General features: G+C 40.9%; 1 protein-coding gene and 1 pseudogene across 1 annotated transcript; both read left to right on the plus strand.

Annotated features, from left to right (window-relative positions):
- The first annotated feature begins 278 nt into the window (after positions 1–278).
- On the plus strand, positions 279–54,047 carry LOC134358559 (deoxyuridine 5'-triphosphate nucleotidohydrolase-like). The gene is made up of 7 exons (XM_063070929.1): positions 279–482; positions 16,564–16,693; positions 17,398–17,489; positions 39,254–39,298; positions 52,228–52,302; positions 53,580–53,650; positions 53,735–54,047. The coding sequence occupies exons 1-7, from the start codon at positions 335–337 to the stop codon at positions 53,789–53,791; spliced, it is 618 nt and encodes a 205-aa protein (XP_062926999.1). The 5' UTR covers positions 279–334; the 3' UTR covers positions 53,792–54,047.
- Positions 42,521–42,912, plus strand: LOC134358397 (elongation factor 1-beta-like; annotated as a pseudogene).
- Positions 54,048–72,089: the final 18,042 nt, after the last annotated feature.

Below are 72,089 nucleotides of genomic sequence, written 5' to 3' on the forward strand. Positions count from 1 at the left end.
TTGGGGTGATTTGCATTGATTATATTGTGTTTACTGCGAATACCCGTAGAGTATAGTAAAGATTACTTTGAAGTTTAATATTTTTAAATGACCTAAAATAATATAAAAAGCTGGAAGAATTCTGTAGCTGCTGAGCCAGAAGCAAGCCATTAGGCTTCAAAATGGTGAGATGTAAACCACCTACTTGATGTAAGACAGCGTTCCCTTTAACAGCGAGCGCTTTCCCGCAGCACAGCGCTGCCCACGGAGCCGTAGGTCGGCACAGGAAGGACCCGCCTGCTTCCTGCTCCACCCCCGGTTCGTCTGGCCACCGCTCGGTCGCGTCTGACGGGCGATGCTCCGCAGCTCGGGTCCCGTGCTTCTGGTCGGAGGCTCTTTCATCCGCTGCATCGGCTGGGAGGCGGGGACCCGTGCACTCCCAGGGGCGCTCTGCACTTCCAGAGCGGAGACAGGGACCTCCAGAGCCGAGCAGGGGAAAGACAGTAAGAACATTGCCGGTCATGTTTGCCTGAGTCAGATGCTAGAAATCTGGAGCAGCACGCACAAAATGCTGGAGGAGCTCAGCGAGTCAGGCAGCTTCTGTGGAGATGAATAAACGGTTGCTGTTTCGGGCCGAGACCTTTCATCAAAGCTGGAAATGCAGCCAGAGTAGGAAGGTGGTAGAGAATTGCTTCTCTGAGTGGAGGCCTGTGACTAGTGGTGTGCCACAGGGATCAGTGCTGGGTCCATTGTTATTTGTCATCTATATCAATGATCTGGATGATAATGTGGTAAATTGGATCAGCAAGTTTGCTGATGATACAAAGACTGGAGGTGTAGTAGACAGTGAGGAAGGTTTTCCGAGCCTGCAGAGGGACTTGGACCAGCTGGAAAAATGGGCTGAAAAATGGCAGATGGAGTTTAATACTGACAATTTTGAGGTATTGCACGTCGGAAGGACAAACCAACGTAGAACATACAGGGTTAACGGTAAGGCACTGAGGAGTGCAGTGGAACAGAGGGATCTGGGAATACAGATACAAAATTCCCTAAAAGTGTCGTCACAGGTAGATAGGGTCGTAAAGAGAGCTTTTGGTACATTGGCCTTTATTAATTGAAGTATTGAGTATAAGAGCTGGAATGTTATGATGAGGTTGTATAAGGCATTGGTGAGGCCGAATCTGGAGTATTGTGTTCAGTTTTGGTCACCAAATTACAGGAAGGATATAAATAAGGTTGAAAGAGTGCAAAGAAGGTTTACAAGGATGTTGCCGGGACTTGAGAAACAGTTACAGAGAAAGGTTGAATAGGTTAGGACTTTATTCCCTGGAGCATAGAAGAATGAGGGGAGATTTGATAGAGGTATATAAAATTATGATGGGTATAGATAGAGTGAATGCAAGCAGGCTTTTTCCACTGAGGCAAGGGGAGAAAAAAACCAGAGGACATGGGTTAAGGGTGAGGGGGGAAAAGTTTAAAGGGAACATTAGGGGGGGCTTCTTCACACAGAGAGTGGTGGGAGTATGGAATGAGCTGCCAGATGAGGTGGTAAATGCGGGTTCTTTTTTAACATTTAAGAATAAATTGGACAGATACATGGATGGGAGGTGTATGGAGGGATATGGCCCGTGTGCAGGTCAGTGGGACTAGGCAGAAAATGGTTCGGCACAGCCAAGAAGGGCCAAAGGGCCTGTTTCTGTGCTGTGGTTTCTATGGTATGGGGTGGGGAAGGAGGCCAAACTAGCGGGTGGTAGGTGAGACCGGGTGAAGGGGGAATGATGCCAGAAGCTGAGAAGTGATTGGGTGGGAGAGATGAAGGAGAGGGAATGTGATAGGAGTGGGGCAGGAGAAAGGGAAGGAGGAGGGGAACCGTAGGGAGTTTAATGGCAGGTCATGAGGATGGGGTTGGGGGAAAAAGGTGAGAGGGTAACCAGATTGGGGAATGGAAAAGGAGGGAAAAGGGAGAGAGGGTAATTATTGGGTGTTAGAGAACTTGCTGCTCGTGCCATCAGTTTGGAGGAAGGCAGAATATGAGGTGTTGTCCCTCTGTTTGAGTTTGGCCTCATTGTGCCAGAGAGAGGACATTGATGCACATATGGGAGTCAGTCTGGACAATATGGACAGTGTGGACGATGGTTCCTGACACTTGTAATGACCCTCTGACCACTGGATTTATTGCAGCCAATGGTGTTTCTATCAGTCTGCTGCAGTGGATTCAGCTCTCCACTCAGCTGTGAGACGCCTTGTTTATTTTTCACACAAACTGCAGTGGGAACAGCCTCCACTCTGAGCAGTGAGTGGATTTTCAGGGGTCTGTGCAGAGGTCCCAGCTCGGGTCTGTGAACATTAGTGGGACTCCACAGATTTCAGCAGGTGCCTCAGGCTCTGCCGATCTCCAAGTGAATTTTGTTCCTGACCTTTGAGTCATAGAGTTAAACAGCACGGAAACATGCCTTTTGCGCCATCTTGTCCACGCCAGCCAAATGACCTGACTTGGCCTCCTTGTCCTTCTAAACGTGTCCAAGAGTCTATTGAAAATGGTAATTGTACGTGCTTTTACCACTTCCTCTGGCAGCTTGTTCCACATACCCACCGCGCTCTGTGTGAAACAGATGGTCCCTTTAAAAATGTTCCCTCTTACTCTACCCCTGCACCTTCTGGTTTAGGACTCCCCTAATCTGGGGGAAAAAACTGACCAGTCAGCTATCTACACGCCTCATGATTATTATAAACCTCTATAAGGTCACCCCTCCACCTCCTACACTCCAGAGAAAACAGGCCAACCTCTCCTTATAACCCAAGCCCTCCAGTCTTGGTAACGTCCTCGTAAATCTTTGCACCATCCCCAGTTTAATGACATTCTTTGGAAAGCAGGGTGACCAGAACTGTCCACAGTACTCCAAATATGGGCTCACTAATATCTAGTATAGCATGACGTCCCAACTCCTGTACAAAATACCCTAAACGATGAAGGCAAGAGTGCCAAGTGTCTTCTCCATGACCCTGACTACTTGTATCGCCTCTTTCAGAGCACTATGTACTGTACCCGCAAGTCTCTCTGTTCTACAATACTCTTCAGGACCCTATCATTTACTGTGTAAGTCCTGTCCCGGTTTGTCTTACCAAAATGCAACACCTTTCATTAATCTGAATTAAACTTCTGAGTGTTCCTCCCAGTGCTGAAGCTGATGGCCATACAGGATGTTTAAGTGGATGGTGGGAGCTCAGAGGGCTGGAGAGCCTGTTCCTGTGCTGTGAGACCGGGGTGCGAACAAATCTGAAAGGCCTGCGGAAGGTGGTCCTTTCGGAAGGTCTGGAGCAAATGTTTGGTGTTGTAACCCAGCCTGACCAACTGCCTCAACTCTAGAACAGTCTCAGACCTGGAAGAGAACATCTGTATTGTTAAGTTGTAGCACAGAGGTGGTGAAATAGAACTCGACAGTGCAGGCTTTGACAGACTGTTTTAAGATGGTGCTGGTATTACCTCTCCCCCACAGCTCTGTAAGCACAACATTGTGGGCTGAAGGGCCTGTACTGTATTGTACTGTTCTATGGTTTATGTTAACCATGTACCAACCTCCCCTCATAGCTCAGAGAACTGTCTGCCAAATGCCTCACTGGACTAAAAAAAACGAATGCCTTTCATATCATTGGAGGGCCTTACCGTACAACAAAACTGGTTGGATTCCTGATCATTCTTTAGAACATTGACATGGTACTTTGACTCAAAGTTTCAGGCAGCATTAGTCCGGGGAACGGAGGTAGAAGTCAGCTAAAGGCAGTTGATATCATTTCAGGCAGTTGGAAAACAGTGGACACAGTGGGATATGATCAATAGCAGAAACTTGGTGTCGAATTGGGGCTTTGAGTCCTTAAACCCTGCCCTATGACTGGAGGCTTTTCACTGGGTTTTGTACCAATCTTCCTAAGAACATAAGAATTCAGAGCAGGAGTCGGCCATCTGGCCTGTCATGCCTGCTCTGCCATTCAATAAGATCATATCTGATCTGACTGTGGACTCATCTCCACCTCCCTGCCTATTCCCATAACCCTTAATTCCCCTACTATGCAAAAATTCTATCCAGTCTTGACTTAAATATGTTTACTGAGGTAGCCTCCACCGCTTCATTGGGCAGAGAATCCCACACTTTCACCACACTCTTGGAAAAGCAGTTCCTCCTCATCTAAATCCTAAATTTACTGCCCTGAATCCTGAGGCTATGTCCTCTAGTTTTTCACCTACCAGTGGAAACAACTTTCCTGCCTCTATCTTATCTATCCCTTTCATCATTTTATATGTTTCTATAAGATCTCCTCTCATCCTTCTGAATTCCAGTGAGTACAGTCCCAGGCAACTCAATCTCTCCTCACAGTCTAAACCCCTCATCTCCGGAATTAACCTGGTGAACCTGCTCTGTACTGCCTCCAAAGCCAGTATATTCTTCCTCAAGTATGGAGACCAGAACTGTACGGAGAGCTCCAGATGCGGCCTCACCATTACCCTGTACAGATGCAGCATAATCTCCCTGCTCTTAAATTCAATCCCTCTAGCAATGAAGGCCAACATTCCGTTCATATTTGGATACCAAGGGTACAGGTGACCCTGAAGTTATACCGCACGAGTTTCATATATTCAGTTAACAATAAAGAGACTTAAAACTAATCCTGATGGTACTTAGCTTGATGCCTTCAAGGGTACAAGATATTTCATGCAGATAACTGAAAATCACACACAGATGAAATTGGATTAAGACTGAATTGGTGGGATTTCTGTAGGATTTCCTATTTAGGGCACCCTTCTTTGGAACAAGTTAGAAAAGCCAAAAAAAAAGCGACTGCACGTGCAGGAATTCTGAAACAAAAACAAAATGCTCAGCAGGTCAGACAGCGTTTGGGAAGAGAGGGTTAGGGTTCAGTAGAGTTTAGGGTTTATAGCCTGAAATCTCAATTCCTGAGGGGTGAAACTTGTCCAGGCTGGCAGAACAACACACCCAGAACTTTGTAACAAGTTTATTAAAACTAGGTAAACATTGTGAATGAAATATTATAAAGACATGCACTAGAGCTAATGTAGCATGAGATATTATGGGAAGCCACTCAAGATTATTTAACATAAAGGTATTCGGTGAAAGGTCTTTGATCTGAAGCATTAGCACTGCTGTTCTCCCCCCAGAGGGTATTTAACCCACTGAGTGTTTTCAACATTTCTGTGTGTATTTTGAAATAAGTGGAGAGTGACATTTAAAGAGGACTTAGTGAACAATGTGTATGTAGCTGAAAGCTTTGGTAAGGTTTTATTTCTCTACATTACGCAAATACATTCACTTCTTCTGTCATCCAGTGGTTCTGTGGGCTACTGATGAGTACTGAGAGAACAATACGTTAGTTGTGGTTGTGACAATAGTTGAAATGTTAATGAGTTGGATGCAGTACTGAAAAGGTTTACTAGACCAATAATGAGAAATACAAGAGGCTGTAGATACTGGAATCTCGAGCAACAAACAAGATACTGGAAGAAATCAGCAGGTCAGGCAGCATCTCTGGAGGGAAACGGACAATTAATGTTTTGGGTTGAGAGCCTTCACTTGAACTGGATTCGGGAAAAGTTGGGCAGGTCATGCTTGTGTACACTGGACTTAAAGTTGGGCATGACTTCATAAAAAACATTAAAAAACAACCTTGAGGGTCTTAACCGTATAGGAGGAGAAGGTGTTTCCTCTGGTGGAAGAATCTAGAACTAGGGGTCAGTGTTTAAGAATGGGGACTTGCCTACAAAATCTTTTCTCTCAGAACATTATGAATCTTTAGAACTCTTGTCCTCAGAAGGCAGTACGAGCAGAGTTTTTGGATAGTTGTAGGGCCTAGGTCGATACTGGATGATCTGGGTGGCTGAAGGGTGATTGTAGTTAGGAGCTGAATTCCAGGGTTACACATTGTATCGGAGGGGTAGGAGGGCAGGCAGAGGGGGTGGCATGTCTCTGCTGGTAAAGAGTGACATCAAATCATCAGAAAGATATGAAATAGGATTGGAAGATGCTGAATACTTGTGGGTTTGAGTTAAGAAACTATAAGGATAAAAGGACTCTGATGGGAGTTATATGCAGGCCTCCATACAGTAACTAGGATGTAGACTACAGACTAAAACAGGAAATAGAAAAGGCATGTCAAAAGGGCAATGTTATGATAGTTATGTGAAATTTTAACATGCAGGTCGATTGGGAAAATCAAGTTGATAATGGATCTCGAAAGTGAATTTGTTGAATGCCTACGAGATGGCTTTTTAGAGCACTTTGTCATAGAGCTTACTAGGGGATCAGCTATACTGGATTGAGTGAAACATAGAAACATAGAAAACCTACAGCACAATACAGGCCCTTCGGCCCACAAAGCTGTGCCGAACCTGTCCCTACCTTAGAATTACCTAGGCTTTACCCACAGCCCTCTATTTTTCTAAGCTCCATGTACCCATCCAGGAGTCTCTTAAAAAACCCTATTGTTTCTGCCTCCACCACTGCCGGCAGCCCATTCCACACACTCACCACTCTGCGTAAAAAACTTACCCCTGACATCTTCTCTGTACCTACTTTCAAGCACTTTAAAACTGTGCCCTCTCGTGCTAGCCATTTCAGCCCTGGGGAAAAGCCTCTGACTATCCACACGATCAATGCCTCTCATTATCTTGTACACCTCTGTCAAGTCACCTCTCATCCTCCGTCGCTCCAAGAAGAAAAGGACGAGTTCACTCAACCTATTCTCATAAGGCATGCTTCCGAATCCAGGCAACATCCTTGTAAATCTCCTGTGCATCCTTTCTAAGGATTCCACGTCCTTCCTATAGTGAGGCGACCAGAATTGAGCACAGTACTCCAAGTGGGGTCTGACCAGGGTCCTATATAGCTGCAACATTACCTCTCAGCTCTTAAACCTAATTCCACGATTGATGAAGGCCAATGCACCATATGCCTTCTTAACTACAGAGTCAACCTGCGTAGCAGCTTTGAGTGTCCTATGGACTTAGACCCCAAGATCCCTCTGATCCTCCACACTGCCAAGATTCTTACCATTAATGCTATATTCTGCCCTCATATTTGACCTACCAAAATGAACCACCTCACACTTATCTGGGTTGAACTCCATCTGCCACTTCTCAGCCCAGTTTTGCATCCTATCAATGCCCCACTGTAACCTCTGACAGCCCTCCACACTATCCACAACACCCCCAACCTTTGTGTCATCAGCAAATTTACTAACCCATCCCTCCACTTCCTCATCCAGGTCATTTATAAAAATCACAAAGAGTAGGGGTCCCAGAACAGATCCCTGAGGCACATCACTGGTCACTGACCTCCATGCAGAATATGACCCATCTACAGCCACTCTTTGCCTTCTGTGGGCAAGTCAGTTCTGGATCCACAAAGCAATGTCCCCTTGGATCCCATGCCTCCTTACTTTCTCAATAAGCCTTGCATGGGGTACCTTATCAATGCCTTGCTGAAATCCATATACATTACATCTACGGCTTTACCTTCATCAATGTGCTTAGTCACATCCTCAAGAAATTCAATCAGGCTGTTAAGGCACGACCTGCCTTTCACAAACCCATGCTGACTATTCCTAATCATATTATGCCTCTCCAAATGTTCATAAATCCTACCTCTCAGGATCTTCTCTATCAACTCACCAACCACTGAAGTAAGACTCACTGGCCTATAATTTCCTGGGCTATCCCTACTCCCTTTCTTGAATAAGGGAACAACATCCACAACCCTCCAATCCTCCGGAACCTCTCCCTTCCTCATTGCTGATGCAAAGATCATTGCCAGAGGCTCAGCAATCTCCTCCCTCGTTTCCCACAGTAGCCTGGTTACATCCCATCCGGTCCCGGTGACTTATCCAACTTGATGCTTTCCAAAAGCTCCAGCACATCCTCTTTCTTAATACTTACATTGGTGGAGGGGCAGTTAGTATTGAGGAAACAGGAAGACCGCAGAAGGACTGAGACAGATTAGGAGCATGGATAAGAAGGTGGAAAATGAAGTACAATATTGGAAAATGCACGGTCATGCACTTTGGTAGAAGAAATAAATGTGCAGTTTATTTTCTAAAAGAGAAAATCCAAAAATCTGAGATACAAGGAGACTTGGGAGTCTTTGTGCAGAACACCCTGAAGGTTAACTTGCAGTTTGTGTCGGTGGTGAAGAAGGCAAAGGTAATGTTAGCATTCATTTCAAGAGGTCTAGAATTTAAGGTCAGGAATGTGATACTGAGGCTTTATAAGGCACTGGTGAGGCCTCACCTTGAGTATTGTGAACAGTTTTGGGCTTCTTATCTGAGAAGAGATGTGCTGGCACTGGAGAGGGTTCAGAGGAGGTTCACAAGGATGATTCTGGGAATGAAAAGCTTATCATAGGAGGAACGTTTAATGGCTCTGGGTCTGTACTTGCTGGAATCTAGAACAATGAGGAGGGATGTCATTGAAACCTTTTGAATGTTGAAAGGCCTAAACAGAGTGGATGCGAAAAGGATGTTTGCCGCGGTGGGGAGTCTAGGACAAGAGGGCACAGCCTCAGCATAGAGGGGTGTCCATTTAAAACAGAGATGTGGAGAAATTTCTGGAGCCAGAGGGTGGTGAACTTGTGGAATTTGTTACCACGGGCAACTGTGGGGGCCAGGGCGTTGGTTGTATTTAAGGTGGAGATTGGCATGAACATGACATATGGGTCGATTGGCTCCTAATTCATACGTACATGTGCTGGGTAGAGAGTAGCACAGTTCACCTTCAGTGACCCAGGTTCAATCCTCACTTCGAGTGCTCTGTGTGCGAAGTTTGTATGTTCTGCCTGTGCCTGGATTTCCTCCCACAGCTAGTTGATATGTTCTGGTGTTCATTTCCTTGAAACAGCCTGTATAGAAAATAAATGGGGAAACTGGACAGATGGAATAGCTTTGAGGTCCAGTATTGATTCAGTGGACTAAATGGCCACCTTTCATGCCATGAGAAAAACAGAGGTGACAAAAAAAAAGTTCCTCTAGGTTTAAATCGGGCAATTGTTCAGATCTACTGATGTCAACAGTGCCAAATGGGCTGAGTTGAAGGTGTCATCTGTCAGACTTGGACATAACCAGTTCCAACTTTCTGACCGGAGAAGTATTGACAACTGAGTTAAAATAAAACGAGGTAAAGTTTTATGTCTGATGCACTTGTTGCAGGGTCCCTTGGACCCCGAGTGTACATAACAGTTTTCCCACGAGCCAAGAGTGCAGGTGTGGGATCATGAGATGAGTGAGCTTCCTGCACTGTCCCTCCACAATCAGGGATAGAGAGGTAGTCAGTGCCCTCTGTGAATGGAACACTTCGAAACCTTAACTTGCAGTGTGGTGCTTGATGTGAGCCCTCTGGCCTTCATCCCACAGCCGCCCACTTGGTTCATCCACTCCTGACTGACAAGAAGGATGCACCTCAACTCAGAAAAGGACAGGTGCCAGGAAAATTTGGTATCCCATTGAAATCCTGGGGTTGAATCTACCGTCTCCTTGTTCACATTAGGGATGAAAAAGGTATATCACAGAATGTCAAATGGCATAATGGTAACCATTATTTGTGCTATATGCTATGTGAGTGTGCTGTGCGCTCTTGGTAATGTGGTTTGCACCTTGCCCTGAAGCAACGCTGTATCGTTTGGCTATTATTAATCTATGGTTGAATGATAATTAAACTTGAACTTGATCTTCAAGAAAAGGAATCAAGTGTGATGAGGTAACTGCAGAGAGGTCTTTCTGATGTCTGACGTAGGGACATCCTGAGCCAACTCCTCCCCATGGCTGAAGATCTGCTTTCTGAATCGCAGAGTGAATTGTGTCCGCCTAGGTGACTCGGTGCACATGACCTCCACTCCATGCAAACCCTAATAATAACACTGGGAGTGGAACCAGCCTCTGTATGTGGCCTTCTGTAACCTCACTCCAGACTTCGTTCATCAGTCAAGAAAGAATGTGGAACACCCTCGTCACCCACAGAAATTCATCTCTTACATTTGCTCCACAAAAGCAAATAAGTCATGATACTAACCAGGGGCAGAACTAATCTCAGTAAGGACGGGTGTCAAACAGGGTCTGTCACAGCACTAACAATTCTATCAGTCTTTCCTGCTGCATCGTTGGACAAAATTTTCAACAATCCTCCCCAGGACTGGAGTTAATCTTCAGAACAAATGGCAAACTTCTCAATCCACAGTGTCTACACTACAGAAACAGGGCCAGAAAGACTACAGCAGTGAGCTGCAGTGGTGGATGGCACTTCCATTCACACCCACCCGGGTGCCGATCTCTAAGACACTATTGACTCATTCACTGAGATATACCTGAGCGTGGATCTTATGCTCAATGTCTGAAAGACCAGGATTCTCCACCAACCTTGCCCTGTTGCACTCCGCAGCCTTTTGATGGGTGAGACCTGGAGAACTTGAAACACCTTCCATATCTTGGGAACCATCTTTCAGCAAAGGGGGTTATTAATGGTGAAATTCACCATTTTTGGTCCTTGGATAATAAAGGACATTTGAAAACCAAGTTGTCAGACCTGGTACAGACCTGATGGTCTGCCAGGCAGCTGTGATCCCTTCCTCCTTATGTTTCTGAGCCTTGGACTACCTGGGAAAATATCTCAACAAACACTGTCCTCACAAAGTCCTCAAAATTGGAAGTCCAGTCTCTCCTCTCAGGCCAACACCTTCTGCACTTGAGTCCCTCCAACTTGTAATGACCAGTGTGCACAAAAATCTTGTGCTGTGCAATTTCTTTGCCCAGTGACAACAACATGTGCACACTGAATAATTTCTTCAATAGAAACACTATAAATAAGTCAGTTCTAAAATCGGCAGACAAATCATCACAAACTCCATGTTATCAACACCATCCACATCAGAAACGGAAAAGGAAATGTGATTGTGTATGATCATGAAATATACGTAACATGCCAGTGAGGTAGAGGGTGACAACCTTTTGCGCACAGTGTAAATTCCTTTGCGCACTAGAAGCAAAAGATGTGTGCGCATGCACACCTTAGAGAGAACATTGGTGGTGATCACCTTGCATCCACGATCTACTGATCTGCATTGATCAGCATCTACATCAGCCACATCCGAACTGTTGAAATCTGAATGGAACGAAGCCATTATCAGTCCTGAAGGACTACTTCAGAAGATTTCCTCTAATGTAAATGAGACTATATCATGAGCATGAAAAACAGCCCACTAGTAAATTGTTGCTTCACCTGCAAGGGCTTTATTGGATCCCCTGATGGTGGGGAGGGAGGAGATGAAGGAGGAGGTGTTGCATTTCCCAGAAAATGTTGGAGGAAACACAACAGGCAGCATCTGAAGATGCTGGAAGTCCAGAGCAACACACGCAAGATGCTGAAGGAACTTGTGTGTGCTTCTTTTGATTTCCAGCGTCTGCAAAATTTCTTATGTTTATGAGATACTGCATCTCCTGCAGTTGCAAGGGCAAGTGCTGTATGAAGGGGAGTGATTCTTGGGGATGGAAGCAGGAATCTGAAGGAGAACTCCCATCAGCAAGCTGAAAGAACAAGAAGGTCATGCACCTGTAATAATCAGTTGTTTTCTCTCCAGAAACAGTGATCAGCTGGGCAGGAGTCCATTGGTTTCAGAATTCAGCAGTAGCTGACCATCATTTTGGGAGATTTTAACCAGGCCAGTCTGAAAAAATCACTAAGCAAGTACCATCAACAATACCAGAGGAAACAACACACTGGACCATTGCTACACCACCATCAAGAATGCCTACTGTGCTATTCCATGCCCTTACTTCGGGAAGTCTGATCACCTGGCTGTACTTCTACTCCCTGAGTATAGGCAGAGACTGAAGACTGCAGCACCAGCAGTGAGGACCAAAAAGGTATGGACAAAGGAGTCACAGGAGCGCCTACAGGACTGCTTTGAATCAGTGGACTGGATTATATTCAGGGATTCATCTTCGAACCTGGATGAGTATGCTGCAGTTGTTACCGACTTCATTAAAATCTGTGTGGATGAGTGTGTGCCTACAAAGACTTACTGTACATTCCCAAACTAAAAGCCGTGGATGAACCAGGAGCTACGTCATTTGCTGAAGGCCAGATCTGTGGCATTCAAGTCTGGCGACCCAGGCCTGTACCAGAAAACCAGGTATGATTTGCAGAGGGCTATTTCAAGGGCGAAAAGACAATTTCGAACGAGGTTGGGGGTGAAATTGGATGCATGGCAACTCTGGCAGGGTTTGCAGGACATTACTTCCTACAAAACGAAACCCAATAGCATGAATGGCAGCAATGCTTCACTACCAGATGAACTCAACGCCTTCTATGCCCGCTTTGAAAGGGAGAACACAACTGCAGCTGTGAAGATCCCTGCTGCACCCGGTGACCCTGTAATCTCTGTCTCAGAGGCCAATGTTAGGCTGTCTTTAAAGAGAGTGAACCCTTGCAAGGTGGAAGGTTCAAAGGTCAAATTTAATGTCGGAGAAATGTATACAATATACATCCTGAAATGCTTCTTCTTCGTAAACATCCACGAAAACAGAGAAGTGCCCCAGAGAATGAATGACGTTAAACGTGAGAACCCTAAAATCTCCCCCCCAGCTCACCCCTCCTGTGCATAAGCAGCAGCGAGCAACAATCCCCCTTCCCCCCACCAACAAAAAAAAGATCGGTACCATCACTGAGCTCAATCGTGCTAAGCAATAGCAAAGACACAGACCAAAGTTACCCAAAAGGCTTCACATTTCATCTGACATTCGATAACTCACCAGTTCTCTCTGCCCCTGGCAAGGGAGAGGGAGGTGTTCCCCATTTTCACAGCGAGCGGGAGACATAACAACAACCCGCTGGTTTATCATATTAAAAGTCCATTTCGTCGCTTTTTTCGAGCTCTGTGTCCGAAGATCGCAAAGACCTCAGGTCTTCAGACCCACAGCAAAAGATTTTCTGGCCTCCCCGACGCCACATGAATCTCCTGCCGTGACACCGATCCGCCCGTCTCCAGAGCCCGAGATCTTAGGCTTCCAAACACGATCGAGATTCTCAGGCCAGTCCCGCAAAGAACTGAAGCCTGCGTGTAACTCCAGATTAGGGTCTTCAAAAGAACGCTGAAAGGAAAAAATAAAATATTAAAGGTAGAAATAGAGCTGTTTCCGAAGATGTGAGCAAAGGAGTCGCCCTTCGGCACCATTGTTCCTCCTAGGCTCCACCTCCACCTGGATGGAGTACCTGGTAAGGATCTGAAAACCTGTGCCAACCTACTATTGGGAGTATTCAAGGACATTTTCAACTTCTTGCTGCTACGGGCAGAAGTTCTCACTTGCTTCAAAAAGGCAACAATTATACCAGTGCCCAAGAAGAATAATGTGAGCTGCCTTAATGACTATTGACTTGGAGCATTCACAGCGACAGTGATGAAATGCTTTGACAGGTTGGTCATGACTAGACTGAACTCCTGCCTCAGCAAGGACCTGGACCCATTGCAATTTACCTATTGCCACAATAGGTCAACAGCAGACGCAATCTCAATGGCTCTCCATAGCTCAGCATTTAATACCATCATTCGCGCAATCCTGATTGAGAAGTTGCAGAACCTGGGCCTCTGTACCTCCCTCTGCAATTGGATCCTCGACTTCCTAACTGGGAGACCACAATCTGTCTGGATTGGTGATAAAATATTCTCCTCACTGACGATCAACACTGGCGCACCTCAGGTGTGTGCTTAGCCCACTGCCCTACTCTGTATATATACTTGACTGTGTGGCTAGGCATAGCTCAAATACCATCTATAAATTTGCTGATGATACAACTGTTGTTGGTAGAATCTCAGGTGGTAGCGAGAGGGTGTACAAGAGTGAGATATACCAACCAGAGTGGTGCTGCAGCAACAACCTGGCCTCACATCAGTAAGACGAAAGAGCTGATTGTGAACTTCAGGAAGAGTAAGATGAAGGAACACATACCAATTCTCATAGAGGAATCAGAAGTAGAGAGGGTGAGCATTTTCAAGTTCCTGGGTGTCAAGATTTCTGAGGATCTAACCTGGTCCCAACATATCAATGTAGCTATAAAGAAGGCAAGACAGTGGCTCTACTTTATTAGGAGTTTGAAGAGATTTGGCATGTCAACAAATACAGTCAAAAACTTTTATAGATGTACTGTGGAGAGCATTCTGACAGGCTGCATCACTGTCTGGTATGGGGGGTGGGGGGCTACTGCACAGGACTGGAAGAAGCTGTAGAGGGTTGTAAATCTAGTCAGCTCCATCTTGGGTACTAGCCTACAAAGTACCCAGGGCATCTTCAGGGAGCGGTGTCTCAGAAAGGCAGCGTCCATTATTAAGGACGTCTAGCACCCAGGGCAAGCCCTTTTCTTGCTGTTACCAGCAGGTAGGAGGTACAGAAGCCTGAAGGCACACACAGCGATTCAAGAACAGCTTCTTCCCCTCTGTCATCCGACTCATAAATGGACATTGAACCCTTGGACCCTACCTCACTTTTTTAAAATTACAATATTTCTGTTCTTGCACATTTAAAAAAATCTATTCAATATATTGTAATTGATTTACTTGTTTATTATTATTTTATTATATATTTTCTCTGCTATTGCATTGAACTGCTTTTGCTAAGTTAACAAATTTCATGTCATAGCTGGTGATAATAAACCTGATTCTGATCTCAGCCCGCAGAGTCTGCACTGACCATTTCTACACCAATCCTATTATAATCCATTTTATTCTTCCCATATTACAATCAACTCCCTCGGATTGTACACTGCATCTACACACACCAAGGTCAATTTACAGTGCCCAATTAACTTAGCATCTCACATATGTAGGAGGAATCTGGAGCACCCAGAGGATATCCACATAGTTAGAGGGAGAATGTGCAAACTCCACACAGAAAGCACCTGAGGCCAAGGTGAAACCTAGGTTGCTGGAGTGGTGAGGCAGCCGATCCACTTGCTCAACTCTGTGCTGCATCAACATGTCGTGGAGTCATGCATCATGTATTTGGACCTTTTGGGAACATCGTCGTAGCTGGACATCGAGTATCTACTGATACTGAACCGTTTGCTGAATGACTTAAGTGCGGATGAAGGGTCGCCAACCAAAATGTTGACTGTCTATTTTCCCCCATAGATATTGCATGACCTGTTGAGTTCCTCATTTGCTGTTGTAGTTTTCACTTGTCAGTTTTGGTTCTGAACCACTCATCAGGTTTCTCGTTCCTCAGACGCTGGTGAACTTGCCGAGTATTTTCATCATTTATTCTGAGGTGAACGTTCCTGTCGAATACACCATATAGCGTGAATGAAAAGCAAAAAAGAAACTGCAGATGCTTGAAATTTTAAGAATGACAAGAAACCCAGAAAAACTCAGCAGTTCAGACAGCATCCTTGCGAAGAGAAATAGTTATCTTTGCAGGTTGAAGAACTTGCCATCAGAACTGACGAAGAGAGAAAATAATTGGTTTTAATTTATAGAGTAGGAGACTGGGTGGATAAGAGAAAGGGAACATCTCTGATAGGGTGTGGCCAGGATTCCTTAGGGTTTTGTTGTAAATGAGGTTGCCCGTCAATAAGGGCAACGTATAACTGAATACATTAGTGCAGACCAGCTTGTAAGGCTATGCTGATGAATAGAGAAAGTCTGAGCCAGTGTCACAGACATGGTCCTGTCAGAGAAAGTGAGATACCGGAAATTCTCAGATTAATTCATTTGTCCATGTTCTTCCTCACTAATGGCTACCATTTTTATAGTCCACCCCCCCCCCATAGCCTATTAATTTGTTGACTGAATGATCTTGTTTAGTCTGTTGATTGGTTGACCTGGTTTGTGGTGATGGCAGTTGATCTGTTGGCTTGGTTTACAGTGGGAGCAACAGTTGATTGGTGGGTTACACACACAAAATGCTGGAGGAATTTAGCAGATCGGGGACCATCCGTGGAGAGGAACTGAGTCAGTGCTTTAGGTTTGAGACTGTTCATGCAGTGGATTAGAGGGTACAGTTTGTGGCAACGGCCGTTCATGGAGGGGGGAGAGGGGAAAGAGAGGGTGACATGGAAATAAGGGGTTGCAGATGCTAGAATCTGAGCAGTAAGTTAGATGATAAGGGAGAGGTGATGGGAAGATAAAACCAGTGGGGAAGGGAAATAAAGTTAAGTAATGAGAGCTGGAGCGCTGTGTAACTCGGCAGATGAGGAGGAGAAAAGAGCACGGGGGTGTGAAAATGTACAATTCAGTATTAAACAAAGTGTGCACGGCAGAATATGAAACGCTTTACCCAGGGAGTGGAGAGAGACCGACATGTCGGTGAGGGAGTGCGGGGAGAATTAGAGAAGCAAGGGACTGGAACCTGGGGGGGAGGGGTGGGCGCCTGGAAATGGGCGGGACCTAGGAGCCCGCTCTAAGAGGACGGCGGCCGCTGATTGGAGCGGCGGCTGTCAGTCGGCGCTGATTGGCGAGGCCGATTGGAGCGTGCGTTGATTGGAGCGCGGGTTTTTGGCGGGCTCTTTGCACTTTCAGCCCGCGTCCCTTTCTCCCTCAGCCATGCCGAGCTCAGAAGTTGTCTCCGTTTCACCGGTGAAGAGCGCCGTGCTCAAGTTTGCCAAGCTGAGCGAGAATGCGTACCGGCCGACACGGGGCTCGGCGCGGGCGGCGGGTTACGACCTTTACAGGTGAGTCTTCGGGCTGGGGAACCGGTACCTGTCTCAGGGCGCTGCGCTCCATTTCCCGAGCTTTGTGCTGCATCTTCCTTCGTTTTTGCAGTAAACTTAATTATTATTCGAATTAACCCGTCGCTCCTCGCTTCTTTATTGATTTTTCAAAAGTGATGTACTTCAAAAGAAAACTGATAATAGCAATCCTACACTGCAATTGGATGTTTTTATTTTCATTTTGCCACCAAATGGTTCGCCTCGGGCTCTGATACCCTCCCTTTCCCTTTCCTATTACTCTTTCCCGTTCACTTTTTCTGGCTCTCTCTTCTCTCCCCCCTCCCCGCCACTCTGTCTTGTCGGGTTGAGTGTATCCCTCCTGCACCCAATTAGTGATAACCATTGTATGTCACAATTATAGGATTATAGTATTGCAGGAGGCCATTCTGTCCATTGAGCCTATGATGCTTTACAGAGCAAACACATTTCTGTTCCCCTTGACCATCTCTTTCTCGGGTGCCTGTCTGCTCTAATTTTATGACTACCTGCCTGTACAAAGGGCATTTTAGGGTGGGTAGTAACCACTTGGCAGTATGTCTGATAACTACTTATCATGTGACATATAAATTCAAGAACAATGTGGGTATTGAAGTGCACGGATGGTGCACTGTTTTCTTGATTATTTGCTCCAGCTTGTTCAGTTCAGTTCTCTGGTTGTCTTGCAGTGCCTATGATTATGTGATCCTTCCTCAGGATAAAGTTATTGTGAAGACTGATATTCAGATTGCACTTCCTCCTGGTTTCTATGGCAGAGTGGGTAAGTGTTAATAACTGCTACTCTTTAGCTTTCATAGAAACATAGAAAATAGGTGCAGGAGAAGGCCATTTGGCCCTTCGAGCCTGCACCGCCATTCAGTACGATCATGGCTGATCATCCAACTCAGAACCCTGTACCTGCCTTCTCTCCATACCCCCGATCCCTTTAGCCACAAGGGCCATATCTAACTCCCTCTTACGTATAGCCAATGAACTGGCCTCAACTGTTTCCTGTGGCAGAGAATTCCACAGATTCACCACTCTCTGTGTGAAGAAGTTTTTCCTCATCTCGGTCCTAAAAGGCTTCCCCTTTGTCCTTAAACTGCGACCCCTTGTTCTGGACTTCCCCAACACTGGGAACAAGTATCTCATGTATTTCTGTTTTACTTTAAATTATCAAGTACTCACTATAGAATGCATCTCAACTCAAATATGCCTGTATACCTCAGGTTCAGGGAACTCCTCAATGGTGTTTGTAGGAGATGACTATGAGACTGCTCAAAGTGGTTCTGACAGCTTTGAACACAATTCTTTTCTAACATTTGACTCTGCTCTCCTCAGCTTATCAATGCGTTGTCTCCAGATGATGTCAGATGCAATCTCCATTCGTCTTTCCAAGCACCTACTTGTGATCACCTCTGTAATTCCTCGCTTGTCCAGGAGTGAAACATAGAAGCTCCGTGTTTGAGGATCCCTCCTGTGTCTCAGCTGTTTGTCTTGTATACTCCTTCTGAGATTGGGTTCAAGGAGCTCCCAAGCGTGAACGTAAGGGATGAGACAGCGACAGCATAGCTGGTGAATTGTTGGTTCAATTGTGTGTTGCATTACTATATGCAAGAAAGAAATGCAAGAAAGAAATTGACAAGCTTCTGATTCAGAGTCAGTGTAGTGTGTTCTACTGACATTGCACGCAGTGCATTCTTTAGACTGGACAGACCTTTCCGCCAAGCTGTTTGTAGCTGGAAGGTACAGTCTGGATGTAATATGTCGCTTATTCTATTCGTTTCCAGGAATGGCTGAAGCTGCCCTGCAGCAAACTGGTCCATTGACACAGGCTAAGTGTTCTGGAACTCCAGTCCTTGAGAATAGGCTTTCCAATACACCAACGGAGTGCGAGGCTGTAGTGGAGGCCATTGGAAACACTTCTGGCCATTTTGTAGCTGCATGCACAACTACCAAGAAAATTTTGCCCATGAATGGATGGCAAAATTCACATGAACCTTCTGCCAGGGCAATGCAAGCCATTCCCAGGTTTGGAGAAGAGCTGTTCTTGGCATCTTCTGGACATGTTGGCATCCCAAACAGTGTATGGCAATCTGCTCAATCTGTTATCTGTCCCAAGCCACCGGACAAAACTTTGAGCTAACACTTTTATTTTGGCCACTCCTTGATGTAGGTCTCCCAGTAATTTAGCTCTCAGCTTGAATGGTACAATGACTCTCAATCCCCACGTAAGGTAACCCCCTATCAAGTTCATCCTGGCTCTGGTAAATCTGGGGAAAACTGAAATTTCTGCTGCAAATTCCCACTATTTTGGGTTGCCATGTAAACCTGAGACTGGAGTCTTTATCAGTTTCCCTTTGGATCATCTCTGTCATAGTAGGGAGACTTTCGATTTGCATTAGGGAGAACACGTCAAAGGGAGTATCCTTATTTTTAAGATTTTCAGGTATTTCCTTTTCCAAGGTAAATGGGATAGTCCATCAGCATTTCCATGATTAATTGTCTTCTTGGGGTCAATCTCGTAATTGTGTCCTCTAAGAAATGGAGCCCATCTCTGCATTCGTGCTGCTGCTGTTAGTGGAAGTCCCTTCAGGGGATTGAAAATGGACACTCGTGGTTGATGGCCAGTAATCAGTAACTCTGCTGTACAGGTACTGTTTGAAACATTTTACATCCCAAACCAGACTCAAGGCCTCTCTTACAACCTGTGCATACTTTTCCTCTGCAGTAGTAAACGAACGTGATGCAAAGGCTATGGGGTGTTCATTTCCATCACTACTACCATGAGATAAGAGACTGCACCTGTTCCATAAGGGAAAGTGTTACAGGCAAGCTTCACTGGGTGATGTGGATCATAGTGTGTGAGTACAATGTCTGACGTCACCACTTCCTTTACATTTTTGAAAGCCACCTCATACTGCCTTGTCCATTGCCATTTCTTCCCCCCGTCGCCCGATCTGTAGTAATGAGTTCAAGGAGTGGAGCACAGTAGCCAGATCTAGCAAGAACCTGTTAAAGTAATTAAGAATTTTTGAAATGGACCACAACTGTGACATGTCCTTTGCCTTTGGGGTATCCCCCCACTGCTTGAATTTTCTCAGCACACTTATGTAATCCTTGTATGTAAATAGTGTGACCACAATAAGTAAAGCTTGGTTTAAAGAATTAACACTTGTTGCATCATGCTCTGAGCCCATGATCTTCTAATCTGTCTTCAGATTTTGGAGATCTTCTTTGTCATTCTCACTGGTAGCAGTGATGTTGTCTAGGTAACACGGCCTGGGCAACCTTGCAGCATCTGGTCCTATAGCTTTTTGCCAAAGTGTAGGTGCAGGTGCTACCTCAAAAATAAGCCTATTACAGTGATAAAGCCCTTTGTTGAGTCTTTATGGTGAAAAACACTGGACTCTTCTTCCATCTCCATCTGTAGGTAGGCCTCAGCTAAGTCCACTTTGCAGAAGTGTTTCTCTCCAGAAAGGTTTGTAAAGATATCCTCTATTCTGGGCATTAAGTTCCAGTACTGGGTTGATGATACCTTAAAATCATCACAGATCTTGATGGACCCATTCTTTGCTACTGGGATCACTGATGTTACCCATAGGTTCCACTCAACTTTGGAAAGAATTCCTTTGCCCTCTGTGCCATCCAGCTCACTGGCTACTTCATCATGGATAGTATATGGAACCGAATGGGCTTTGTAAAACTTGGGTGTGGCATTTAACACTATTTTATCCTTGGTGTGTTTGAGTTTTTCAGTGCTGTCCAGGAACACTGCTGTGGCATCATCCAGTATCTTTCTTAATTCACTTTCAATTGACTAATGAAGGGGATGTAGCAGGAAAATTGTGGATGGATCTCCAATCAAATCAAATTGTCTCAGCCAATCATGGACCCATGATGCTGGCACTCTGTTTTTACCACATAAAGCTCAATGTGGCTTATTAGTTGTTGGATTTCACTGTCGTAAATGTCATTCTCACAGGAGTTGTCTTCTCTCCAGTATAAGTTCTTCATTGGATCATCTACAGGCTTCAGTTCAGTATCATTGAAATGTTCCAGCCAAGCCAGTGTCTAATTCTAATTTAATTTGCCATTCACTTCTAGTGTAAGCCATATTGTTTGTCTTTTGTAAGTTTTCACATTGTAAATCTCAAGGTTACTCGGTCCTGTGTCACTCTCATCACTATCGGTATTTTTTTTTATCAACAGCATGTAGATTAATGCTCTTTTTGAAACTGCATCTTGATTTTTTAAAAAATATGTTTCTCTTCCCTGCGCTTTCCATTTAGTTTTGTCTGCCCCTCATGCTCTCTGTATGTTTCACCTTTAAACCTGCATTGGTCTGATGTATGTGAGCCCCTGGCACAATGTAATACAGTTTGGTTTGGCCAGGTAGGTGTCTGTTCAAATGTTGAATTTTTTGTTTATGCTCACTTTCATTCCATGCCGCAACTTAATGGTGTCTCTGGCTACTGTTTCCATTGATGCAGCGATTTCAACAGCTCTTTTAAATGTGAGTTGTGCTGCAGTTAGCAGCTCTTTTTGAATACTTTCTTCTAAGATTCCACAAGCTAAACAATCTCTTGGTGCATCATTAAGCTACTGAATTGGCAGTACTGAAATGCTCAGTTTCGGCAATTCAGCCACTTGAGCTGAAATGGACTCCCCTTCCTTTTGATTCCACTTGTAAAAGCTAAAGCATTCTCCAATCAACAGTGGTCTCAGTTGTAAATGTTCCTGTATTACTTTTACATTAATCGCAAAGCTTGTTTTGTCTGGTTTGGTTGAGTGGTCAAACTCGTAAGCAAACTATATGCTTTTCCACTTATTACATTCAGCAAAACTGGCAATCCCTTTTCATTGGAAACATACCACTCAATTCATTCAGTATGCATCACCCAGTTATCTGTTTTGTGATCAAACGTGTCTATTTTTACAATGTAGCAGGCCATTTCTGACTTTTAAAAGTTTATTACTACTATCACCCGGTACTCACTGTTTACAAACTTGTAAACCTTGTCCAGTATCTGTCATTTTTATTTTTAACTTGATGCTGGTCTCCCCTTGCGAAGAAAAATAAAGTACTGCGCTTCAGTGGCGGAGTACTGAAAATAAAGTGGCGGAGCAGGCTTGACAGGCCAGATGGCCTACTCCTGTTCCTATTTCTTATGTTCAACAGGTAGGTAGTGGTCTCATGTTTGTTATAGAATTTACTTGTCGCCTTTGGTTTGTAACTCCAGAGATGACTTGAAAGAAAAATATGGGAGCTATAGGAAAAATGTGTACGTAGTTCCACTTTAGTAAGGTGCACACTTATGACAAGGTAATGTAATAACTATAGAACCATAACATATAGGAGCAGAATTAGGCCATTTGGCCCATTGAGTCTCCTCTGCCATTTCATCATGGCTGATCCAATTTTCCTCAGCCCCAATCTCCTCCCTTCTCCCCATATCCCTTCATGCCCTGACCAATAAAGAATCTTATCGACCTCTGCCTTGAGTATACATAAAGATTTTCCCTCCACAGCTGCCTGCAGCAACGAATTCCATATGCTATTCATGTACTAATTAAATAATTCTTTTGGGTTAGTGGTGGAGAGGAGGTCGCTAAACAAACTGTTATCCATTATGGACAATCTGAAACATCCTCTCCATGACCTATTGAATATGCAGAGAAGTACCTTTTTGAACAGACTCAATTGGCTCCACTGTCACAAAGATCATTACAGAAAATCTTTCCAACCAAATGCAATAAGCACATACAAACAGTTCATCTCTGCAACAGGTGAACACAATAGTCTGATTTATTGTTATCTTGTACATTATTATTGCACAAGTACACTTTTTATATTACTGGTTTTACACTATTATTCTGTATTTATTTGTTAAGTACACTGTTAGGTGTGTGAAACCTGCTTTCTTCTTGGGCATCTGAGGAAACTGCTCATTAGCCGTCATTGGCATTCTCCCAACTCAGCGTCGAGAAACTCGTCTTTCTCTGGCCTCATACATCTAGGGTATACGCACTGTGGTCTTGCCAAATCCATGAAATTGGGATGTCTCGCCCATCCAAGCCCTGGTTTGTGAATGTTGTGTGATTTGCTGCCCTGTTTCATCTCGTCACAGGAAATAATAGATTGTACATAACATACAATTAAAATGAGTATCTTTATGAATGTTAACTTGACTGAAGAGTTAGTAGAGAAAAGACAAAAAAACAGTCCATTATGATTAAATGGTCAAACGTGCACAGGTTGGAGCTCAGATCTTCCAAAAGTCATATTCACCAATCCCCAGTGGACTTCCGCATCTTTGCTCCATTGAATCATGGTCCCCTCTAGATCTTTCCTGTTTACGTGGAGAGGCTTCTCCCTGTCCATTACATGAGCCTTCCGACAACTCAGCTTGTCACTGGTTGAGCTCGGCTCCATACCCAGTTAATTCAGAGCTCAGTCTCCCTCAATGTCCAGCCACAAACCTGCCTGCCCACTGCTAGTCCGTCCCCCCCCATTTCATATGCATCAGTGTGTGGAGGTTTAGAAATCCTTTTGTTAATTATTGGGAAGTTTGCAGAGAGTAGCATATACCACACCTCCATTTCGTCATCCTATGAGTCCATACCATATTTAGTGGTTACGTCCCTTCCAAACATGTCCACTGCTTGGCCTTCTGTTCTCCCACATCGCTTCAGAGTCCTCTTACTGGGTTTAGGGTCCATGTCAGGCTCTGGGTCAACATGTACCTCTTGCCCTGGAGGTAGAAGGTGGTTCAGATGGAGAATCGTGACAGCTCCATTCCCATCCTCTGGGTTCACCTGGAAAACTGGTACATTTGGCATCTGACTCTCCATTATGTAAGGTATAGCCACCCAGTGGTCAGCCAACTTCTGCTTCCCTGGTAACCCTAAATTCGTCTTCAGGCATCAGTTGGGAGAACCTAACCTTTTGATCACATCTCCCATTTAAACATAGAACATAGAATAGTATAGCACAGTACAGGTCCTTCGGCCCACAATATTGTGCCGACCCTCAAACCCTGCCTCCCGTATAACCCCCCACCTTAAATTCCTCCATATACCTGTCTAGTAGTCTCTTAAACTTCACTAGTGCATCTGCCTCCACCACTGACTCAGACAGTGCATTCCACGCACCAGCCACTCTCTTGAGTAAAAAACCTTCCTCTAATATCCACTTGAACTTCCCACCCCTTACCTTAAAGCCATGTCCTCTTATATTGAGCAGTGGTGCCCTGGGGAAGAGGCGCTGGCTATCCACTCTTACCTATTCCTCTTATTATTGTGTACACTTCTATCATGTCTCCTCTCCAAAGAGTAAAGCCCTAGCTCCCTTAATCTCTGATCATAATGCATACTCTCTAAACCAGACAGCATCCTGGTAAATCTCTGTACCCTTTCCGATGCTTCCACATCCTTCCTATAGTGAGGCAACCAGAACTGGACACAGTACTCCAAATGTGGCCTAACCAGAGTTTTATAGAGCTGCATCATTACATCGCGACTCTTAAACTCTAGCCCTCGACTTATGAAAGCTAACACCCCATAAGCTTTCTTAACTGCCCTATCCACCTGTGAGGCTACTTTCAGGGATCTGTGGACATGCACCCCCAGATCCCTCTGCTCCTCCACACTACCAAGTATCCTGCCATTTACTTTGTACTCTGCCTTGGAGTTTGTCCTTCCAAAGTGTACCACCTCACACTTATCCGGGTTGAACTCCATCTGCCATTTCTCAGCCCACTTCTGCATCCTATCAATGTCTGTCTGTAATCTTTGACAATCCTCTACACTATCTACAACACCGCCAACCTTTGTGTCGTCTGCAAACTTGCCAACCCACCCTTCTACCCCCACATCCAAGTCGTTAAATAAAAATCAGGAAAAGTAGAGGTTCCAGAACAGATCCTTGTGGGACACCACTAGTCATAATCCTCCAATCTGAATGTACTCCCTCCACCACCACCCTCTGCCTTCTGCAGGCAAGCCAATTCTGAATCCACCTGGCCAAAATTCCCTGGATCCCATGCCTTCTGACTTTCTGAATAAGTCTACCATGTGGAACCTTGTCAAATGCCTTACTAAAATCCATATAGATCACATCCACTGCACTCTCCTCATCTATATGCCTGGTCACCTCCTCAAAGAACTCTATCAGGCTTGTTAGACATGATCTGCCCTTCACAAAGCCATGCTGACTGTCCCTGATCAGACCATGATTCTCTAAATGCCCAGAGAACCTATCTCTAAGAATCTTTTCCAACAGCTTTCCACAGATGTAAGGCTCACTGGTCTATAATTACCCGGACTGTCCCTACTACCTTTTTTGAACAAGGGGATAACATTCGCCTCCCTCCAATCCTCCGGTACCATTCCGGTGGACAACGAGGACATAAAGATCCTAGCCAGAGGCTCAGCAATCTCTTCCCTCGCCTCGTGGAGCAGCCTGGGTAATATTCCGTCAGGCCCCGGGGACTTATCTATCCTAATGTATTTTAACAACTCCAACACCTCTTCTCCCTTAATATCAACATGCTCCAGAACATCAACCTCACTCACATTGTCCTCACCATCATCAAGTTCTCTCTCATTGGTGAATACCAAAGAGAAGTATTCATTGAGAACCTTGCTCACTTCCACAGCCTCCAGGCACATCTTCCCACCTTTATCTCTTTTCTTTTTAAATCTTTTTATTGAGTAAGTATACAAAAAAGGTAAGCCATATAAACATTAATACAATGTTAAAGTATAATAAAATTCCAAAAGGTATCAATACCAAAAAAAAATACTACAAACAATGTAATTTAAACATAAGAAACCAAGATAACATAATAGTATACTAAATTTTATATATATCAATGGAAAAAAAGAAAAAAAAAACCCCCAAAAAAAACCCACCGTGCAACTAACTAAAAGCAAGGCAAAACAATGGGCTAACTTGAAACCAAACAGAGTTAAACTTAAAATCACGTCCTCAATCCCGACCTCCATTAAAAACAGTGAAAAAAAAACAAGAAGGGTAAATATTACATTAAATGAAAATATCGAATAAAAGGTCCCCAAATCTGTTCAAATTTAAATAAAGAATCATAAAGGTTACTTCTAATTTTCTCCAAATTCAAACATAAAATCGTCTGAGAAAACCAAAAAAAGGTAGTTGGAGCATTAAGCTCTTTCCAATGTTGTAAAATACATCTTTTCGCCATTAAAGTAAGAAATGCAATCATTCTACGGGCTGAAGGGGAAAGATTACTAGAAATTTTAGGTAGTCCAAAGATAGCAGTAATAGGGTGAGGAGAGATATCTATATTTAATACCTTAGAAATAATATTAAAAATATCTCTCCAAAAAGTTTCCAAAGTAGGGCAAGACCAAAACATATGAGTTAAAGAGGCTATCTGCCCCGAACATCTATCACAGAAAGGATTAATATGCGAGTAAAAACGCGCTAACTTATCTTTGGACATATGTGCTCTATGAACCACTTTAAATTGAATTAGGGAATGTTTAGCACAAATAGAGGAAGTATTAACTAATTGTAAAATCTGCCCCCAATCATCCACAGAAATGGTAAGCCCCAATTCCTGTTCCCAATCTACCCTAATCTTATCAAATGGAGCTTTCCTAAGTTTCATAATAATATTATAAATCATAGCCGATGCACCTTTCTGACATGGATTGAGGTTAATTATCGAATCTAAAATATATGTAGGAGGAAGCATTGGAAAGGAAGAAAGTATAGTACTTAGGAAATTTCTAACTTGTAAATATCTAAAAAAATGTATTCTTGATAAGTTATATTTATTAGATAATTGTTCAAAAGACATAAAGGAACCATCTAAAAATAAATCCAAAAACCGTAAAACACCCTTAATCTTCCAAGTTTGAAAAGCGCGATCCGTAAAGGAGGGAGGAAAAAATATGTTACCTAAAATAGGAATCGCTAACCCGAATTGATTAAGATCAAAAAATTTTCTGAATTGAAACCAAATGCGCAAGGCATATTTAACTATCGGGTTAGAGACCTGCTTAAGGCGTTTCGAATCAAAAGGGAGAGAGGAGCCTAAAATAGAGCCAAGTGTATAACCCTGAACAGATTGTAATTCCAATGCTACCCATTTAGGAATAGATAGTATGTCCTGGTCAAGTAACCAAAATTTCATATGTCGAATATTAATAGCCCAATAATAGAATCTAAAGTTAGGTAATGCTAAACCTCCATCTCTCTTAGCTTTCTGTAAATGTATTTTACCCAGTCTCGGATTCTTATTTTGCCAAATAAATGAAGAAATTTTAGAGTCAACTTTATCAAAGAAAGATTTTGGAACGAAAATTGGTAATGCCTGAAACACATATAAAAATTTTGGCAAAAAAAACATCTTAACTGCATTAATACGACCAATCAAAGTTAAATATAAGGGAAACCATTTAGATGAAAGTTGAGTAATATGGTCTATTAATGGTAAAAAGTTAATCTTAAATAAATCTTTGTATTTACAAGTAATTTTAATCCCAAGATATGAAAAATAATTATTAATCAATTTAAATGGAAATTTATAATATAAGGGAAGATGTTTATTAATCGGAAAAAGTTCACTCTTACTAAGATTTAATTTATAACCTGAGAAAAAACCAAATTGTGCTAATAACTCTAAAACAGCAGGAATAGATTTCTCAGGATTAAAAATATATAAAAGTAAATCATCAGCATAGAGTGATAATTTATGGGACTTTAATCCCCGAGTTATCCCAGTAATATTTGAAGATTCTCGAATAGCAATTGCTAGAGGTTCTAATGCAATATCAAATAATAGGGGACTAAGAGGACAGCCTTGTCGAGTACCACGAAAGAGAGGAAAAAAAGGTGAGTTTAAAGAGTTAGTACAAACCGAGGCTACAGGGGAATGATATAACAGTTTAATCCAGGATATAAATTTCAAGCTAAAATTAAACATTTCAAGCACCTTAAATAAATAAGGCCATTCTACTCTATCAAAAGCTTTCTCGGCATCTAAAGAAATAACACACTCAGGAACATTTTGTGAGGGAGTATAAACGATATTTAACAATGTACGAATATTATAAAAAGAGTAACGACCTTTAATAAAACCCGTTTGGTCTTCCGAAATAATAGAAGGAAGTACTTTTTCTAGTCTATTTGCTAATAACTTAGAAAAAACTTTAGAATCAACATTTAATAAAGATATTGGTCTATAAGATGCACATTGAGCAGGGTCTTTATCCTTCTTTAGTATTAGAGAAATTGATGCTCTATTAAAAGATTCAGGAAGTTTACCAAGTTTCAGAGAAGCCTCAAAAACCCTACAGAGCCAAGGAATCAATAAAGAAGCAAAACATTTATAAAATTCAATGGTAAACCCATCCGGGCCAGGAGCTTTCCCCAGATTCATAGAAAAAATAACATTCTTAATCTCATCCATTGTAATGGAAGTATCTAATAAAGAAGACATATCCTGTGAAATCTGAGGGAAGTCTAACTTATCTAAAAAATCATTCATATATTTAGAATCTCGAGGAGACTCTGATTGATATAAAGAAGAATAAAAATCACAAAAGGTTTGATTAATCCCCACATGATCCAGTATCAATCGATCATTTTGGTTATAAATCTGATTGATTTGAGTGTTTAAATCTTTTTATTGAGTAAGTATACAAAAAAGGTAAGCCATATAAACATTAATACAATGTTAAAGTACAATAAAATTCCAAAAGATAACAATACCAAAAAGAAAATACTACAAACAATGTAATTTAAGCATAAGAAACCAAGATAACATAATAGTATACTAGATTTTATATATATCAATGGAAAAAAAAAGAAAAAAGAAAAAAAAAACCCCCAAAAAAAAACCCACCGTGCAACTACCTAAAAGCAAAGCAAAGCAATGGGCTAACTTGAAACCAAACAGAGTTAAACTTAAAATCACGTCCTCAATCCCGACCTCCATTAAAACAGTGAAAAAAAAACAAGAAGGGTAAATATTACATTAAATGAAAATATCGAATAAAAGGTCCCCAAATCTGTTCAAATTTAAATGAAGAATCATAAAGGTTACTTCTAATTTTCTCCAGATTCAAACATAAAATCATCTGAGAAAACCAAAAAAAGGTAGTTGGAGCATTAAGCTCTTTCCAATGTTGTAAAATACATCTTTTCGCCATTAAAGTAAGAAATGCAATCATTCTACGGGCTGAAGGGGAAAGATTACTAGAAATTTTAGGTAGTCCAAAGATAGCAGTAATAGGGTGAGGAGAGATATCTATATTTAATACCTTAGAAATAATATTGAAAATATCTCTCCAAAAAGTTTCCAAAGTAGGGCAAGACCAAAACATATGAGTTAAAGAGGCTATCTGCCCCGAACATCTATCACAGAAAGGATTAATATGCGAGTAAAAACGCGCTAACTTATCTTTGGACATATGTGCTCTATGAACCACTTTAAATTGAATTAGGGAATGTTTAGCACAAATAGAGGAAGTATTAACTAATTGTAAAATCTGCCCCCAATCATCCACAGAAATGGTAAGCCCCAATTCCTGTTCCCAATCTACCCTAATCTTATCAAATGGAGCTTTCCTAAGTTTCATAATAATATTATAAATCATAGCCGATGCACCTTTCTGACATGGATTAAGGTTAATTATCGAATCTAAAATATATATAGGAGGAAGCATTGGAAAGGAAGAAAGTATAGTACTTAGGAAATTTCTAACTTGTAAATATCTAAAAAAATGTATTCTTGATAAGTTATATTTATTAGATAATTGTTCAAAAGACATAAGGGAACCATCTAAAAATAAATCCAAAAACCGTAAAATACCCTTAGTCTTCCAAGTTTGAAAAGCGCGATCCGTAAAAGAGGGAGGAAAAAATATGTTACCTAAAATAGGAATCGCTAACCCGAATTGATTAAGATCAAAAAATTTTCTGAATTGAAACCAAATGCGCAAAGCATATTTAACTATCGGGTTAGAGACCTGCTTAAGGCGTTTCGAATCAAAAGGAAGAGAGGAACCTAAAATAGAACCAAGTGTATAACCCTGAACAGATTGTAATTCCAATGCTACCCATTTAGGAATAGATAGTATGTCCCGGTCAAGTAACCAAAATTTCATATGTCGAATATTAATAGCCCAATAATAAAATCTAAAGTTAGGTAATGCTAAACCTCCATCTCTCTTAGCTTTCTGTAAATGTATTTTACCCAGTCTCGGATTCTTATTCTGCCAAATAAATGAAGAAATTTTAGAGTCAACTTTATCAAAAAAAGATTTAGGAACGAAAATTGGTAATGCCTGAAACACATATAAAAATTTTGGCAAAAAAAACATCTTAACTGCATTAATACGACCAATCAAAGTTAAATATAAGGGAAACCATTTAGATGAAAGTTGAGTAATATGGTCTATTAATGGTAAAAAGTTAGTCTTAAATAAATCTTTATGTTTACAAGTAATTTTAATCCCAAGATATGAAAAGTAATTATTAATCAATTTAAATGGAAATTTATAATATAAGGGAAGATGTTTATTAATCGGAAAAAGTTCACTCTTACTAAGATTTAATTTATAACCTGAGAAAAGACCAAATTGTGCTAATAACTCTAAAACAGCAGGAATGGATCTCTCAGGATTAGAAATATATAAAAGTAAATCATCAGCATAGAGTGATAATTTATGGGACTTTAATCCCCGAGTTATCCCAGTAATATTTGAAGATTCTCGAATAGCAATTGCAAGAGGTTCTAATGCAATATCAAATAATAGGGGACTAAGAGGACAGCCTTGTCGAGTACCACGAAAGAGAGGAAAAAAAGGTGAGTTTAAGGAGTTAGTACGAACCGAGGCTACAGGGGAGTGATATAACAGTTTAATCCAGGATATAAATTTCAAGCTAAAATTAAACATTTCAAGCACCTTAAATAAATAAGGCCATTCTACTCTATCAAAAGCTTTCTCGGCATCTAAAGAAATAACACACTCAGGAACATTTTGTGAGGGAGTATAAACGATATTTAACAATGTACGAATATTATAAAAAGAGTAACGACCTTTAATAAAACCCGTTTGGTCTTCCGAAATAATAGAAGGAAGTACTTTTTCTAGTCTATTTGCTAATAACTTGGAAAAAACTTTAGAATCAACATTTAATAAAGATATTGGTCTATAAGATGCACATTGAGCAGGGTCTTTATCCTTCTTTAGTATTAAAGAAATTGATGCTCTATTAAAAGATTCCGGAAGTTTACCAAGTTTCAAAGAAGCCTCAAAAACCTTATAGAGCCAAGGAATCAATAAAGAAGCAAAACATTTATAAAATTCAACGGTAAACCCATCAGGGCCAGGAGCTTTCCCCAGATTCATAGAAAAAATAACATTCTTAATCTCATCCATTGTAATGGAAGTATCTAATAAAGAAGACATATCCTGTGAAATCTGAGGGAAGTCTAACTTATCTAAAAAATCATTCATATATTTAGAATCTCGAGGAGACTCTGATTGATATAAAGAAGAATAAAAATCACAAAAGGTTTGATTAATCCCCACATGATCCAATATCAATCGATCATTTTGGTTATAAATCTGATTGATTTGAGATTTAACATAATTAGATTTCAATTGATTAGCCAGCAGCTTGCCAATTTTATCACTGTGAACATAAAAATCACTTCTTGTTTTCTTTAATTGGTTTACAATCGAGGACGAGAGTAGTAAACTGTGTTCCATTTGAAGTTCAGTTCTTTGTTTGTATAGCTCCTCAGAAGGAGCCATAACATATTTCTTATCAATTTCTTTAATCTTGTCCACAATTGCCGTCTCCTCCTGCTTCTGTTTCTTCCTCAAAGCAGCAGAATACGAAATAATCTGACCCCGAATATAGGCTTTAAAAGTGTCCCAAAGAGTGTTAACCGAAATATCTTCTGTATAGTTAATTGTAAAAAAAAAGCTCAATCTGTTCATTCATAAAATTAACAAAGTCCGAGTCCTGAAGCAACAGCGAATTAAAACGCCATTGTCTATTATTTGGTATATTGGCCATAATTTTAATAGAAAGCTTAAGTGGAGCATGATCCGAAATGGTTATAGAATCATAATCACATTTAATCACTGAAGGAATAAGTCGAGAATCAATAAAAAAATAATCAATTCTTGAATAGGAATGATGAACATGTGAAAAAAAGGAAAAATCTTTTTCCTGAGGATGCAGAAAACGCCAAATGTCCGTCGACCCAGAATCAGAAAGGAAAAAATTAATCAAATTTGCAGATTTATTAGGTAAGGTCCGTAAAGGAGCCGAACGGTCCAAAGCTGGAGACAAACAGGTATTAAGATCTCCGCCCCAGATCAATGAAAACTCGTTCAAATTCAGAAACTGATTAAACAATGATTTATAAAATTCCGGACAATCCATATTAGGAGCATAAACATTAACCAAAACTACTTTTTTATTAAATAGTAAACCACTAACCAATAAAAATCTACCATTCGGATCAGAAATAATATCCTGTTGTATAAAAGTAACTGAGGAATCTATAAAAATAGAGACGCCTCGAATCTTAGCATTGGAGTTCGAATGAAATTGTTGTCCCTTCCAGAATTTGAAAAAACGTAGTCTGTCCCCCCTCTGTACATGGGTCTCTTGTAAAAATAAAATTTGTGCTTTAAGTCTCCGGAACACTTTAAAAACTTTTTTCCTTTTAATAGGATGATTAAGACCGTTAGTATTCCAGGAGACAAAATTAATAATAGACTCCATAAATCCTAAAGTCAACCCACAACAAGGAGGATTGACGATAGGCGCGACCCACAAACCCGGAGAGGAAACAGAACATACGAAAGATACCAGGAAAAAGGATGCAACCAGTACTTCAATAATGTATATAGCCCAAAGAGAAACAAACTAAAACGTGAAGCCCCTCCCACCACCCCTGCCCCAAGACCCCAAGGCAAAATCTAAAGCAGACCCGCCCGAAAGAAGCAAGCGCTAAAACTACCCCCATGACTTCCGGTATACGCTCCCTAAAAAAAAGGTATAAATATGAAAAAGATCAGCTAATTGTAAAAAAAAGTAAAAAAAAAGGTAGCTCAATTAAAATACACACACAACAGAACAAAAGCCAGAAAATATATATTAAAAAAAAACCACAATAAACCCCAAACCCATAAATAAACACAGCAACAAAAAAAAATAAGATTATTGATGTAAAGTGGTTATAAAAAGCAAAACAGAATAAAATTTAAAAAAAAACTACAAAATTTAAGGCCACACAGGAAATACGTAAAATGACAAACAGGAAGTAACCACCCAGAATCCCCTGGGAAAAGAAAGAAATGATGCAGTTGAAAAGAAAGTTTAGCAACTATATTAAGAAATCCAAAATAAACTTTTCTGCCCAAATAGGGCACGAAAAAGTTAAAACCAACCAATTCACAGCCTCCGATCAACGGAGATGATTAAAAAAAAAATAGCAATTAAGATGTTGAAGGTGAAAATTGATCCAGATAACTCTGGGCATCCGATGGAGAATCAAAAAAACGAAGGGCTCCATCTGACATGCAAATCCTTAGACGTGCAGGGTACAGCAGCGCTGGTCTTAAATCCATCTTATAGAATTCCGACATCACAGATCTGTAGCGAACCAGTTGGTCCCAGATTGGTTTACTGAAATCTTCCACGAATCGGAACCTAAGATCCGAAAAATCGATGAAACCTTTAGATCGAGCGAATCGAAACAGTCTCTCCTTGTCTTGAAAGTAATGAAAACGTAAAATAACATGCCTAGGTCTATCTGACCTAGACGAGTATGATGGGATTCTGTGAACACGATCCAGTAGCGGTGGTTGGTCAGGAAATACAGTAGGGAATGCATCTTTTAAAAGTTGAGAGAAATACTTCATGGGGTTGTTAGATTCTACAGCTTCCCGCACCCCAATCATTCGTAAATTCTACCGACGCATCCTAGATTCCAAGTCAGAGTTTTTAAAAGTCAGAAAGTCAAGTTTCTTCTTCATTACATTAATTGTTTCCTCGATTTTCCCCATCCTAAGCTCACTTTGTTGCGCAAATTTTTGAAGATCAGATACAGCCGACTGATGTTCCGCAATAAATGTTTGCATCTTATCAATTGAATCGGCAATTTTCTGAAGATTAGTTGAGATTTCCGTATGAATCAAGTCTTTAACAGAGTCTGCAATTTCCATACGAATCACCTCCTTAACAGAGGTTGAAATTTCCCTCTGAATTAACTCCGATATAGCTTTCAAAGTCACCGGTGATTCAGTCGGGGGGAGATCCGTAGCTTTCGGTTTAACCGGAGGTTTACCATCCTTGCCGTTTTTCCCGTTCTTAGACATAGCAGATCTAAGTTCCATCCAGTTGTCGGAGAACTCAGTTTAATTCAAAGTATTGTAAGAGTTGATGCCTTAATGGTTAATTAAAGTATAGCTGACCATAGAGAAAAAAAACTCAGAGGTAATGGAGCGAGTCAAGAACGCGACTTCACTCCATGAGCGCTACCGGAAGTCCCCCCCCCACCTTTATCTCTAATCGGTCCTACCTTCACTCCTGTCATCCTTTTTCTCTTCACATAGTTAATGCCTTGGGGTTTTCCTTTACCCTACTCGCCAAGGCCTTCTCATGCCCCCTTCTTGCTCTTCTCAGTCCCTTTTTAAGCTCCTTTCTTGCTTCCCTATATTCCTCAATAGACCCATCTGATCTCTGCTTCCTAAACCTCGTGTATGCTGCCTTCTCCCACCCGATTAGATTTTCCACCTCACTTGCCACCCATGATTCCTTCACCCTATCATTCTTTATCTTCCTCACCGGGACAAATTTATCCCTAACATTCTGCAAGAGATCTCTAAACATCGACCATATGTCCATAGTACATTTCCCTGCAAAAACATCATCCCAATTCACACCCGCAAGTTCTAGCCTTATAGCCTCATAATTTGCCCTTCCCCAATTAAAAATTTCCCTGTCTTCTCTGATTCTATCCTTTTCCATGATAATGCTAAAGGCCAGGGAGCGGTGGTCACTGTCCCCCAGGTTCTCACCCACTGAGAGATCTGTGACCTGACCTGTTCATTACCTAGTACTAGATCTAGTATGGCACTCCCCCTAGTCGGCCTGTCCACATACAGGAATCCATCCTGGATGCTTAACAAACTCTGCCCCATCTAAACCCTTGGAACTAATCAGGTGCCAATCAATATTAGGGGAGTTAAAGTCACCCATGATAACAACCCTGTTATTTTTGCACCTTTCCAAAATCTGCCTCCCAATCTGCTCCTCTGTATCTCTGCTGCTACCAGGGGGCCTATAGAATACCCCCAATAGAATAACCGCTCCCTTCCTGTTTCTGATGTCCACCCATACTGACTCAAAAGAGGATCCTGCTACATTACCCACTCTTTCTGTAGCTGTAATAGTATTTCCTTGATTCGGCTATGTAGCAGACCTCAGCTCATTCATATGCCTTTTGCAACTCCCTCCTCGTACCAGACACGCGCTCGGATAGGTTTTCTATGGCAAATCTTCCCTGCCAGTCCCAAAACAGAGGTCAACGGGCAACCTTGCTTCATGCCCAAATATTCTGTGTACAGTTGTAGCAGTGGACCAGATTCCCAGTATGTTGATTCCATTTATTCTTGCTGATCTCCAGGGTTCTGAGCATGTCCAGCATTGTCAGGTTGAACCTCTTGGGCTGGGGATCACCATGAGAGTGATAAGGCGTAGTCCTAACTTCTTGACTCCAAACATGCTCATTAACTTGTGTGAACCTACTCTCAAAATCCCTTCCCTGATTGCTATGTATCTGTCTGGGGAGGTCACAATGAACAAAATACTTTTTCCATAACACTTTGGCCATGGTGGACACCCTCTGATCCTTTGTAGGGGAGGCCTGAGCATACCTGGTGTGATCATTAGTATCCAAAAGATTTGCCGTGGTGCTGGAATTGAACTCTATGGATAGGAAATCCATACAGACCAGATCAAGTGACCCCGCACTCGACAAATGCGATAACGGATCGGCCCTCATAGGCAGCATCTTCCTCCAAATACATTGAATGCATGACTTACAGTACTCTTTGACCGCAGGCTTCGTAGAACCGATCTCTGACCAATCCATGAGTCTTGTCAAACCCCAAATGACCTGAATCATCGTGAAGTGACTTCAACATAATCCTCCGATACTTCTCAGGCAGACCAACTGGGAATGCCGAGGCGTATCTGGAAGAGATGTGACCCAGTATAAAATATGGTTCCTCAACTCCAGTTTGTGCCATTCTCTCAGCAGTAGAGATACGGCAGTGTGTTTCATCTTTTCAGCTTGGGCCATATCCCCTTTTGCAACCGCTGACCAAACAGTACCTATGCAAGGGTCATCTTGCTGAGCGGCGGCCAGTTCCCCTGGGCTCAACTCGGGTAACTGCTTTGTATTCGGAGGGGTCAGGTTGCAGTAAGCTGTGGAATGACAAATCCAGAAGCTCCCAAATGGTCCACTACTCTCAATCCTGCCCTTGCCTTGCCTTTGACTTCCCTATGGTGGAAAACTGACACTGTTTTAACAAGGTGCAGGAACTCTCTCCCACTTTCCGTCCCCTTCCATCACTTCATGAACATGTTGGGAAAAAGTGTCCACGTCAATGATCTGGCTCCCTGGCCGGTACTTCAGGCTGAAATTATAGGTAGACAACGCCACCCACCAACGATGGCCTGTGACATCAATTTCGCCAAGGTCAGGATACAAGTCAATGGATTGTTGTCCATCCTCGTCTCAAACTTGGTGCCATATAATCACTTATCCATTACAGCCCATTTCAATGCCAAAAACTCCAATTTGTGCTTGTGGATAGTTTCGCTCAGAGGGTGCCAGACTCTGGCTGACAAAAGAGAAAGGTCTTGACCCTGTGCCCTAATCCTGATACAGAACGTCCTCAAGCCCTCTCTGCTGGCATCTGTATGCAATGCATACAGCAATTGGCGATCTGCAAAAGGCAACACAGGCAATTTTGTCAGCAGCTCCTTCAGCAACTTAAAGACTTCTTCACATTTTGCATCCCATATTGCTCCAAAAGGCTTCAAAGAGCTAAGATAATATTTACCATCCTCTCCTTTCCTCCTCCCTTTCTTCCCTAAGGGTGGGTAACCGCATGGAAGCTGATTCAAAAAGTGACTCACTTCAGAGTAGTTCTTCGTGAACTTCTGATAGTACCCACAGAATCCAAGGAATGAGTGTAGGGTGCTCACTTTCTTGGGCCTTGGCCACGTTGTCACATGCCCAACATATCTGAAAGATGTCTTGCAGAACTGGGGTTTGTCCAGTGATAGTTATCTTTATCTTTCAGGAGGCCTGACACCTTCAGTAGCAGTGCCTCTTGCTCTTCCAGGGTGGACCCAAATGCTATGAGATCTAGGTACAGCAGCACCTCCAACAAATTCATATCCCCAACAGTTTTCTCCATGACCGGCTGGAAAGTAGCCGGTGCTCCTGATAAGCCCTGGAGCATCCTTTCAAACTGAGAATCCAAGTGGACACGTACATGCTGCGTTCTCCTTGTTAGCCTCACTGTTTTTAAATGTTGCCACTGTAACATGAATTTCCCACTTGGGATCAATATAATCATTATTATTATGGAAAGAATTATGTAAAAATTGCTTAATATTACTCAAATATTACTGAAATTAAATACACTTCACTAACCCACTCAACCTTTCCTTCCTCAAGTCCCTGCAGCACCTTTGCAACTGTCATCTCTAATCTGCAAATTTCTTGATCCACAATGACCTTCTGCCCTTTATCAATAATCTACCTACCTCTACCCTTTTTTAAAAAAAAAATGAATTCATACTTTGGTTGCACTTTCTTTTTGCGGAAGAGTTCCACAGTCGCACAACTTGAGAATTTTGCGTCTGTTTCAAACAATTGTCCCCGTATTTTTAAAGTTACTGTTCTTGTTCCCCTGTTATTTCAGTCAAATCACCTATGTACTTTCTAATACAAATACAAGCCTAACCTGTTTGGCCTTTGCTCATGAGACCATGTATCCAGTATTAGTCTCTGAGCTGTTTCTATTGCATTAATTTTACCTTAAGAAAAACAATACAGTGCCTTGCAAATGGCTGACAGAGCATGTGCTATTTTTATATTCTCTCACCAATGGACTACAACCTTGTGTTGATTTTCTTATTTTGTGAGATCTATCACTAAGTACTGCAATCTCTTACCATTTAGATAATAGACTTTTATAATCTTGCCAAAATGTTCAATTTTTCCATTTTCCCATAGTATTCCATTTGCTGGATTTTTCCCCAGTATATCTATATCCCTTTACAACCTCTTTTCTTTTTTGTAGCTAATTTTCCCACTTATCAGTGTTATCAGTAAATTTGCCAGCTGTCCTCAAGTCTTTTATATAAATTAAAATGTCAAGGCTTCAGTACCAATTTCTGTGACACTAGGCAACCAGTAAAGAAAGACCCATTTCTTTCTGCTGTTTCATGTCAGCCTGCTAGTCTTCCATCTCTGAATATTCACCTCCAGCACCACCGGCTTTTATTTTCTACAATAACTTTTGATGTAGATTCTTATGGAATTCACCATTTTCCCCTTTCTGCACAGTCCTTGCAAAGAAGGACAACTAATTGGTTAAACATAACTTCTGATTTACAAAATCACGTTGACTGCCTGATTATCCTGAGATAATTGGTTTAGTTCTTCCATCTAAAATGCCTTTAGAATTTCTCACATTTTCCTGAGACTGATGTTCAACTAACTTGCCTTTCTTACTTTGTCTCCCTTTCTGAACAGAGGAATTACAATCTAGGGAGCTTTCCTTGAATCAAGAAATCTTTGGAAACCAATTTCTCAGTCACTTATAAAATCCTAGGATGAAACCCATCAAGACCATGTAGTTCCATCCGTTTTCTCAGTGCACTTTCCTGGTAGCTGTAATTTTTGAGTTCCTCATTCCAAAATTACAGCTATATCTGGGGTGTTTCTTGTGTATCCTGTAATGTGAAGATTATTGAAAAGTACCCATTGAATTGACTTCCTGCCATTTTACTTCCATTATTAATTTCCCGGACTTTCTTTCTTTAAAACTAATGCTTATTTGGTTAACTTTTTTAAAATTAAAAGCCGGTAGAAACTCTTTATTTTCCAGGCTAATCTTAAGATTTTTCACTACTTCTAGTCATTTCCTGTTTTTATATTCTGCTCAATTTTTGCTGTTTTCCTATAACATGTTTTAATATGGTATTTAACGTTTTTTTTACTGTCTGTGGACGGTGACCCTTAAGAAATTTTCTTTCTCAGTGTGCCCTGCATATTTTAAGAGTTGCATAAATATCTGTTGAGCATCAGAAATTAAAAATACTGAGTACTGCATGTAATATTTTAAGTTGGAAAAATAGAATATGTGCTAATAGCTTATAACTAAAATATGTTTTAGCTGAGACTGTAAATAACTTGTCAATTTTCTCTTAATCCTTCCTAGCTCCAAGATCTGGATTGGCAGCAAAACACTTCATTGATGTTGGAGGTGATGTATTTGCACTAAAATATGAAACAAAATTTACATGTGATCATCAATGGTATACTGGTTTTTTTTTGGAAATTATGTATAAGCAGACAAACCTAAACACTGTTGTGGCTTGAGGAATGAGCAAGGTAGTATATATGGTATTGGGATTTGCACAGTCTGCTGATCTCCAGAATGGCGTTGCCTGTTTTGGAAGAAAAATATCTGAAATGCAGAACAGCACCTCTAACTTGCAGGGCATATTTGGAGAGTTGATTGTGAACTTAAAATTACTAGATAAATTCATGCATCACTAATTTAATTAAGTATATTAGTTGACAGTGAAATGCAATGAAACAAGACAAATGGACACGTTGATAATCCCAGATTTAGTTGGACTGTTTTATGCATGATATTGTCTTAGTCCTAAATTGTTTTTCCCTAAAATATTCTGTAATACAGGGGTAGCCCACAACTTCCCTTCCACACCACCAATTGTCATCTTAAAGCCAAATTTCCTGCTGATTTCATCCCTTCTTCCAGCATCCAGAGGAGTTCATTGATTTTTTCTTTCTTTTTCCAATATTTTTATTGATTTCTATATAGAAGAATACAGATTCCAAGAGAATACATATTATAAAACAAAAGAAAAAATACAATAATACCAGATACAATATATTGAGTCACATTAACAAACTCCTTACTCTATATTCATATAGATTAGATTAATTTGTGTATTAGAATATAAGCAACTTTATTTAAAAAGAGGATCTACACCCACTACCAAAGTTGAAGCTGTTTGGGGAAAAAAAAGAAAAAAAAACTTATCAGGTAATAAAATATACTATTAACCAACTTCTGTACTTTAGCAAGAAGTCAAAGATTATGAAAATAATTTAAAAATGGCCCCCACAAACTTTGAAAATCTTGGTTAGATGCGGAAATTGAACAACGAATCTTTTCTAAATTTAGGCATGCCATAACATCTCGTAACCACTGAGCATGATTAGGCAGAACAGCATCCTTCCATTTAAACAAAAGTGCCCTCCTAGCCATAACAGAGATAAAAGCCAGAATGTGCAGATCAGATGTCTTCAAAATGATATCTTTCCTTCCAACAATACCAAATAGGCCAGTCAAAGGATTAGGCTCAAAATTTACTTTAAAGAGTACAGAAAAAGTTTGGAATACTTCCATCCAATATTTTCCAAGACTTGGGGACGTCCAAAACATGAATAAATGAAGCTTCTCCATTGTTACACCTATCATAGTAGGGAGATATATCCATATAAAAATGAGATAACTTATCCGTGGTCATATAAGGCCTATGAACCACTTTAAGTTGTAGGAGGGAGTGACGAGCACATAACGAAGTATTAACTAATTTAAAAATCTCATTCCAAATTTCTTCAGAAATTGAGGTCTGTAAATCTTGTTCCCAAAGATTTTTAATTTTGTCTAAAGAATCATTTCTCTTTCCCAACAACGTATAAATATTGGATATTGAACCATTATAGAATGATTTCATATTAAGAATTTCACGTAATACGTTCTTATCGGGACTATTAGGAAATGTATATAATTGAGATCGCAGAAAATCTCTAATTTGTAAGTACCAAAAAAAATGGGTTTTTGGTAAACTATATTTTGTTGACAATTGTTCGAACAAAGAAAGATTTCCTGGTACAAACAGATCCAGGAAACATGTAATACCCAATCTTTCCCATTGTTTAAAAACTACATCAGTCATAGAAGGCTTAAAAAAAAATTTTAAAAAGTGGGACTAGAAAGTGAGAATCCCAATAAACCAAAATATTTTCTAAATTGTATCCAAATCCTTAAAGATTTTTAAAATTCCCAATTTTCATCCTTTGAAAGTGTTAAATTTGACAGCTATGTTTTTAATGAAATAGCCAATCTATTACTAAACCTGCTTTGTTTCAGTCCAGCTTCTGTGCATTCGTAACCTATTGTTGTTGTTGTTACTTTCCGCGCCACATGGCACATCAGGCGGCATCCTTGCCATTCTTTTAGCATTTGTCTGTTTTACAAGGCTGTGTTGCGAGCTCAACCCAGCACAGATGGAAACCGTAAGGAGCCAGCAGATTCAAACCTAGGGCCACTTGCCTCAAAGTCCCTTGTGGATGCCACTACACCACTGGCTGACAAGTTGTAACTTGTAGATAAGTTTATTACAATGTTCTTCTAGTCAATTTTCTAGGAGAATAGTGCTTTCTAAATCATAACTTAGTCCAAATGCCATTTTTTTCCCCCCAACATGACCTAATTAAAATAATTGTTATATTCCTTAGTGCCATTATCTTCTCCCGTCTCCAGATAAACCTCCAATTTTTGCAGCCAACTTCAGCTCTAGAAGCCTCAATGCTTGCCCTTCCAATTCTGGCTTGTGCATTGATCTTTGCTCATTCCAACAATAATTGGTTATGTTGGCCCTAAGCTCTGGAATTCCTTGCATAAACCCCTCTCTCCCTGTATTTTGCTGCCTAATACTTGGCACTTTGTCTGACCTACTTTCCCTTTGTCTAACTTGAAGTCAAATGTTTGCTTTCATAATAGCCTGTTCTCTTTCATTGTGTATGACTATACGTTAAGTGCTACTTGAGGTCGTTCTGCGTAATGTGTATCACATTTGTTGCCAAAAAAAATTGTCTAGCTTTAAATGTTGGGTTGGACAGTGTTTAAATTCAAGTTCAGCAACTTCCACTTTATTGACATAGGCATCGTATCCATGGTGACAATTCTGTAAAAAATGTTTTGTTTGCAGTATAGTACCTTACAAGACAAGGCCAAGCACCAGTGAATACAAACTTGAATTATATGTAGTTTGAATGACAAAATAAACATAATGACCTTAGTGCATTTTGAGGAAAATGTATGGCAGCGGGGTGGATGCTGTTGAACCTTGAAATGTGGGTCTTCATTGCACCTCCTGCCTTATGATGGCAATAAGAAGGCATGACCTAGATGGTGGGGGTCCTTAATCATGGATGTCACCTTCCTGGTACATTACCTTTTGAAAGTACCTTGATGGGGAGAGCTGTACTTGTGATGGAACTGGTTAACTCCCACACCAGTCTCTTGGGTTCCTGTGATTTGGAGTTTCCATACCATGCTGTGATGCAACCAGTCAGAATGCTTTCCACTCTGTCTATAGAAGTGTGTCAGAGCTCTTGCAGTTGCCACTGCGCATCGTGTTGGCGTGGATGGGGCCTAGTGTCAGCCATGGGGTTTGGTGACCTGAAGGCTGCATCTGGCCTGCAGATACTTAACGATTACTTTGCAGCTACATTGAGGGGTATGTTCCATCACAAGCAGACATCGCTGTGTATGAAGCTCTTGGTGGGCCACCTGCACCTTCATTCTATCATGCACATCGGTGGTACAATCACATTCGGTCCTATGAAAGCACGAAGTCCAGCCTTTGCAGCCCCTTAGCAAATATGGTCCACAAAATGTAGCAGACACAACCTCAACAAAAGCAGAGGCAGATGATGATGATATTGGTTTCTTTGGATCTAATGATGAAGATGAAAGTGCAGAGGATCAGGGAAGAACGTCTAGCTCGATATGAAGCTAAAAAGTCCAAGAGTACGTATTGTCAATTGGCTATGTGATCGAATGTCAGCACTTTAGGATTGTTCATTAAAAGATAACTAATTTGTTAAAAACTTCAAAAAAAGAATTTTCACATCCAGAAACTCTAAATTTTTGAGAAAATACAGATGCTGGCATGCTGCCTTCATGGGTGCTTCCGTGTGCTGGGCTCAGGATAGATTATGACGGAAAGTGGGGCTTTTATTCTACATCAAGGGGTCTCATTGTTTTAAAAAAATTGCTGAGGGGTATGGAGAGTAGGAAACCCAGGCCTGCAATTGCCTGAGTGGATGGGTTGACTGAGGGGTGATATTTAAGAGATTTAAAATAAGGGAGGGATGAAGTTTGTGATAGAGCAAATACCTTTTGTCTGGTCTCGAGTGGCTTCCCCTGTTTTTTTTTGCAACTTCCCGTATAAATGTGAATTTGCAAATCATTGCATCTGCATATCCCATTGTAGATATGATATTTATAGAAGTAATTGATCAGATGTTTTTTGCTCAATGCATTGGAATTCTATTTACACTTTTTACTGCCAACAATAGCAAAGGTGCCTCACTGGTTTTCTTCCCCTTCCCATTGGGCAGAAGGACTATAGCTTGGGAACATGTAACACTAGGCTCATGGACAAGCTCAATACTGCTGTTATGAGAGAATTAGATGGATCTTTTGTACCCCAAAGATGCAATTCTGATGTCTCGTTCTATCTTGTCATGGCCTTTTCCCTTTTGTTGATTTGCACTTTGTAAATGTAAGCGTTTTCTGTATTTTTTTTTCCATTTTTGTACTACCTCAGTGTACTTCACTTCAACCGACTGTTAGCTACCAAAGAATTACAGGAATCCCCTTAATCATCTCCAACACAACACCAGCTACAACATGTTGGAGATCTAGAAGGGAGATCTGCAGGACCTTTTCCCTCTTCAGTCTTTTTCTCTGCCATATCTACACACAGTAACTTAGTTGGAATTTTCCGGTTATTCTGTCCCTACAACAGACTCCTCTTCCTGTGCTGGCTGCCTGTGCTTCAGATCCAGTGATGGTGACCTCAGTGGTCAGGACTTGGCTGACAAAAGAGACTGGAAGTTGTGAAATAGGAAACTCAATAAACTAAAAATGTAAATTCAAACAGAAAAAGATTAATTCATATCAGTAGGGAGCAAAACAGTAAACATTTCAGGCTTACCACCTTTCTCCAGAATTACAAACTGAAATTTCATGCAGTTGTAGGGCTTCAGCATGGGACACATCAACACGTGAGATGAAAGACTAGTGCTGTCTTGACACCTGCCACCCAATATGATTCCAGTTTCAGCCATGTAAACTCTTGTACAAGTAACATTGCCAAAATAATTTTATGATAAAATAAGTATTTTTATTTAAATTAAAACAGGGTTCTTGTTGCTTACAGTGAGCTATGTGTTTGAGATTTATGGACATATTCTAATATATATCTATGTCATGGTCAGTGGTTTTCTTTGTTTTCATTGATATTGCACTGAAGTACAACTTCTACTGAAATAGTTCCACAAGTGGAACCAACACAAAGTGCTGAGTTTATTGAACCATCTGTAGCAAATTTTGATCACTGGCATTACTTTGAAGTTTCTTGAGAACTGTCTGATGAAATGCCAGTGGGTTCCTCTTGTAGATCTAGGATGGAGCTGAGCAAATAAAATTCAACATTTCACAATAGATCACTGTAGAGAGCTAGGCTGGGAGTTCTGAAATATAAAGGATGTGTAAGCAGTTTGTCATTTTGTTCCTTGTGTGTGAGCAATTAAATTGTTTCATTTGAGGATCGTGTAGACTAGAACTTTCATGCTTTGTTTCCTTTTGTGCTAGTTCTTTATTGCTGAAAAAGGCATGTACTCTCATCATGTAGTTTGTTTGATCTTACCCCTTAGTGAATCTCCAGGGTAATCGAGTGCAGCCAACTGCATGGAAGTCTTTACATAAGTTTAAATATTTAAGTGTTCTGCCTGGATATGGCATGGAAGTCTTTACACAAGTTTAAATATTTAAGTGTTCTGCCTGGATATGATACCTTGGCTTTGTGTATTAGCAAAATAACTGATTTGCACCCACTTCCTCAAAAGTGGAGCAAAACATCTGGACTTTGTTGCAATTAATTTAGAGTAATGTGTGTTTGTAAGCGAGACTTGGTGAAGGCTATATGGAAGAGAAGGGTTAGATCATTCATAGTAAGATTTTCTTTAAGATTTTGACAGTATTTTTAATACCAGTGATCAAAAACCTCTGCAGATTGTTCCTTAGTGTGCTTTTAAAATGTGGCTTTTATTTTTAGCCCCAAGTCAGATTTGCTTTCTAATAATGCAGATACTTATGCATTGTGCTCATCTGATTTTTACTGTTTAATAATAGTTTTATTTTAAAATTATAAAATGTTTTGAGCTCTTTGCAAAACAAAGGCTGTTCATATTTTTGCTCCATACTGAATGCAAGTGAATAAGAAGGAAATGTTGTTTAACGTGTTTGGCAATATAATGGACAACAAGACAACTACACTGCAAAACCCTTCCGACTTTAACATTCCACCCCCCCCCCCCCCCCCGGGTATTTGACTTTTTGTATATGTCTTGTTCTCAAATTCCCCAGGCGGAGATGAGGCCAATAATTTTTGTCAATCTTGTCTTTATTTTTGATAAACTGCTTAATATGTGTAAACCTAGTGCTTTTTAACAAAAAAAAACTCATTAACAACATCTATGAATGTATCTTTCCCTGCAACACCATCTTTTTCGTATTTCCCCGTGTTTCCAGCAGTGAATACTTACTCTACGTGAGTGCAACAAAATAATGGTACATTTTCACACATACATGGCCGATTATTAAGCATGAGCAAATCCAATTACATTAATGATTTTGGCATTAAGGTTTAGCTTTTGAAATAATGAAGATAATGAGGTGAAAATGGCTAGCAGCTAAAGAAATGTATTCTCATTAGGTAACGGGTATATTTGAAAGTTGCACTAAATTGAACTATTTAACTATAGCTCACTCCAAAGGGAAAATGTAGAGTTCCAAGTCCTAGCTTTTAGAGCATGAAGCTTTCAAGTATTAATGTGAAGTTACTTACTATAACACAAAGGCACCATTTTGTCAATTGAATCCAGGTTGGCTGACAGCAAAGCAATCTCATCCATTTCCACCCCTCTCTTCCTCTATTTCCCTGCAACTACATCTCATATGCCTGTTAACTCCCATTGGGTTCTTCTGTTATTTGCTTACACTAAGGGGTAATTTATAAAAAGCTAATTGATCTGACAGATTAATCTGTCTTTGGGCTGTTCAGGGAAACTATGACACCTGGAGGAAACCAATAATGTCAATGTTAACTTCATAAAGACAATAGCTGTGTCTTGAGTTGTAAGTCATCGATGCAACTGCAACGTCTCCATGTCACATATGTGTTTCAAGAAACAAATAGGAACAAATCCCAAGGTGGCATTGGCTAATACAAGAGGACATAATTTTAAGGTGATTGCAGGAAAGTATTTGGGAGGATGTCAGGTAGGTGTTTTTTTTTACAAGCACTGCCAGGGGTGGTGGTAGAGGCAGATACATTAAAGATATTTAAGAGACTTAGGCACGTGGCTGAAAGAAAAATGGAGAGCTCTATAGGAGGGATGGTGGAGTAGGTTAAAAGGTCAGCCCAAGATTGTGAGCCAAAGAGCCTGTATTGTTCTGTTATGTTCTAAATTCATATAATTTTAAAAACCTTTGTAACGGGAGAATCTGGCATTTTCTGTTCAGGGTCCAGGATAATATCATCACATGTATTAAGTGGTTCTTTGTTAGTGTCACATTTGAATAAAACCATTTGGTACTAGTCTAACTGCTACTCTTTATTATATTTAATCTGTAGTTTTGAATGTGTGCTTTTGTCATTCGTTTCCAATGTTGCATACTTGCTGATACTTTGATAGTTTGTCTGTTTCCTTGCACTCAATACTGATTATATTGTTACATTTGATAATAAAAGATGCTGAGAAACTTCTGATATACCAACTGAACCCTGCAAAGTGGTGAACATAGTTCATTGATCTGGTAGTTTTCAAATTCTTGGACTTGAGCCTATTTCTGCTGAGAAAGTTGCAAAATTATCCCTGATATTAATATTTTGTAGCAAATAACATGATCTAAACAGTTGTTGTGGTGTTCCCATGCAAATAAAAGGGATGGGAAGTATTAAAAGAGAATGATAGCAAATCTAAAAGGAAAAATTCTTGTATTTCACTTTAGTATTTATGATTAGAAGTAGTAACAGATCACATTAGGGGTTATAAAAGAATCCAGTGTGGGGTTAGTGGATGGAACACTAAGTGACTTTTCATCAGACCGCTGTAGAAGCTGTCACGAGTTTATCAATACTTTCATTAGACTTTTCAAATGTATTATGATTATGTATCAATTGTTGTATCCTCATAATAACTGCTATTTTTAAGAACATGTTGGTCTTTGAACAATGGTGAGCAGTACTTTGTGGTGAGGCCTAAATAGTAATCTAATTCATTTATAAGGGCTGCTTATATGAACACTGAAGGACCAAACTTACTGATGCATCCTCATCTATGTTTGAGTATCAACTTTGAGTATCTGGCATTCATAGCAAGAGGATTCGAGTACAGGAGCAGGGAGGTACTACTGCAGTTGTACGAGGCCTTGGTGAGACCACACCTGGAGTATTGTGTGCAGTTTTGGTCCCCTAATCTGAGGAAAGACATCCTTGCCATAGAGGGAGTACAAAGAAGGTTCACCAGATTGATTCCTGGGATGGCAGGACTTTCATATGATGAAAGACTGGATCGACTAGGCTTATACTCATTGGAATTTAGAAGATTGAGGGGGGATCTTATTGAAACATATAAAATCCTAAAGGGATTGGACAGGCTAGATGCAGGAAGATTGTTCCCGATGTTGGGGAAGTCCAGAACGAGGGGTCACAGTTTAAGGATAAAGGGGAAGCTTTTTAGGACTGAGATTAGGAAAAACTTCTTCACACAGAGAGTGGTGAATCTGTGGAATTCTCTGCCACAGGAAACAGTTGAGGCCAGTTCATTGGCTATATTTAAGAGGGAGTTAGATATGGCCCTTGTGGCTAAAGGGATCAGTGGGGTATGGGGGGAAGGCTGGTACAGGGTTCTGAGTTGGATGATCAGCCATGATCATACTGAAAGGCGGTGCAGGCTCAAAGGGCCGAATGGCCTACTCCTGCATCTATTTTCTATGTTTCTATGTTAACTTGTTTCTGAGTGGGTATGCTGGGAAACTTGGGCACTGACCCTAAGCTAGCCCTAATGCATTGAATTATTAATCTCAATGGAGAGGAATGTCTGTTAAGGAGAGGTTTTGAGCAGTTTGTTTTAAAGTTTATTTAAACATTTTAATAGTAAATTTAACATTTGTCAAAGTTTTCCCATGGCAGTTAATTAAGCTGGGGCATGATTTTACTGGCAGTTAAGTATCGTAGCTTTATTTAAAAAAAAATGCTCAAGGATGCCTAATGCTAAACCTTTAATTACACTGCTAAACAATTCAGTTCTATATAGTCCTTAAGACCATGAGACATGGGAGCAGAATTAGACCATTAAACCTGTGCAATCTGCTCTGTCATTCCAACATGAGGGATTTATTATCCCTCTCAAAACCATTCTCTTACCTACTCCTCAAACCTTTGCCCTTACTAATCAAGAACTTATTAACTTCCATTTTAAATTGTACCCAATGATGGTCTCCACAGCCTTCAGTGGCAATGAATACCACAGATTCACCACCCTCTGGTTAAAGAGTTTCCTCATCATCTCTTTTCTAAAGGGATGTTCTTGTATTCTGAGGATGTTCCCTATAGCTAAGCCTTTCAATATTTGATATGTTTTAATGAGATACCTCCCACCCCATTCTTCTAAACTCTAGCAAATACAGGACCAGTGCCATCAGAGATTTTCATACATTAAACCTTTCATTCCCAGAATCATTCTTGTGGAACTCATCCAGAACCCCATCCAAAGTCAGCATATCCTTTCTTGGATAAGGGACCCAAATCTACTTGCAGTACTCTAACGTGCAGTCTGACAAATGCCTTATAAAGTCTCAGCATTACATCCTTGCTTTTATATTCTGGTTCTCTTGGATTTACTGCTATTGTTAAATTTGACTTAAAAATCCTCAAGAGTTTTTAATACTTGGGGCCCATAAATCTCTACTCATCCACAATTCTGAGACTTTGCCTGCCCATTGTCTTTTTGAAACTTAGGTGCTCTGTATTGGCTACCAGCTTAGCATTGTCAGCAAGCTCCAAACTGATTTTTTGTTATGCTGAACGCTAGTCATGTCCCAGTATGTACCACAAGTACATCCAGTTCCATATTTTCTCACTTTTTAATTAAACCCAATGAAATACCATTTGGAAGTCCATTTGAAATTCATTATAGAATGGCTTATCTCTCACTTTGGTTACTTACAAAAGGTACAAATACAATAATTTACAAATCCCTGATCAGCTTTGTTTGTCCAAAGTATCAACCAATTTTTAAGTTTTCAAAAGACTGGCTATAATGAATTGCTTGGCCTGGATATGAATAATAAATGCATGCCTGCTCATATTATACAATTAACATACATCAAAGTTGCTGGTGAACGCAGCAGGCCAGGCAGCATCTGTAGGAAAAGGTGCAGTCGACGTTTCAGGCCGAGACCCTTCGTCAGGACTAACTGAAGGAAGAGTGAGTAAGGGATTTGAAAGTTGGAGGGGGAGGGGGAGATGCAAAATGATAGGAGAAGACAGGAGGGGGAGGGATAGAGCCAAGAGCTGGACAGGTGATAGGCAAAAGGGGATACGAGAGGATCATGGGACAGGAGGTCCGGGAAGAAAGACAAGGGGGGGGGTGGGTGACCCAGAGGATGGGCAAGAGGTATATTCAGAGGGACAGAGGGAGAAAAAGAAGAGAGAGAAAGAATGTGTGCATAAAAATGAGTAACAGATGGAGTACAAGGGGGAGGTGGGGCCTTAGCGGAAGTTAGAGAAGTCGATGTTCATGCCATCAGGTTGGAGGCTACCCAGACGGAATATAAGGTGTTGTTCCTCCAACCTGAGTGTGGCTTCATCTTTACAGTAGAGGAGGCCGTGGATAGACATGTCAGAATGGGAATGGGATGTGGAATTAAAATGTGTGGCCACTGGGAGATCCTGCTTTCTCTGGCGGACAGAGCGTAGATGTTCAGCAAAGCGGTCTCCCAGTCTGTGTCGGGTCTCGCCAATATATAAAAGGCCACATCGAGAGCACTGGACGCAGTATATCAGCCCAGTCGACTCACAGGTGAAGTGATGCCTCACCTGGAAGGACTGTTTGGGGCCCTGAATGGTGGTATGGGAGGAAGTGTAAGGGCATGTGTAGCACTTGTTCCGCTTACACGGATAAGTGCCAGGAGGGTTATCAGTGGGGAGGGATGGGGGGGACGAATGGACAAGAGAGTTGTGTAGGGAGCGATCCCTGCGGAATGCAGAGAGAGTGGGGGAGAGAAAGATGTGCTTAGTGGTGGGATCCCGTTGGAGGTGGCGGAAGTTAAGGAAAATAATATGTTGGACCCGGAGGCTGGTGGGGTGGTAGGTGAGGACCAGGGGAACCCTATTCCTAGTGGGGTGGTGGGAGGATGGAGTGAGAGCAGATGTACGTGAAATGGGGGAGATGCGTTTAAGAGCAGAGTTGATAGTGGAGGAAGGGAAGCCCCTTTCTTTAAAAAAGGAAGACATCTCCCTCGTCCTAGAATGAAAAGCCTCATCCTGAGAGCAGATGCGGCAGAGACGGAGGAATTGCGAGAAGGGGATGGCGTTTTTGCAAGAGACAGGGTGAGAAGAGGAATAGTCCAGATAGCTGTGAGAGTCAGTAGACTTATAGTAGACATCAGTGGATAAGCTGTCTCCAGAGACGGAGACAGAAAGATCTAGAAAGGGGAGGGAGGTGTCGGAAATGGACCAGGTAAACTTGAGGGCAGGGTGAAAGTTGGAGACAAAGTTAATAAAGTCAACGAGTTCTGCATGTGTGCAGGAAGCAGCGCCAATGCAGTCGTCGATGTAGCGAAGGAAAAGTGGGGGACAGATACCAGAATAGGCACGGAACATAGATTGTTCCACAAACCCAACAAAAAGGCAGGCATAGCCATATGGGTGCCCATCTGCTCTCACTCCATCCTCCCACCACCCCACTAGGAATAGGGTTCCCTGGTCCTCACCTACCACCCCACCAGCCTCCGGGTCCAACATATTATTCTCCGTAATTTCCGCCGCCTCCAACGGTATCCCACCACTAAGCACATCTTTCCCTCCCCCCCCTCTCTGAATTCCGCAGGGATCGCTCCCTACACAACTCCCTTGTCCATTCGTCCCCCCCATCCCTCCCCACTGATCTCCCTCCTGGCACTTATCCGTGTAAGCGGAACAAGTGCTACACATGCCCTTACACTTCCTCCCTTACCACCATTCAGGGCCCCAAACAGTCCTTCCAGGTGAGGCATCACTTCACCTGTGAGTCGACTGGGGTGATATACTGCGTCCGGTGCTCCCGATGTGGCCTTTTATATATTGGCGAGACCCGACACAGACTGGGAGACCGCTTTGCTGAACATCTACGCTCTGTCCACCAGAGAAAGCAGGATCTCCCAGTGGCCACACATTTTAATTCCACATCCCATTCCCATTCTGACATGTCTATCCACGGCCTCCTCTACTGTAAAGATGAAGCCACACTCAGGTTGGAGGAACAACACCTTATATACCGTCTGGGTAGCCTCCAACCTGATGGCATGAACATCGACTTCTCTAACTTCCGCTAAGGCCCCATTACCCCTCGTACCCCATCTGTTACTCATTTTTATGCACACATTCTTTCTCTCGCTCTCCTTTTTCTCCCTCTGTCCCTCTGAATATACCTCTTGCCCATCCTCTGGGTCACCCCCCCCCCTTGTCTTTCTTCCCGGACCTCCTGTCCCATGATCCTCTCGTATCCCCTTTTGCCTATCACCTGTCCAGCTCTCGGCTCTATCCCGCCCCCTCCTGTCTTCTCCTATCATTTTGGATCTCCTCCTCCCCCTCCAAATTTCAAATCCCTTACTCACTCTTCCTTCAATTAGTCCTGACGAAGGGTCTCGGCCTGAAACGTCGACTGCACCTCTTCCTATAGATGCTGCTTGGCCTGCTGCGTTCACCAGCAACTTTGATGTATGTTGCTTGAATTTCCAGCATCTGCAGAATTCCTGTTGTTTTAATATTATACAATTTTTGTGTTAAAATCCTCAATTGTCTCTTTTTTTCTTAGCTGGGGTTATTGATGAGGATTACAGAGGAAATGTTGGTGTAGTTCTATTCAATCTTGGAAAAAAGAGTTTTGAAGGTAAGGGCTAGATCAACAGTAAATGTTCACTGACTACTGTTGCTTCCACATGAAAGCATATTCACTAAGATTTTTTTTCTGTTTATCTTGCATCATAACCACATGCTCTGTGGCTACTAAATAGGAACTGCTGTTTGAGTAGGATTTAACTAACATGAAGCTACTAAATTTTGGCATAGAAAAATTTCAAATTTGAGAAAATCCTTAAAATTGCTAATTTGATGCTCATATTTTGTCACAAAGTATTTTACAGAATGCATTTTGAAATGCAAATATATAATGTCACAGTGTCATTGTATTTTGGGTATTTTGAATGCTTGATTGAGTTTAGTTATTGCAGTTGTAATTAAAATACTTTGGGCCAAAATTCAGTTTGTCGATATGTGTCATGTCATTAAGCTTATGTTTATCGTGGAAGGCTGTGCTTCCAGTTTGTTTTGAATGATAATATCATTTCCACCTGTTGATTTTAAATATGACTTTGCAAGAGGGCCCAATTGAACTAAGTTAATCTGTTGCTGTCAGAGGTTAAGCTGTAGAACTTTTTGTGCATTGGCCACAGTCATTCTCTTTGGGGGGGTAGGGGGCATCACTATTGGGATCTGCTGACAGCTGTAAGAATGTCTGTGTTTTAGGCACGGGATGAGAAGAGAATTGGGCTTTAAGTTTCTTGCCAAGTTTGAAGAGACCTAGGCTAATACATGACAAATGGCACTTGGTATTACAAAGAAACTGTTGGCATCTGAAACTGATTCTTATGAGTCACCACATTTTAACAGGAGATTCATGTTCAATGTCCTACCAAGTGATAGTGCAGATTTATCCAATTGCTTTGATTACCAGAAATTGTTATTTGTTTGGTGTCTTGGTTACCACACTGAAACAGAAAATAATGAAGCGTGGAATTTTCTTCATACAGTGATGCCATTGTTTGTTTCTAATATTTAAGTCATAAAGTTTAACCCAAAGGGGAATAAATGTTTGTATGCATGTTTTGTGACTGGTCTGCTGTATAAGCATTTGATTGCTTAAACATTTTAAAGTGGCTATCTTTAAAGTTGTGGCAAAAATTCTAGGGTTCAGTCAAAAAAAAAGCTTTATATTCTTAAGAATTCAAATAACTTGAAAGATTTTTGAACATTTGTATGCTGCAGATGGACACATTGTAAACTTCAGTCAGATATGAACAATGAAATGAAAGGTATACGGGGGGGGGGGTGGCTAAATATTTAAAATAATTCCAAAGAGTATTGAATTACAACTTTTTATTTTTGTAGTTAAAAAAGGCGATCGAATTGCTCAGTTGATATGTGAACGGATCTGCTATCCAGAACTTGAGGAGTTAAAGGTGAGTAATTTTTAAATTCTCTTTAATTAATTTTTTTTCTGGATAAGAAGCTTTTCCTTTCACTTGCCCTATTGTCTTCTTCAGAGCCTAGATGAGACTGAACGAGGTGCAAGTGGCTTTGGTTCCTCTGGTACAAACTGAACTTGATATTCTGCCAAAACATGTCATGCATTGCCTAATTCTCTTCAAAGATGCTTCAATCTGTGGATTCTTCATGAAAAGTTGTGATCTATGATGCATTTGTTTTGTATTTTGTCAGAATGTTTCCAAAGCAAAACACAAACAGACTTGTATGTTTTGTGGTTATGAGATAATTGTCTCTGGTGACTATGTGAACTATTACTAGAACAATTGTGCAATTCATTTCATTAGTAATAAAAATAACTTTTTTTATAGACTGCATTTTGTTAAAGCTCATGTCTTCACCAATCTGTATAAGAAGATGTTTTCATGTTCTTATTTATTGAGATACAGCACAGAAAAGGCCTCTGTAGCCCTTCAAGCTATGCTATCCAACATTCCTCCGATTTAATCCTAGCCTAATCATGGGACAATTTATAATGACCAATTAACCTACCAACCTTTGGACTGTAGGAGGGAACCAGAACACCTGGAGGAAACTCGAGGGGAGAAGGCACACTCTAGACAGCGGCAGGAATTGAACCAGATGTTAATGGTACTGTAAAGCCTTGTGTTAACCACTACATTACTGTGCTGCCCATTTTTCTTGGTAGAAAAGTGGTAAAGCATGTAGTTGTACTTGTTAGTTTGAAGGGAAGCAGTCATGTAGTTTCTGGAAATAAAACGTTCACTGCCACTTCCACGTTCATTTACGCAAAACAAATAGGAGCAGTTATAGGCTAATTGGTCCTTTCAGTTTACCATTCATCACAATCCTAGCTGATCTACAAGCCTGCCATACTCTTGTATGCTTCCCATATCTTTTAATTTCCTTTACCCAGAAACCAGTCAATTTCTTGGATAGATTTAATGTCTGCGTCTCCGAGGTTCTTTAAATTTGAGAACTTCAAAGTTGCATCACCCACCTCATGAAGAAATTTCACTTCATCTCCCTCCTAAAGAGGCTACCTCCCATTCTATGAGTGAGCTGGTTCTAGACTACCCAGCCAGGGAAAATATTCTCTGATCTATCCAGTCAGACCATTTAACAATTTTAAGCTTCAAATGGGTCATTTCACCCTTCATTCTTAAACTTTTATGAATCCAGTCCAAAGTATAATTGGCTTTGAAATATGGCTTGCTCTTGAACTGCTACAAGAAGAGTCTGCAGTTGCTGGCAATCTAGAGCAACACATAAAGTACTGGAGGAACTGAGTGGTTCAGGCAGCATCTATGGAAGGAAATGAACAGTTGGTGTTCTGGGAGGGTAAAAGCCCGAAACTGCCTTTTTTCCAGTCCTAATGAAGGGTCTCAGCCTGAAATATTGACTGTTCATTTCTCTCCATTGCTGTTGCTTGACCTGTTGAGTTCCTCCAACTTTTGTGTATGTAATGCAGTGCTATCTCCTAGAATTTCAGGACTTTATCCCTAAAGTAATAATGATGTTAAAATTGACTAGCTTAATCTCTTGTGGAATGAACTGAATTGGCTGAATACTGGTTTCTGTGGCAGTGGGGTCCTTGAGCGGGTGTGGAGATGATCCTTGTGCATGGTTGATTGGACTTCCTCATCAAGTACTAACCAGTTAGTGATTCTGATTTTGCCATAGTAGGGGAAGTGATCACTGGTTTAAGCTGCATGGACGATTTGTGGAGCATAGAAGTAGTAACTGCAGTGCTCAGAGTTTATAGGTAAGCAAGAAGCACTGCTTTTAGTCTCTGCAGAAATGTTGAAGAGGACAGAACTTCAGTTCAATCATTGGGGCCCCATTCGGCTTCCTCGAATATTCACTGTGATTCTCTTGTCAGTGAATTGAAGTTTTAGTTCTCTGTCAACCATGCCACATGTGCAATCTTGCAGCTTTTCCTTTTCTGCTGATACTTTCAAACTTGAATTGATTTGAGTGTTTTATATGTTAGATGTAAAATTCCATCAGTATTACAGAATAGTTCATTGATTATACAGTGCTTGCACTGTGGTTAAATTCTGCTCTGCCCCAATCTGGGGTGATATTAACATAATATTTCTGCAAATCTGATTCAAAATCCAAATAGTGACCAGCTATACCCAAGTTGGTTTAAAAATAGTTGGGGGGGGGGGGTGTTGGTGGAAAGAGAGGGGAATCAACATTCAGACCACTTCCAAATATTTTCAACTGGAGGTACGCCAGAGACTTTCTGAAGAAGTTAAACTTTGTGTTCTTAAGTTTATTTTAAGATAGTATGCATATCTGTACGATTTGGTGATAGTTAATGCTGAAGTCTTTTTGCTTTAAGCCCTGGAGAGGAGAATTTCTGCTGGAACCAATGTGGAAACATGCCTTTTTGCAATATGATAATAAAGATTTGTTTTCCACCAAACAAAATCCAATAGGAGTAATCCAGAAAGAGGTGCTACTAATGTGACCTGTTTCCAGGAAGCAGGTACATGAATAGAGGGCATTGTGCTGTGCTATGGTTTTTCCTTTGCTATTGTGATGATTTTTTACAAAGCTTATTTACATTTGCTCTGATTGCTCCAATTCAATGAGTTAACTTCTTCTGCATTGGTCATCCATAATTTTGTCCTCATCAATGGATCTGGCTACTTAAGATGTTTAAATCAAGAATCCAGGGCTGAAGTAAGTACTACTTTCCCATTGACTATGCCAGCAGGTGCTGTCTCCAGAAAGACTTCAACTGCAGCCTCATTCTGCCACGTTATTGGACTCTACTGCCAGTTTAGGGTAGAAAGAGTATTAGTAATTGATTGCATCATTGATACAGAGGAATCAGCTTGTCCAGTCCTGTTGTGGCACATTTCAGGAACTGCAATACTGACAATAACAACTGCAAATTTCACCTGTTCAACAGTCCAACTCCTGAAAGTATGCTAACAGATCTCCCACACGCAAGTCCACTGTATGCTGCAGTAGTGGATCAGCTACTGCTCTGGTATGTTTCTATTTAAAGAGTATGATTAAAATGTGACATTAGTCTGAGCAATGACCAAGTGATTCCTAATGGCAACTTTCTGTCATGGAAAGCCAGATTAAATGTGAATAAAGTATAACACTAACTTCTATTTCAGTAAACTTCCATTGACAAGGAGCATATTACATGAATGGCCTTAACCACATGGTATAATTTGACCTTCCGTGTTCTGAGATTCAGCAGCTGCATGAAGGATCTCTCCTAAATTCAAGGCCACGTCCAGCAAACAATGTTTAGCATTCTTCAATTCTGGACGTAGTGACAAGGAATTAATCTATGATAGGGAAATCATGTTTGACTCAGTTTCTTAGAAGATCAGACCATTGCTGTGTTAAAATGTTCAGAAGGTTGATCTTAGGAAATGGGCTAATGAAAAATGGGTAAGCAAGTATTTTTCAACTTGGCAAGTTGTGATCGGTTGGTTCTACATGGCTAATTGATTAGTTATTCAAAGGCTACGTTAACACTTGGCCCTGATGGTGCTAAAACCAGCTGGGATTGCAAATGGGGAGGAGGATATACAGTGTTTTCAAGAGAATATAAGTGAATTAAGTAGGTGAGCAAGGATATAGCAGATGATAAATGTGGAATATTAGATTATATCAAAACAGTATTCTGCATATTACTAAAAGTTAAAACGGAGATGCAGGTGGCAATTAAGACAAATGACCTGTTGGTCTTTTTTATAAGAGGTTCTGAATCCAAGAGGGAAGCTGTGACATGGAAAGATTGAAGCTGGAGTTTTCACTATAGTTTGGTCTTTCTTAGACATATACTTGCCATGGAGCAGCAAAGATTCTGATTCCTGGCATTTATGGTGCAACTGTAACGAAAACCAATTTGCCCCGGGATCAATAAAGTATGACTGTCTATGTATGAGAAGAGATTGAGCTAGACCTATATTCCCAAGGCTTAGAAAAATTATGTGGTTCACTAAAACCTGCGCATGATGTTGAGAATATTCCTACTGAATGAGTAAACTAGAAGCAGGGACCACGGTATTAGAATAAGGATTGGCCATTTATAGTTGAGATGAGGGAATGTCACTTTGACACTTTGAATCTGAATCAGAATCTGCTTTATAACCACTGACATGTATGGCATGAAATTTATTTTATGGCAGCAGTACAGTGTAAATCGTTGCTATGTAACAAAATAGATAAATGGTGCAAAACAAAACTAATAACAGGTTCATGGATAATTCAGAAATCTGATGGCAGAGCTGAAGGAGCTGTTCCTAAATCATTGAGTGTTGATCTTCGGCCTCCTGTGCCACTTGAAACTTGGTGGGTATGGGAGTTCATTTGTTAGGTTCCTTCAAAACGGTTTGTTAGTGGTGTACATAGAGAAACAAGAGGCAATGGGATAGTGTAGGGGGTTGATGCTGAGACAGATCTGCCACAAATTTCCATTATTTTCCAATGCTACTTTGCTGTAGTGACATTGATAATAGACAATAGGTGCAGGAGTAGGCCATTCGGCCCTTTGAGCCAGCACCACCATTCACTGTGCTCATGGCTGATCATCCACAATCAGTATCCAGTTCCTGCCTTATCCCCATAACCTTTGATTCCGCTATCTTTAAGAACTCTATCCATCTCTTTCTTGAAAGCATCCAGAGACTTGGCCTCCACAGCCTTCTGGGACACAGCATTCCATATATCCACCACTCTCTGGGTGAAAAAATTTTTCCTCAACTCTGTTCTAAATGGCCTACCCCTAACTCTTAAACTGTAGCCTCTGGTTCTGGACTCACCCATCAGCGGGAATATGCTTCCTGCCTGCAGCGTGTCCAATCCCTTAATAATCTTATGTGTTTCAATAAGATCCCCTCTCAGCCTTCTAAATTACAGAGTATACAAGCCTAGTTGCTCCAATCTTTCGACATATGACAGTCCCGCCATCCCGGGAATTAACTTTGTGAACCTACGCTGCACTCCCTCAATAGCAAGAATGTCCTTCCTCAAATTCAGAGACCAAAACTGCACAGAGTACTCCAGGTGTGGTCTCAGCAGGGCCCTGTACAGCTGCAGAAGGACCTCTGCTCTTATACTCAATTCCCCTTGTTATGAAGGCCAGCATGCCATTAGCTTTTTTCACTGCCTGCTGTACTTGGATGCTTGCTTTCAGCGACTGATGCACAAGAACACCTAGATCTCGTTGTGCTTCCCCTTTTCCTAACTTGACTCCATTTAGATGATAATCTGCCTTCCTGTTCTTACCACCAAAGTGGATAACCTCACATTTATCCACATTAAACTGCATCTGCCCACTCACCCAGCCTGTCCAAGTCACACTGCATTCTCATAACATCCTCCTCACATTTCACACTGCCTCTCAGCTTTGTGTCATCGGCAAATTTGCTAATGTTACTTTTAATTCCCTCATCTAAATCATTAATATATATTGTAAACAGCTGCGGTCCCAGCACTGAACCCTGCGGTACCCCACTGGTCACCGCCTGCCATTCTGAAAGGGACCCGTTAATCGCTACTCTTTCTTTTCTGTCAGCCAGCCAATTTTCAATCCATGTCAGTACTCTGCCCCCAATACCATTTGCCTTAATTTTGCCCACTAATCTCCTATGTGGGACTTTATCAAAGGCGTTCTGAAAGTCCAGGTACACTACATTCACTGGCTCTCCCTTGTCCATTTTCATAGTTACATCCTCAAAAAATTCCAGAAGATTAGTCGAGCACGATTTCCCCTTCGTAAATCCATGCTGACTCGGACCAATCCTGTTACTACTATCTAGATGTGTCGTAATTTCATTTTTTATAATTGACTCCAGCATCTTTCCCACCACCGACGTCAGGCTAACCGGTCTATAATTCCCAGTTTTCTCTCTTCCTCCCTTGAAGAGAGGGACTATGTTAGCCACCCTCCAATCCACAGGAACTGATCCTGAATCTATAGAGCATTGGAAAATGATTACTAATGCGTCCACGATTTCTAAAGCCACCTCCTTAAGTACCCTGGGATGCAGACCATCAGGTTCTGGGGGCTTATCAGCCTTCAGACCCAACAGCCTATCCAATACCATTTCCTGCCTAATATAAATTTCCTTCAATTCATCCATTACCCTAGGTTTTTTGGCCACTATTACATCTGGGAGATTGTGTCTTCCCTAGTGAAGACAGATCCAAAGTACCTGTTCAACTCGTCTGCCATTTCCTTATTCCCCATAATAAATTCACCGGCTTCTGTCTTCAAGGGCCCAATTTTGGTCTTAACTATTTTTTTCCTTTTCACATACCTAAAGAAGCTTTTACTATCCTCCTTTATATTCTTGGCTAGTTTACCTTCGTACCTCATTTTTTTCTCCGCGTATTGCCTTTTCAGTTACCTTCTGTTGCTCTTTAAAAGATTCCCAATCCTCCGGCTTCCCACTCATCTTTGCTATGTTATACTTCTCTTTTATTTTTATGCTGTCCATTACTTCCCTTGTCAGCCACGGCCTCCCCTTAGTCCCCTTAGGATCTTTCTTCCTCTTTGGAACGAACTGATCCTGCACCTTCCACATTATTCCCAGAAACACTTGCCATTGGTGTTCCACTGTCATCCCTGCTAGGGTATTGTTCCATTGAACTTTGGCCAGCTCCTCCCTCACAGCACCATAGGTCCCTTTGTTCAACTGTAATACTGACACTATTGAGTTTCCCTTCTCCCTCTCAAATTGTAGATTAAAACTTATCATATGGTCACTACCTTTAGTCTCTTAAGGTAGTAACACTCATTTGCCTGCCTCCTCCATACCATGCTCTCTGGGTATGAAATGCCTTGAAAGCCGATGCAGCCCTGCCTATCTTGTTAGTTATTCTAGCCTATGTATGATTTCTCGACTATCTGAAACCTTCCTGCATGTGTTTACTGTTAACTTAAAAGTAATTGTGCAGTTTTTGAGAGTTGGTGCTTGAGTGCTGATTGTTTTGCTTATTCAAGTCTACTGTCCTGCAGAAGTTTTGGGCATGCAGGTGCTGCTGTGTGGACAGACATAGTGAGCAGCTGCCCAGAGAAGATAACTGTAGATTGAAAAGGGAAATGTTGAATTAATTAAGTTAAAAGCATGCCAACTTGCTAATAATCTATATTGAAGGGAGTCAATGTGACATTTGAGTTTGAGACACTTCTGGCAAGTAAAATTATGAAATTTTGTAGTTGGATATATTCAGATATCCACTAGCCAAGCAGCACAAATAAGCATTCAGCTTTACCAAAGAGGAATTATATTAGACTGTATAAATAGTAAAATTTGGCACTGATCAGAATATTTGGCAAAGAATGCTGAACGTTGTTAGCAAATATATTTAAAAGTAGGATGGATAAGTCTGGATTGTTGATTTCATTCTCTGCAGTTTTTCTCTGCTAGTCCTGTTTTTCCATTTCCTTTTATCATCATACTTTCAAGGTCTGAGGCCCTTGCAGCAGGCTCTAGTCAATCTAGCAGTCTCCTCTGAGCTGGAGTTACTGTTCCTTGAACAACAGGCGTTGCTCACAAATGAGGAGCCAACATAAACATCACTACCCAGCCACGTCTCTGAGCTTAGTCAGGTCACTAGCTCAGGAGTTGGACAGAGAAAGCATTTCTAGGATATCCTCAAGGCAAACGTGAATGCAGATGTTGGAGTCTTGAAGGCACGAGCAAACATTTGGCAGCAGAAAACTAACCAGTCCCCAGGTCCAATACTGAAAAGTTTCTGATTAATGTAAAATGCTCATAATAGGGGTAGGTTTAGTACTGAATAATTTGCAATGAGCACTAATTTAGAACCCAACTATTTAAAAACTGTTTAAATCCTGGTTACACAGTGATTTCACTATATTTACTAATTGGGCAGTTACCACCTGCTAGATTTTGTATGGTTAACTTGCCCAATATTGGCAAGTTCCCTGAATTTTCAGTTTGGCATGTATTTGCAGTATATTCAGTTATATACTGGGAGTGATAGATTAAATTTAAATTCTGTTATGTGGTTGCCCATGGCAATTAATATATTAATAGCTTTTATTGCAAAGGTTTCTAATACCATTTAATACATAGTTTTATAAAGGTTAATTGTAATTGTTGACAAAGCAGAAAACCAAGAATGTCCCAGTGAAGAAGTAGTGCAGTACTGGAGTTTCATTTGTTGAGGGCAGCAATGGCGTTGCTGGTTGAGATGGTGCTCAGTAAACTTGCTCTGTTTCCCACTTCCCTACTTCCATCCCAACTAATATATATTGGGGGGAAAAAATTGCAGTCTGCCTGGAAGAAGGAAGGCTGAGACTTTTCGGGTGCAACTGCCTTGAGTTTACTAGCCAATGATGTGTTTGTTTCTGGTTACCTGTCGTATAAAGTTTCAGTTCTTTACTCTCTCTCCCTAGTGATACCTGTCAATGATGGTATCCTGAAATATAGACATAGAAGTACAACTCGATGAGTGACATCTGACTAGAATGATCCTTCTGTTATTCTTCTGGCAAAGTTAACACAACATGATCTGTTATCTCATTAATTCAGATGTTCCATCAATACCTCATAAGCAAGAAGCAAACATTTGGAAAATTAGCCCAGAAACTGAATATGGATTTAATTATTTCATTAAGCTACCATTAAGCCATCTGAATAACATTTTAGTTTTATTTTTCTGCCAGTTGATTTTGAGTCATAGCTAACAGACACAAGTCCATCTCTTCCAACCCCCCCGCCCCCCCAACTTTCACCAACACAATAATCTGTCTGTTGACCAACTATAATCAGTGTTTCTATTGGTGGTCATGAAATACAAAGTTTTGAGGTTAATGGACCATGTTCTCAAGCCTCCCATATTATAGCAGGAAAGGTACTAGCATGGATAGAAGTTTGGCTGACTGGCAGGAGGGAAAAACTGGGAATTAATGGGGACATTTCTGGATGGCTGCTAGTGACTGCTGTTCTGCAGCAGTCTGTGTTGGGACCATTTCTTTTCATGTTATGTATCAATAATTTGGATGATGTAATAGATGGCTTTGTAGCCACGTTTGTGGATGTACGATGGCAGGGGCAGATAGTGTTAAGGATGCAGGGAATTTGGAGAAGGACTTAAATTAGGAGAATGGGTAAAGAAGTGGCAGATGGAATATTGTGTAGCGAAGTGTATGGTCATGCACTTTGCTAGAAAGAATAAACGTAGACTTATTTAAGAGGAGCAAATTCAGAAATTGGAGGTACAAAGGCACTTGGGAGTCCTCGTGTAGGATTCCTTAAAGGTTCCTTAAAGCCTGATTGAGTTCTTTGAGGAGGTGACCAGGCATATAGATGAGGAGTGGAGTGGATGTGGTCTATATGGATTTTAGTAAGGCATTTGACAAGGTTCCACACGGTAGGCTTATTCAGAAAGTCAGAAGGCATAGGATCCAGGGAAGTTTGGCCAGGTGGATTCAGAATTGGCTTGCCTGCAGAAAGCAGAGGGTCATGCTGGAAGGAGTACATTCAGATTGGAGGGTTGTGACTAGTAGGGTCCTACAAGGATCGGTTCTGGGACCTCTACTTTTTGTGATTTTTATTAATGACCTGGATGTGGGGGGTAGAAGGATGGGTTGGCAAGTTTGCAGATGACACAAAGGTTGGTGGTGTTGTGGATAGTGTAGAGGATTGTCAAAGATTGCAGAGAGACATTGATAGGATGCAGAAGTGGGCTGAGAAGTGGCAAATGGAGTTCAACCCGGAGAAGTGTGAGGTGGTACACCTTGGAAGGACAAACTCCAAGGTAGAGTACAAAGTAAATGGCAGGATACTTGGTAGTGTGGAGGAGCAGGGGGATCTGAGGGTACATGTCAATAGATCCCTGAAAGTTGCCTCACAGATAGATAGGGTAGTTAAGAAAGCTTCTGGCTTTCATAAGTCAAGGGACAGAGTTTAAGAGTTGTAAGGTAATGATGCAGCTCTATAAAACTCTGGTTAGGCCACACTTGGAGCACTGTGTCCAGCTCTGGTCGTCTCACTATAGGAAGGATGTGGAAGGATTGGAAAGGGTACAGAGGAGATTTACCAGGATGCTGCCTGGTTTAGAGAGTATGCATTATGATCAGAGCTTAAGGGAATTAGGGCTTTACTCTCTGGAGAGGAGGAGGATGAGAGGAGACATGATAGAGGTATACAAGATATTAAGAGGAATAGATAGAGTGGCCAGCCAGTGCCTCTTCCCCAGGGCACCACTGCTCAATACAAGAGGACATGGCATAAGGTAAGGGGTGGGAAGTTCAAGGGGGACATTAGAGGAAGGTTTTTTACTCAGTGGTTGGTGCGTGGAATGCACTGCCTGAGTCGGGGTGGTGGAGGCAGATACACTAGCGAAATTTAAGAGACTACTAGACAGGTATATGGAGGAATCTAAGGTGGGGGTTATATGGGAGGCAGGGTTTGAGGGTCGGCACAACATTGTGGGCCGATGGTCTTGTACTGTGCTGTACTATCCTCTATTTAACTTGCAGGTTGTGTCAATAGTAAGGTATGCAAATACAATATTAGTATTTATTTTGAGAAGACTAGAAAATAAAAACCAGGATATAATGCTGAGGTTCTATAAAGCATTGATTAGACTGTACTTGGAGTATTGTGAACAGTTTTGGACTTCTTATCTAAGAAAAGATTTACTGGCATTAGAGAGGGTCCAGAGAAAGTTCACAAGAATGATCCTGGGAATGAAAGGGTTAACACGAACATTTGATCACTCTGGGCCTATATTCACTGGAGTTCAAAAGAATGAGGGAGGAATCTCTTAAATCTAATATTGAAAGATCTAAATAAAGTGGATATAGAGAGGATGTTTCCTCTAAGGGGATGGGGAAGAGACTAGGACCAGAGGACAAAATCTCTGAACAGAAGAATGTCCCTTCGGAACAGAGGTGAGGAGGAATTTCTTTAGCCAGAAGATGGAGAATTTAATTTATTGTCAGATGGCTGTGAAGGCCAAGTCTTTGGGTATACTTAAAGCAAAGGTTGATAGATTCTTGATTAATAAGGGTGTCAAAGCTTATGGGAGAAGGCAAAAGGAGTGATTTAGAGGGAATAAAAATCTGCCATGATGCAGGCTTGATGGGCCAAATGGCCCAATTCTGTCCCTATGTCTTATGGTCAAGCATGCTCCACTCACTACCTTTAAGTTATTTGTCTGTCCAGAAATTCAATTCTTATTACAATGAATCAGTGTTCTCTGCATTAATTTCCTGTGCACAGTTGTTCAGTGAACTATTACAAATGAGTTTTGGCTTTTTTTTGGTATCCTCTTCAACTTCAGGTTGCGTCCCTGTTTCGGATAAGGTGGAAAAGTTAAGGGCTGCATAAACAAGATCCATTGAAATCCAGTAAACATTTGCATTAGTTTTTTCAATAAGACCATCCTCAATTTACATGATAACTTATAATTCAATTACTCAGGGACACTGCTTCCTCTATATCCTTTCAACAGCAATACAATTTTATGTCATAAAATTTATATTGGTAATCTGTACTCTCAGCAATTTCACAAAGTGGGCCAATGTTAATGTCCTCCCCCCCACCCCCCGCACAGAGACTATTACATTGAGATAGCTTTAAAGCCTGACACTAGGCTTTTGAAACTACTCCAGGTTCCAGCACACAAGAAATTTTCTGAGCATTTTTCAAGATCTTGGGAAGGCTTATTAATCCTCATCCATTCATGTGCGTCCCGGACAACCAGAGAATCACTACTCAAAACAGAGTGGACGTTACTGGGAAGACATTGAGTAACTGATTCTCCTCAGGAGCTTGTGAGGGTAAGTGAAGGTGGATGAAAACTCATCAAACCCCATCTGTTACAGAGTCAGCCTATCACACCCAGAATTCTGCACGTCAGAAATAGTGGGGAAATTTCATTATTGAACCTAAGAGGATTGTATAATATTCTATTGCCTTGCTCATGCTTTAAAAAAAATTATTTTAAACCCCAATTCTGTGACATTTGAATATTTCAGGTGCGATAAGAGGTTGGTTTTCCAGCACATCAGTAACTGGCACCCTGTGGTGACCAGCACATCATCGGGAGAACTGGGGTCCATGTGAAGACGTTGCTGAGCAATCAGTCCTGCGGGTGCTGGGGAATGTCCGTAGCTGATCAGGTTAACCAAGTGTATTTGATTAATGGACATCTATCAAGTCTGGTGTGCCAGACAGAGATTTTGCTGTAGATATACTGCCTAAGTAATTAATAGTTTAGTGGAATTGAATGTGGTATAGCTTCTTGCTTCTGTCTGCTGTTCTTAGTGCAGAAGACAATCACTGGAGAATTACAGTGCAGGAGTAATAACATGTCTGGTTCATATTTGTACAGTTAGTGTTGGATATATGGGGGAGAAACTGACAGAATTATTAATGCAGCTGGGAGGAAATTTAGGTCCTGATTCAGCAACGTGCTCTCAATTGGACAGATGCATGTTCTCTGAAGATTAGTAGGTTGGATAAGTAAAGCTTTAGGATTAGAGTTCACAGAAACAAAGTCAGTAGCACTATATTTGAAAGTTTGGATTTCCTTAGAAATTCATTTGTAGCCAAAAAATTGAAATGACGCAGAAAAAAAATTAGATTCTCATCTGCTAAATTAATCTCAAGTGACCATGTAGATCAGTTTGTCAAACATTGTTTGATGTGATGTGATTGACAATGCAAACTCGTAAACTTTAATAATAACTCCTAAGCTAAACAACATGGCTAGTGCCTGAAACTGAAAATGACAGACTTCTTTGTGAATGAAATAAGTGAATTATTGCAAAAAAAAGCATGCAGCTGGAATCAAAACTGAACTATACCCTTTCCTCCTTTACCCTGGTTATCTGCAGAGGAAGTACAATACTATTTCAAAATCCTGAGGTCAGGATAGAGGGCAGATGATAATGTAGCTCTGAATGCTGAATGCCAAGACCAAATCCCATTCTGAGACAAAGCAGTATCAGAGGTTACTGATAGCTAATTTGGTCCAACTGATTTATTTTTGAAAGAACTCTCACGTAGCATTTTTAATTATCTTGGGATACCCAGTGACAAATTTGAAAATGTATACAAATCGTATGAAACACAATGAGTTGAGGAAAACAAATCCACTAGATTCTGTAAATATGCTGATGGATTGATAAACAAAGTTTATCACCTCTTTGAGAAAGCAGAGAAAAGAGGGAACCATGGGCTATTGTCATTTATCTATTTTTAAAAAAAAGACAGGAGCTCCATATTAAAGGAAGGGGGGGATCTGATTGAAACGTATAAAATTCTAAAGGGATTGGACAGGCTAGATGCAAGAAGATCGTTCCCGATGTTAGGGAAGTCCAGAACGAGGGGTCACAGTTTGAGGATAAAGGGGAAGCCTTTTAGGACCGAGATGAGGAATAACTTCACACAGAGAGTGGTGAATCTGTGGAATTCTCTGCCGCAGGAAACAGTTGAGGCCAGTTCATTGGCTATATTTAAGAGCAAGTTAAATATGGCCCTTGTGGTTAAAGGGATCAGGGGGTATGGAGAGAAGGCAGGTACAGGGTTCTGAGTTGGATGATCAGCCATGATCGTACTGAATGGTAGTGCAGGCTTGAAGGGCCGAATGGCCTACTCCTGCACCTATTTTCTATGTTTCTGTGAAGAGTACTCAGAGTACTCAGATAGCAGAGTACTCAGACAAACGTAACAGGATTAAACAGGCTCAAACGATTTTTATGGGAGAGAAAGCCTCGTGTAGCAAGTTTATTGGAGATCTCTTGATGAACTAGGCAAGGGGAGCTAATGAACGTCATTGTTTGCATTTTCTGAAGACTTTTAAGAGTTGCATGCGAAAGGTTCTTCCACAAATGAGGGTTTCGTGGGATTGAAGATAACATATTACCACAAGCAGAAGATGATTAACAGATGGAAAAGGGAACAGAGATAAATGATTTTTTTTAAACTGGCAAACCAATGAGTGGGATTGGTGTTGGTGCCTCAAGTATTTACAGACTATCTTAATGACCTTTAAAAAACAGGGGCACAGTTATATTCAAGTCTGATGCAAAATAGTCAAATAATGGAAAAATAAGACTATTGGTGAAGAATTATGGACAGATTAAGCTTGTGGGACAAAAGATAGAATAGAGTGATAAAAGGTCACTGCTACAGGAAGAATAGTAAAGCAGCATGTTATTTAAATGGTCAAAACTCTTAAATTATTGGTGTTCAGAGAAATTTGAGCATTGTTAAACAGGAAACAAAGTTAGAATTCAGGCAAGTGGAGAACCTGCACATGCAAAGTGAATGGGGTGTTGCTTGTTTAGAGGGGATGAAGGGAGCAGAGAAGTCAAGTCTGTTGATGTTGAGATGTCAGTTGGAGATGCAAAGCTCTAGAAAGGGTAAGAAGCCCAAAAGAGGTATCAAAGGGGAACTAAAATGAAGATGAAATCAGTAAGTAAATGCCTTGTTGCAGTTATAGAGGCTTTTTTAGAGAACATAATTAAAATAATGATTTCAAGTTTGGTCCCGTTTAAGAAAGTATGTGTGTCCCACATGATTTCACTGAATTGATTTCTGAGCCATGAGTAGGGCTGTAACAGGAAAGATTGAATAGAGTAGGCCCAAACATAGGGAACTTTGAAGAATGAGTACATATGTAATTAAAATGAGTAGTATTCTGAGAAGTGCTTGAGTGAATGTTGCCTCTTGTGGAGGAGCATTGAACTAGAAAGCATGGCTTCAGAATACATATTTGCCCATTTACAATAGCAATGGAGAATTTCTTCTCTGAAGTTATGAATCTTTTGATTACTCCAACCTGGAGAGCTGTGTAGGATGAGTTATTAATTTACTCAAACTTGCAGCTGACTTGAACTTCGGCAGAATCAGGGTCATGGGGATTAGGCAGAATAAAAAGATTTGAACCCAAAGATTAGATCAACTTTGACTCTGAAGACCTGAGAGGGCTTAAGGGCTGTTCCTGACGTTCAAAGAGTAATGAACTAACAATTAGATAACTGGTTTACAACATTGACTGAGGTTTAAATATCAAACAAGACAAGCCAGTGAGAACAGATTTCTCTGTCTTCATATCAGATCCTTCTCTGTGAGTAGCAGGAAGAATTTTCATGTTGTGTCTGATGTGAAAGATGTTTACTTACCACAGTGGATTCCTTTCACAGTATCACACTGGACTGCTAGCCTAAATTTGTGTTCAAGAGGGAGGGTTAAACAATGACCTCTAGTTCAGGGTGTTACCAGTTGTGCCAAGGGGGACATTTGGTTTCCTCATTTTCCTCTGTGCCGAGGGAGTGCAGTTTTTTTCCCTTGAATTGTATGTTGACATTAGCTGTTTTTTCTGTCTCCTCCCCCCCATCCCCTTCACATTTCAATCTGGACAGGCAGTCAGGCTTGTAGCTGTGCTGTTTCCTGCCTTGTTTTCTGAAGCTGAAGGTGGGTTTGTGCGAAGAACTGAAGGAAAATTTAATCTGTTCATATTCTCAAAAGTTATAGATTTACAGTTATACAGCACTGAAACTTGCCCTTTAGTTCAACATGTCTATATTGACCAAGGTGCCTACCTGAAAAAAAATCCTATTTTCTATGTTTGACCCATATCCCCCTAAACCTTTCCTATCTATGAACCTGTCTGAATGTCTTTTAAAAACTTTAATTGTACGTGCCGTGGTTTAGCAACATTTAAAGACCACCTGAATAAGTACATGGACAGGAGCAATTTTGAGGCTATGGGCAGATGGGACTGGCTTTCTGGGTAACAGGGTCATTATGGATTAGTTGGGCTGAAGGGCCTGATTTCCATCCTGTGTGACTGTGGCTCCATTATTTTATAAAACTGAGTGCCATTTCACCACATTACAATCGTAGATACATCAAAACACACTTCTTTGGCTATAAAGTGCTTTGGAATGGCCTAAGACATGCTATTTCATCAACTTTCTGATAGTGCATTCTATGTATCATCAACCAGGTAAATACTTAGTTTTTCCTCCTACAGTAGCATGTATATGTATGTGCATGTATGTATATGTACACTCACACCTTATTGCACCCTTGAATTATTAGAATAATAAGTGTTCCACAAGGTGGCAGCAAGTGCATGCAGCTGTCCCAGTTCTGGTCAGAGGGGACATTTTGTGATACAGTTCTAGACTGCTACTTCTAAAATGGAATTAGTTATGCAGCATTTCTACCAAACTATAATTTGATGATTTCATACTACCTTATTAAGTGTCTAATTTATAATGATGCATTTCCTTCATATTTTCAAGTTTGGTGTGTTGCACAAAGGGTATTTTGATGGTTGGGCATATGGGGTTGTTCAGGTGTCCCCACAGTAACAGTTATTCTGACTCTCTGCTGCCGATAACACACCCTTCCTCTGCTGCCTGGTTTTCCCACAATGGTAGGGAAGCAGGCAGATTTGTTACGTGTTTGACTGTCAATTCAAGCAAACAGTTTCCTTGTGTTCCGTTTTTATTCTTAATACTTTTAAAACAATTGTGTTTAAAGAAGGTATATTTAAGCCATAATTTTTATTGCATCCTTGATTTTTTTTCACAGTGGTGCTCTGAATATTAATTAATCAATAATTAATGCAACGCTGAAGAGTAAATAATCCCAGTGTGGATATAAAGCAATGCACTAGAACCCTGTGGCTGAGATTTTAGAGCAAGATTTTGGGAAGTGGAGCTGCGCTGGGTCAGACGCACTCTATGGATGAGTTTTAACCTTGGTAATTGGGCTATCATTCTTCAGGTGCAGATAATCATATCTAAATCAATGAGCTTTAGCCCCAGTGTTATACAGGTACAAATCTCTAACAACGAGCAGGTCGAGGAGCATCCATGAGAGGAAAGAAATTGCTGATGTTTTGGGTCAAAAATCAGTCCTGATGTTGGCTCTTGACCCTTCTACAGATACTGCTTGGCTGTCTGAGTTCTTCCAGCAGATTATCGCTTCATATTCCAGCATCTTCATCTTCTTGTGTTGACAAATCTCTAACAATTCATTTAGATTTCTGCTGTTTTCGTATGTCCCTGTACAGTTTGGGACAAGATGGGGATGCATTTGCAGGAGGAGGAGAGAAATAAACTACCTGCAGTCTTTGGAAGGCTTAGTCATGAATATATTGAGTTAAAAAGGATACCTGGCAGCTTGTGTTTAGGACAGATATGTTTGCATGATGGTACAAGAAAGCAGACAAAGACCCAGCACGTTGGCCTGGTTGTACAGCAGAAGAAGCTGATCTTGATTCTTGAGCATACACAGCAGCTGATCCAATAAAACATCAGCCATCAAACCAATAACTGGGCAATGAATAAAAACCATGCATCTTCAGAGGGGTCTGAATTGAATTCTCAATTAAACTACATACCAAAGGTAAAATCTTATGATTCACAGATTATTGCATTTTTCTTTTGCACAATATCAAATTTGTCCTAAAATCCATTAACAAAGAACACATGGACGGAATTAACCAAACTATATATGGTAGTCTGTACTGACATGAGAATGTAAGTCTGTAACTGAACTTTAATTCATTTTGTACCCCCTTGGAAAAATAGGAAATTGATGACTCATATGTGCAAACAACTTAAGTGGGAACTGATGTTGAAATAATAAATATCAGGCTTTGGATATATCTTCCCAGCTGAGAAGGGAACATTCATCATTGAACTGTTCTCAGTGCTAAGGGGCAATTGAATTTGAGTGCCTCATGCCCAGTTTGGTAAGCCAGTTTAACCACAAGTACGAACATAGCCAAATTATATAAACATTCTTTCATTTCTCTTTTATATTGCAGTTGGTAAAGTGGTCTGTCTAGATTAACGTCATTCAGTCAGCTTAAGCTGATGCGACAAATATGTCGCATTTACCAATATACCTTTCATATTTATATATTTCACGCTCAACTTATCTTTTCATACAGAAAGCCACAGACCGGTAACCACACAATTTCTTTCTGACATGCTACAGCAGATGGTCTGTATTGTAGCGATGCAATCTAATTCCGTGGACTGGTTGGAATGAATGTTATTTGGAACATGTCTGGAAGTGTGATGGAAAGGAACTTAGCGTGGGTCTGGTTTAATATTTTACAACATATCATCGGCATTGCTTTGAATTTAAAAGAATTTATTGTTTGTTGCTCTTGGCTCACACACAAGAAGAAAAACATGATCATAGTCTCACATGCTATACACTGTTCTTCTAGACTGTAATGTTCTAAGAAACACAAGCAATTTTTTGAAATAATAGGTTGACGAGCTTGATCTAGCTGTAGATACAGTGAGTGGTCACTTGCTATGTAACCTAAAGTTCTCTCATTCCTGCACTTACTGAGAGTCATCAAGCCACCATTACACCAGGAGCAGTAAAC

The sequence above is a fragment of the Mobula hypostoma genome, chromosome 18, assembly GCF_963921235.1.
Source record: "Mobula hypostoma chromosome 18, sMobHyp1.1, whole genome shotgun sequence".
Taxonomy (NCBI): Eukaryota; Metazoa; Chordata; class Chondrichthyes; order Myliobatiformes; family Myliobatidae; genus Mobula; species Mobula hypostoma.

Bases quoted from the DNA above. Each gene is read 5' to 3' on its own strand.
- LOC134358559 (XM_063070929.1), top strand. From the start codon at position 335: ATGCTCCGCAGCTCGGGTCCCGTGCTTCTGGTCGGAGGCTCTTTCATC. The intron at 39,299-52,227 runs GTGATGTATTTG...TTTTTTTCTTAG, and splicing joins ACACTTCATTGATGTTGGAG to CTGGGGTTATTGATGAGGAT. The intron at 52,303-53,579 runs GTAAGGGCTAGA...TTATTTTTGTAG, and splicing joins TGGAAAAAAGAGTTTTGAAG to TTAAAAAAGGCGATCGAATT.